We start from the raw sequence: 72089 nt of genomic DNA on the forward strand, positions 1-72089 counted from the left end.
AAAGAAAAGATATTAGAATCCCCTCTTAGTACTCCCAAAATAACTGGTGGCAAAACCAAAAAAATAACCAATGGATAAACCAACAAATAACCACTGGAAAAACCAACAAAAAAACCAATGGAAAAATAAAAAAAATCAATGGCAACTACCACAAGGAAATTGTTAGCCTAATCATCAATGGAGGGGTCATCCACAAAGGCCTAACCAAAATCCTAGTAACCCACAACTACCAACTCTAGTTCAAAAACCTCCAATAATTCTAATCCTAAGCCAACTCAATTGCCTGCTCAACCTTAGCCAAAAGCAAACAACAAGAAATAATAGTAGCAAATGTACACTACATATACTCAGTAGTGCCCCACATATTCATTAGAGATATCTAATATTCATTTAAGATTAGGTACAACTTTTCCTACACCAAAATATCCTTTCATCAAGAAAGTTGCAAACACTCCTATAACACCCCTTTAAGAAGTTATACTACCAGATATCAACCTGCCAAATGATGTATCCATTAGGACTACTGCCCATACCATCATGAATCCTCCCTTTCCACATAGGCTAAATAAAGAGAAATATATACCTCAAAAGGAAGAGACATTCGACATTGTTGAGTAGCTAAAAAACATGCACATCCAAATTCCTCTATTTCAAGATATCGGGTATATCCTCTTTATGGAAAGGCTATTAAGGAAGTATGTGTTAAGAACCTAGGATGGAAGAAGAAAGATCCTCAAACAATCCACGTTGTTAGGAAATTAGTAGATATCATGTTAGGGAAGGTAGTGATACCAAAGTATTCATATCTTGGTAGTCTAGTAGTTAACCTGATCATAAATAGACAAGCTATGAAAAATGTTTTAGTTGATCTAGGAGCAACAATAAATGTGATAGTAAAGATACAATGCATAAGTTACATATGGAAGGCTTAAGTACAACTCCTATGGTGTTACAACTTGCAAACAATTCAACTTCCACTCTAGATGGTCTCATAGAAGATGTGATAGTGACTTTAGATTCATGGGAATACCCTGCTGATTTTCTTATCTTATCACCCAATGTCAAACTTGTTGGCGATCTCTATCATATTAGGGAGACCCTAGTTAGCCACCACTAATGCTAAAATATTTGTAGATTAGGCAGTATGAAAATTTAAAATGGTCAAACCATAAGGAAGCTAGAGCTATATCCACATAGCCAACCCCAACTAAACTTGGGAGAAGCTATTTGACTAGATTTAAGAGATGAAGAGGAAGAATTGAATCCTATAGCTTAGCTCATGATGTTCCATAGGTAATATTTTCTTAAAATGTAGGAAGATGATGATGTAATAGAGAACATTCTTAGCAATGAATGTATAGTGGCCAAAGACATTGCTGAAAGTTCTATCTTACAACTATGTACCTATGAAGGCTGTGTCTACCCAAAAAGATCTAAAATAATTGACTAATTATTGCCAAGTGAAGTAGCTACAAGTATAATACCAAAAGTGTCAATGGTAGAATCAATAACTATTGTGGAACTTTCTCCTAGTCATAATATCCATGTAAATAATAAGTTGTCCATATCACAATTGGAATTGTTAACCAAGCTCCTCAATCAGCATGAAAAATCTTTTGCTTAGGATTATAATGATATGGTAGGATTAAGCCCTAAACTCTGCACCCATAGGATATACATCAATGATGAAATCTTGCCACTCTAATAGCCTTATAGGAGAATAAATCCAACATTGTGTCAAATAGTTAAGATAGAGTTATAGATGTTGTTGGATGTTGGATTCATCTATCCAATCTTTGATAGAAAATGGGTATCACCATTAGTTATTATACCTAAGAAAGGAGGGAAGTGGAAAATATGTGTGGACTATAGGGAATTAAATAATTCCACAAAGAAGGATCACTTTCCTTTACATTTTATTGATCAGGTTTTGGATACTTTGGCTAGAAAGAAATACTTCTCATTTCTAGATGGATACAATAGATACAATTAGATGAGTATTGCTCTAGAAGATCAAGAGAAGACCACATTTATATGTCCTTGGGATACCTATGCCTATTCTATACTACCACTTGGCTTGTGCAATGCACTTGCTACTTTCCAAAGAGTTGTAATCAACATCTTTCCTGACATATCACACAAGTGCATGGAAATATACATGGATGACTTCACTACATTTGGTGTCACATTTGGGGAAGCTTTGAAAAACTTTGAGAAAGTACTCATCTGATGTGAAGAGAACAATCTATCTCTCAACAATTGGAAATGCTTTTTGATGATGCAGGAAGGAGTGGTATTGGGACATTTTATCTCTAAAGCTAGAATCCAAGTAGACCTTGCAAAAGTAAAGGTAATTATCTTACTCCTTACTACCACAAAGAAAAAAGAAGTTAGATCATTCCTCTTTATACCTTGCTCACCAAAGAGGCTAAATTTACCTGGACAAAGGAATGTGATAACTCCTTCCAGGAGCTCAAATCATTGTTGATAACTACACCAATACTTAGGGGTTTGGATTGAAATTTTCCTTTTCAAATGTATATGGATGCTTCTAACTATGCCATACGTGTAGTCCTAGGACAAAAATCTCAAAATTCTGAAAATGCAATCTAATATATATCGACAAGAGTTAAACTTTATAGTGACTTAAAAAGAACTATTAGTAGTAGTATATGCTTTGAACAAATTTTTGAATTACATAATTGGTTATCCCATATTTTTTCATACTGGCCATGTAGAAATTAAGTGTCTCATAAATAAACCTGCTATCATAGGTAGGTTACCAAGATGACTACTTCTTTTGCAGGAATTTGATATCACCATCATTGATAAATCTGGGAAAGCAAATGTGGTAGTTGATTATCGATCAAGAATCCACCATGATGAAGATGATACTACTTTGATAGATGATACATTTGTAGATGAGAATTTGTTTCATATTGTCCATGGTATGTAGATATTGCTAATTATATTGTAGCTAATAAAATGCCAACACATTTCTCTTACAAGGAAAAGAAGTTTCTTGTAGAGAAAAGTTTCCATTTCTCTTGGATTTATAACATACTATTTTATACTAGACCTAATAAAGTTATGAGGAGATTTGTAAGAGAAGATGAGACATATGACATTCTACATGCATGTCATAATGAACCAGGTGGATGGCACTTTGCAATAAAAGGAACAACAATGAAGATTTTAACAACATGTTACTATTGGCCTACACTTCATAAAGATGTAGCCAACTATACATGAAACTATGATAAATGTTAGAGGATGGGCTGACCAACAAGAATAGATGAAATGCCCCTCAATCCACAACTGGAGTTAACACCATTTGACAAATGGAGCATGGACTTCATTGGTCCAATAGATCCTCCATCCAATTGGAAATCATATATCCTTGTGTGCACTGACTACCTAAAAAAATGGGTTAAATTCAAAGACATGAATCATGCCCATGATCATAAAGTTGCCAAATTTTTGTATGAAGAAATCTTTACTCAATATGGTGTACCTAGAGAATTTGTCACCGATCAGGGTTCTCAATTCACTTCCAATTTGTCATAGAACTCCTGATGGAATATAATATCAGACACTAGAAATCAAGCCCCTATCACCCTCAAACTAATGGACAAGAAAAAGTTACAAATTAGGAGATAGAGGCCATCTTAAAAAAGACAATTCATTTGCATCGCGGTGATTAGAGCAACAGAATACCAGAAGCTATTTGGGCATTACCAAACAACATGGAACACTACCAAAGGTTTTACACCATTTGAGCTATTGTATGGAAAATTAGCAATGCCACCCATTGAGTTTGAACACAAAAATTTAAGAATAAAACTTGAATTGAACATTGAACGTCCTGTAGCATATAGAGCATCTATTGCATCTTAATTCTTTGGATGAAATACACAAGTTTACCCTAGAATGCACATAAATCATACAAAAGCAAAGGAAACAATGACATGACTCCCACATTAAGAGTAAACAATTTCAAATTGGTGACTGAGCATTGCTTTATAATTCTAGATTTAAAAGTATGTCAGGCAAGTTGCAAACACAATGGTTGGGTCCCTATGAAATAAGTCATGTTTTACAAATGGATCCATCCACTTAACCACCATTGATCTAGTGCATTTTAAGTTATTAGTCAATTGACCTAAACAAAAGAAGACTTCCTATAGTAATTTTAATAGCCAATTTCAAATACACAACAAGTAACACTTCTTGCACCAAAAGGTGCCGACATCAGGCCTGCAACTCTTCAATAACAACTCCTTCCAGCATGGTCATAATAAACACTTTATGTCCACATAAAGTTCAAATTCTACATTCAGTTTCTAATTTCTTCTTTTTCAACCCATCTCATTTCTTTCTTTATCGCCCGCCCATCTTCCACCTCAACATTTTACAATGCTTTCAATAATGTGGTGAGCTTGTTGATGTATGTTGTCACTATTGACCTTCAACTCTTACTATATTTTGGCATGTGCAATGATCAATTATAAGGTACAAGCTTTTCAAAAATTTATTCATTTTTAGTACATAGATTTCCTTGGTTATATCTATTACTGCATTAAATATATTATTGTGAAATTAGGACAATTCCCTACCTCGTGCCAAGTATGACAAGTGAGGACACTTGTCCATGTTTCATAGTGGGCAAGGAAGGTTACTAATTCCCAATGAAATTTCTATTTATTCATTAAATATCCTCAAATCTGTACACTCTCTTTGATTGATTAAAACCTAGATGTCATAGTGCACAAGTGTCAAGTGTCGTACTCTTATTCTTGAATAATTCCTCACTATTAGGCTATGATGTGACCCAAATTCAATTTTGGGGTGATTCTTGTAGACCTATGATTTATTTTCATTAAAACCACATTATTATTGCTCATGACATATTTTTCATGATGGAAATTAGCAGAAAAGAATGTAAAATGTAAAAAGGTCTGTGATTTTCAAAAACAAAAGAAAGCCTAAATTCATAGAAGGGAAGAAGGTAATAGTGCAACCAAAGAAGAGATTGAATTTGGGAAGCACAAATGGAAGGACAATTGTAGCGATGAGAATTGGTGGAGCATAGTGTTTTACTTTCAGATGTAGAGATAGTGAGAATATTTAATGCATGTGGCTAGTTAGGATATTTCTTAAAACTAATAGAGTTTGATGATAAAGCCACTACTAAATTTATACATACATTTGAGGAAGGTGAAGCAACAGTATGTGGATTGACAATTTTTTCTAGAGAAGAGTGGCTAGTAGAAGTAACTAGGTTGCCAAGAGTGAGAGAACACTACCCTAATGCACATGATGCAAGATTAGCTAGGGTCCAATTTTTCATACCAACTATCCCTTCATTGGATATAACCAAGAAGGGTTGTAAAATAACATCTCTTTTGCTATCGTACAATGACTTGGCCACAAATATTGTCATGTATTTTACCCGTGATGGAAGATTTTTATATTTGCATGCACATCATTTTAAGTTGCTCAGTTATGTAAGGCATAATCCTCCAATGAATATTCCCAATTTCTTGTAACAATATGTTATACATTATTATTGAGGAAACCTAAAAAGGGAAGCACAACTCTGTTACTCACCATGCCCTAATCAAATGTCTCATAGAGAGATCTCCTAGGGATGCCTCTCGCATGTCATGGGAAGAATTTGTCCAATGTAAAATCCTGCAAGCTTAGGCTATCCCTAAAGAATAGCCCAGTGAAGAAAATGTAGTACCCATTGACACAACTATTGAACAAAGCACCCAAGGTGCTAAAATTGGAAATGTGCAAGAAAATGTACCCTTACCTGCTCAAAAGAGAAATGTACCTACCTCTGCCCGAGAAAAGAGGAAACAAAAATTACAAGAAGAAACCTCAGCTCTAGTAGCAAAAAAACAAAATCCTACGGTCTCAAAGAAAAAGAAAACAAAGTTAGGCCCTGCAGTAGTCACTCTTGTAGTAGAGACACCAAAAAGAGGTAGGAGGAAGAAGGCCATGGTGCTTGAGGAGACCCCTATGCAAAGAAGCCCTAAAATGAAAGGATAAACTTCTAAAGTATCAGTAGAAACTCAGTCTACTTCACCCAAACTATCTAATGAAGAATCCCCAGTACAAGTTTTCCCAAATGATTCCCCCAATCAACCTAAAATTCCAAAAATTCCTCAAAACCCTAATGAGGAATGTAGGGTTGAGGTGAATGAAAGCAAAAATAATTCCCTAGTAGGCCAACAAGATAATCCAAGTTGTAAAGATGAAAAATCCCCAATAATGCATTAGTTAACTTGTTCAAAAACAAGCCTAGTTCCCTACAAGAAGACATGGTTTACAAATTTCTTAGAACAACCATGGAGGGGATAGAGGAATAAAAATAACTATGAGGAAGAAAGTTGCCCAATTACCCTGCAAATGCTTCTTTTCTAGTTGCATAATAAACATGTGTCGACAAAAGCCCTATGGGAAGAGGAGAAAAAGGAAATGAACAAGGTCATAGCATATCAAGATGAAAAAAATGTTGAATTGAGAAAGAAATTGGCAAAATAGAAATGAAAGATGGATCCTGCCCTCAAATTGGTTGATCAAATAATTACTTGCAGACAACCACCTACGATCTACACTATTTTTTTAAAAGAACAATTCCTTTTATTCTATCTTATGATGAACCTCAAAGACATAAATGTAGAATTCAAGTCAGCTCAAGAATTCTATGGTTTATACCAAACTCTTCCATCCTGGCAACAAAATTTACTCTATGAATTGTATTTCCACAATCTCATTATCCTTGCAAAAACTCAATGGAATCCTTTACCTTATATAGAGGATGTACACTTGAGTTCCCTAATGTCCTAGATTCCCAATGAAGCTAATTATGATAAACAATTGAAAAATTACAGAGATGAGAAAAGAATAGAACCCATATCATTAAGAACCAAGAGCGATAAACTAGAAAAAGTCCTCAAGGATTGGTTTAAAATGACCTATGGGGATAAGCACAAGGAGATAAGAAAACAAATCTTTGAGGCCAGAAAAAAGGTAATGTAGAATATGATAACCTTCCTTACTCTACCTTTTAGAGAGCCATGGTTGGTGTTAAAAGAAAATGGGGAAGACTACTTAAGGGACTCAAAAGATCAGAGCCACACAGTCCTATCAACTTAGAGGCAACCCTTTATCGAGCTTAGAAATATAGATAGTTGGGAAGGTAGCTTGGACCAGAACTATGGTGCCCACTAACAATGTAGCCACCAATGCTCATGTGGCCCCTGTATGATATCAATTTTGAATGACTTGATAGATTTTAGGAGGACCATAGAAGGGAAGTCTAGGAGACAACATGAGGATTCTACTACACCTTCAAAAGTAGCAAGAGAGGGAAGACTGAAGTTGGAAATTTCAAATTAATGACTAGAAGATGTAATGCTTGAGGACAAGCATCCAAATTACTAGGGGGAGATAATGAGGCTAATTATTGCCTGCATTTTATGATAATTTTAAATACTCTATTTAAATACTACCAAGACATTTGTGAACTTTTATTTAGTTGAACTTGTGATTAAGTCCAAACAGAACCATTAACCTATGGATAGATAGTATGTCATATTTTTCCAATATTATACATATAATGTAGTATTTCACATAACCATCAGAATGTGTGTTCTAATATTTGGATTTAATTTGATTATGCTTATTTACAAATATTTCTACGTCATAACTAACTTGATAGGGAAGAAACTGGAGGATGGTCGACATCATTCAAAGAGGAACATTAAAGTCGAGTCACCGTGGAAGAACCACAATGCTACTAGGAGACATGACTACTACAAAGGAGGAGCTATTGTTCCAGGAATATAGGTATGAAGAGTTGCTATATTTCCTCTACATTTACTATTGTGATGAATTGGTTATCCAAACTTTATTATTTGTATGATGAACTATTATATTTCCTTCTTTTTCTTTGTTGTACTTGTAATTAGTTTGTTTTCTTTCTTTTTTTAGAATAAGTGCCAATCCTCTATTTATATTGATTGGATTGATAGTTTTAGAAGGTTGGAAGAAAGTTTATGAAAAGAAACTGTTGACTCTCATAGTGAATTGTTTTACAATTTTATGTGTTGTTCATATGTAAAAAATTTTGGAATATAATAAAATAGTTCTTGGTTTACATTCTATGTTAGTAGATTAGTAGAAGCCGACCAAGGAGTCCCACTTGGGAGGTGGATTAGACTAGATTAATGTAGATTTACTTCCAACATTTCTAGTATTTCAAGTAGAAGTTGTAAGTTTCTTCCTATAGCATCATACTTTCTGAGTGTTCCTGTAGCATTTGCAAGAATAGTTATGGTGGATGGTTTGAGTTGGAATATAAGTTAGCATTTAATTGTATTTCCAACATCCATTTTAGTGAAGAGTTAAGTGTGTTAATTTCCTACAGCACTAGTGTAGGTTCTTTCTTTGCATTTTACTTTACTGTAGCATAAGCATAATGACAGCTTAAGAAACCTAGTGCACATACCATGCCAACCATTTCAAGCATATATCCCTAGGTTGAAAAATTAGATGCACCTCATTATGGGGAAAATAATCCTTAGATTGATTATACTATACCCAAGTAAGGCCTTGGGCATGATTATCACACACCTATTGTGAGGTGGACCGCATGTCATATAGCTTAGTAAATTAGGAGAAGAAATTTTGTACATACTCTATCTCAACATTACCTAGAAACCTTAACCAAAAAATAATAATTTACCCAACATGTCCATGCATTGCATTGGTGCTTCCCTACTTTTTAAATAACTTTATCATCTCCATAAAGCAGGGAAGTGTCAACCATTGTTCTCAAGATGATCAATGGTTGCAAAAGATACATATTATTCTTTATCTAATCACCAACTATATCCAATGAGGCAATATTATCTGGCCAACTTACTCTAACAACATTCCAACTATTCTCCCATGATTCCCTTCTGTGGCACATAAAAGAGATGACCTTATTAATTCCATGTGGCATCACTGCACATCCTCACTTTATTTAAAGTCCTTACATTTCTAGAATACAGGGAAGTCCATAGTGTTGATCTTTTCAAGATTTGATAGATATAAAGCTGCTCAATCTTATAGTGTTTCAAAAGGATGCAAGGGGTCTGCAAGGATAGGTGTCATGATCTCACTTCCCCTCTTTCCTTAAAGGTCCATTAGTTTCAAAAATTAGGGAAGCACCCATATTTGATCTCAAGATGATCAACGGTTGGGACTGAAACCACACAAAGGTTTAAATGTTTCCAAAATAGTATTGTGCTAATTGACTCAAGATAAAACTATGGTTAGAGGAAAAATGGCTGAGGTAAAAAAATTGATGATAAAAGACATAAAAGATTTTCATGAAAAAATATGAAACAAAGGTTTTTCAAAGGCATTTTAGGGCTCACAAAATATATCCCACGTATTTTTTTTAAAGTATAAAATGTAAACCTAGTTTAGGGTAATTAGGGAAATAATAATACTAGAACAATGATTGAAAATTATGGATTTTCTAGGGCTAGCACTAATTCAATAGCACATAACCCTAATTCTATAGGGGAAACTAGGTTTTCCACTACACATTTGTAGAAATTTTAAAATCTGAAAAAACCAAGCCAACAAATCTAACATCACACAACTTATTTATGGATTTGATCCTCATGTTCAAATCTTCTTCTACGACTCCTCTATCTATTAATGAGCCTATTGTATAGGTCTTCATGAATTTTATTTTGAATGCTATCAAATCTCTTATTCCTCAAAATCATGTTTCTTATTATGGCATTCTCTTATTGCCTCCTATTCATACTTCTATACATGCTATAAAATTTATTTTACTAAACAAAATTGTCATCATTTATAATCTACATGTTTAGATTCTCTACCTTTGGTTTCCATGTCTTTTTTATTGTAGTTGTCTTGGCTTCTTGCACATCTTTCTCAATAGGTTTATCTTCATCATCATTGTCTAAGATTTTAAAACTACTCATTTGCATGGTTTTTCTCCTTTTACCAGGCCCACTGATGGTCTTCTTTACTCTTTTCTTAGCTTGAGGTGTAGGTTCTGTTTTGACCTTCACCACTATCCCTAATTTCCTCTACATAGTAGGTGCTTCCACCTCTAGCTACCTCCTTGCTTGCTCATAGCTCACTCTTATAGGTTGCACTTGTGAAACTACTATATACAATGCAATAGGAGCTTGTGTACATGGTTGTGCCATTACTACTCCTTCTAACCTGGGTTCTCCCACTAAAATAGGTGTTCTTGTCAACACTTTTGTCTACCCACTAGCCTTCATCTCTAGTGCAATACCCTTTAGCTTAAATTAAATTCTTGTTTGGTCATACCAAATTCCTTGAGGATGGAATCTATCTCCTTTTCTACTTTCTTCTTTCTCTCTTTGCTATGGAGCTCAAATTCTACTATCTTGAGTCTTTCATCATATGTTCTGCATCTACAACATTTTGTGTCCTGCTTAGACTTGAGTATGATTTGTGCATACCCTTCTATCAATTCTATACTCATCTCATAGCCCATAGGCTCAATGAACTTCACTCTAGGTATCACTACTTCCATGCGGGTTTGTCAGTCTCCACCATGAAGCATAGATCATCCTTATATTTCTCTACTATAGAGGGAGATATTGTATACCTCAATTTTATATCAGACTAAAATTTCTTTATCATTCTATCAATATCAATGTCTTTGACATTCTTAGGTTTAGTTTAATAGCATTGAGTTACAAGCTTCATTGAGCACTCATTGCTATCCAAATTTATTACTCTAAGAAATTTCCTTGTAACATAGAAGAACAAATGAGTCAATTGGGACCCAAATCTAAATACTACAGTTTTTATTTTTTTTATCTTTGCAATATTATCCAATAGTTGCAATCTAACAATGTCATACAAATTTACTTTTCTCCTTTCAACAACTATCACATATGTTGCATCAAGGAATCCAATTGGTATAAGTTTACACTTCATTCATGGTTCAACTTGTACCCTAATATTTTAGCTAACAATTTGATGTTAGGATAAAACCACAGACATAAATAATAATTACATCATAATACAAACAATAACAAAAAATAATAGATCTCATAGAACTTAACATAAGACACGAAGGTTTAATGTGGTTCATTCAATCCTTGGCCACCAAACAAAAATTCCAATGTTATAACGATCTAGAGTGATTACAACTTGATTACAATTCATAATCCCTTACATCTCAATACCTCTGCAAGAAGAAATTTTTGCATCACACCTTATGAAAAGCCCATAACCCTGAGCCCTTTTATACAAGTATTTTTACCACTTTAGGGTTATAATTAATAATTACATGTCGGTCCAAAATCCCAATAAAATCTCTAATCCCCAAAGAATTATGATGTACAATACTTCCTAGATCCGTCACCACAAACTAACAATCTCCCACTTGGGGACTAATCAAACTCCACTCTAGAAAAAAATCTCCCACTTGGAGACTGATCCTATAGCAATATTGCTACCACATGGGGCTCCCACTATATCAAACCAACCTAGACTCTGTTGTTCTTTTATTCTTGTTCAGTCTAGAAGAATAACCAAAGCTAAAGAGGAATTCAACTTCTCCCTTGTCACTACCTTTGTAAACATATCCATTGGATTTTCATCTATATGTATCTTCTCTATCTTTAATTGTCCATCATCCAAAACTAACAAAATGAAATGTTATTGCAATTGTATGTGTTTTATCTTTCAATGTAGAGCTGAATTCTTTGCAAGATGAATGATGCTTTGACTATTTGTCAACAAATAATTATCCCTCTGAGGGTGTCCCAATTTTTTGAAGAAGAAATAAAGCCATATCATCTCCTTAATTTCCTCTCTAGTAGCAACATGCTCTCCCTCTGCAGTGGATAAATCATTAACCTTCTACAAATGAGAAACCCAACTCACTATTGGCCCACCAACAGTAAATATATAGTCTATAGTACTTCGCATGGTATCAATATCACCTACCAAATATGAGTCAACATATCCCTATAAATTAGTAGTAGAGTCCCCAAAGTGTAAAAAATTATTGGATGTTCCTCTCAAATATCTGAGAATCCATTTAACTACTAATGAAGGGGCATCCAAGGGTCAAGGCTATGACTCAGATGTGGGTTTTGGTTGAGATTTACTTCCAGGGGTCATAACTTTTGACTCAAATGTGGGTTTTGGCTGAAATTTTATAGGTAGTTGCACTTGAAAGAGTTATTTGGATTTCTGATGAGCTCAACTCAATAGGTGGCCATTTTGACATTTTTTCAAGAGCTTGAAAACTCATCTTGACCTCCAAAATTGGCTTTTAGTATTTTTCTAGTTTTTTTAGAATTTTGTTTTTGTAATAAATCCAAATTTGTATCTTTGATTTCATTGATTAGCTGTCAATTTGTCTTGTCAAGATTCATAGGATGAGTTTAAAAAATTACCAAAAATGGAAATTTCTATTTTTTGCAAAAATCTACCAAATATGGTAATTTTTGGATTTGTAATAAGTAGGTGTTTGTTTTCATTGCAGAACTAGAGTACAGTTGCAGAATTTTTTAATGAAGAGTTATGGCATTCTAAAACATTTGTTTTGTGTCAAATTCTAAATTATTCTTTAATGATATTGGGGTTACATCAACTACATTCCAATGTTCAATTCCTAGATGACTCATATACCTACTAACAACTCCCACTACATGTGCAATATCTGACCTTGTACATACCATAGCATACATCAAGCTTCCTACAATTGAAGCATAAGGTACCTTGGACATCTTGTCCTCCTCTTCTTGTGTCTTGGGACACATCTCCTTAGTCAAGTTCAAATGACTAGCTAAAGGTGTGTCAATAGCTTTAGCATTCTCCATAGAGAAATTTTGCAACACCCTCTCAATATAATCAGCCTAAGATAAAGTCAATTTTTTGTTCTTCCTATCTTTCTAAATATTCATACCAAGGATTTTTTTTTTTGCCCCCAAATTGTTCATAGCAAATGCATGTGCTAACTAGCATTTTAGCCCCTTGATGTGATCCATATTAGACCCAGCTACAAGAATATCATCAACATATAAACATAAAATAATATAGTTCTCATCATCCAACCTCTTAAAGTAAACATAATAATTTGAATGGCACCAACTATATCTATGTTCATGCATAAAAATATTAAATTTTAAATTTTAAATACCATTGCCGAGGTTCCTGCTTTAAGCCATATAAAATTTTCTTCAATATGCATGCTAAGTTCTCCTTACCTTTGACCTCAAATCCCTGTGGCTAAGCCATATATATTTCTTCATCCAAATCAACATGAAGCAATGTTTTTTTAACATTAAGCTTCTCCAAATATAAATCTCTAGTAGCCGCAATACTTAAATCAATGCGAATAGAAGTCATTTTAACAATAGGAGAGAATATCTCATCAAAATCAATGCCTTCTTTCTATGAAAATCCTTTTAAAACTAACTTGGCTTTAAATATTTTCTTAGCTCCATCCTCTTCTTTCAACCTATAAGTTTATTCTATAAAGCCCTTTTACCTATAGGCAACTTGCATAAATCCCATGTCTTATTTTTCAGCAAAGAGTCCATTTCATCTTTCATTGTAGACTCCCATTGAGTCTTAGTATCCACCTACACAACTTCATCATAACATTTAAGTTCACCAACATCAATTAGTAAAATAGAATACAAAGAGGGAGAAAATCTTTCTAGGGGTCTACTTAGCCTTGTTGAACATCTAATATTCATTGGTGTGTGTGATACTTATTGATTTGGTAGTTGCACATCTTGAGGAAGTGTTGAAACATCATCTTTTGGAGTATCATAAAGCACTACATAATCATCTTATTTCTTCTCATGTTGTTGCAATAGATCTTTGTGCAACACTTTCTCATTGAATATGACATCCTTGCTTCTTATAATTTTACAATTTTCAAAATCAAAAAATCCTATAACCAGATTTATTAATGCCATATCCAAAAAATACACATTTCTTTGACTTAGCTTCCATCTTGGTTCTATTTTTAGAATCTATATGAGAAAATAATTTGCAACAAAGCTTCTAACAAAAGAATAACTCCCTTTCTTACCGGTCCATGCTTCCTCTAGAATACCATTGTCCAAAGGAGTAAAGGGACCTCTATTATTCATATATAAAATAGTATTGAAAACCTCTGGCCACATGTTTAAGGGAAACCCAATATGCAACCTCATGCTCCTTGCATCTTTCATTATAGCCCTATTCATGCATTCAACCAATCCATTTTCTTGTGGAGTCTTTGGAACAATTTTCTATCTACAAATAACATTAGTGGAGCAATAATCTTCAAATTCATGATTGCAATACTCACCACCATTATCAAATCTGAGACAATTAAATTTCTTACTAGTCTCATTTTCAACCAAGCATTTCCATTTCTGAAAATTTTGAAATACATCATATTTCTATCTAAAGAAATAAACCCATACTTTTCTAGTTGCATCATCAATACATGTAACATAATAATGAGAGCCACCAAGGGAAGATATCTGAGCCAGTCCCTTGCCATTTGTATGCACAAGCTCTAATCTCTTACTTTTCTTTTCCTTTCCAGTCTTCACAAAACTCACTCTCTTTTGTTTTCCATACACACAGCTTTCGCAGAAAGCCATATTAGCACATTCCAAACCTAGGAAATCTTTTTTTTGAATGAAGTACTTTCATACCTTTCTCACTTATGTGCCTAAGTCTATTGTGTCATGCGGTGCTATATCACAATCTACAATAGCAATTTGTTCTCCCTGCTCAACTGTAGCAATTATTCCTAAACATTCATTTTTCTCTAAAACAATCAAAGTAGAGGGAACAATATGACTTGTACAAAGATATAAGGTGCCTATTTTCACACCTTTTTCTACTATAAGAGAACCTTTTTAAACCTTCCATTTTTTATCATTAAAAGTAATATATAGCCCTCATCATTGATTTGCCCTGCTAAAATTAAATTACTACTTAGCCTTGGAACATGTCTTACCTCATGTAGTAGCCAATGATTCCCATTCTGCAACTTAATCTTAACTTTTCCCCTTCGAACAATCTGAAAAGGTTTATCATTCTCCAAATAGACAAGCCCAAAATCCCCTTGGACATAATCAGTGAAATAACCTCTATGAGGTGTACCATGAAAAGAAGCACCAAAATCTAAAACCCATGAATCATCAAGACTTTCTAAAGATAGAAGCAAAGCATCCTCTTCGGATTTGTTACTTATCACATTTGCCTCCTTCTTCCCTTCTAATTTATCTTCTTCATTGTTCTTCTAAGTCCAAAAGTATTTCTTCTTATGTCCTAGTTTCCCATAGTACTAGCAATCTCTTGGTCCTTTGGATTGAGACCTCTTTCCCTTTGACTTTCCTCTTGTTTTTCCACAATTTCAAAAATTACTTCCTCTTTTGATCACTCTACCTCGGCTTTGTGTGTTCAAAGAACTTCATGGTGTAGATCCGCCTAAGGTTTTCCTATGAGTTTCCTCACTCAAACTAACACACATTATGTCATTATATTTTAGTGTAATAGATCTTGAAACAAAATTACTCACAACCATTACCAAGCCATTCTAGCTTTCAAGCAAAGAACACAAAATCAAGAGAGCCCTAATTTCTTCATCAAAATTAATACTCACAAAAGATAAATGACTATTAATAGTATTAAACTCATTTAAATGATCTACAATAGATCCACCTTATACCATCTTAATATTAAATAAATTCTTCATGAGAAATACCTCGTTTGAAGTGGAGGGCTTTTCATACAATTTCACTAGGGTTTCCATCAACTCTTCTATTGTCTTTTCTTTTGTAATATTAAATGCCATCGATGGTGCTAGGCATAATCAAATTCTTCCAAGTGCCTTTTTGTCTAAAACATCACAGTCATCATTTGTCATAGATCCGTGATTCTTGATTTTTCCTTGCAACTACTTCCATAAATTCTTTTGATAAAGATAGTCTTCCATTTGCATCTTCCATAACTGAAAGTTCTACCCATTAAACTTTTCAACCCTCAACTTAACCTCGTTTGCCATCACTCCCACTCAACCATGAGACTCCAACTCAACCGTGAGACTTTCCTATAGAGGATAACTGAAAAAGAACAACCTCACTCTAATACCATTTGTTAGGATAAAACCACATATAGAAATAACAATTACATGAAAATATAAATAATAACAAATAATTAGATCACATAGAAGAGAACACAAGATGCCAAGATTTAACATGGTTCACCCAATCCCTGGGCTACATCCACTTAATAGCAAGTCCAATATTATTATGATTTGATGATTACAACCTGATTAGAATCTATAATCCCTTACAACTCAATACTACTTCAAGAAGCAATTTTCACATTACACCTTACGAAAAACCCTAACCCTAAGCCCTTTTATACAAGTATTTTTATGACTTTAGGATTATAAATGATAATTACGTGTTAGCCCATAATTCTGATAAAATAGGGTCCAAAATTATGAAGTATGTACAGTGCTTCCTGGATCAGTCACCCCAAACTTACATTTAACTCCTTTGTCGTAGATAGGATCAACTTTCATATTCCTTTTGTCAAACTTGGTTTTTATATTTGTCTCTACCATTTTCTTGATGCTTCTCTCATTAATAGGATTGCAACCTTCATTACTTAATCCTCTAACCTTGTGGATTAGGTCATTATCAATCACAATCTATGCATTACCTAACCAGAACATATCATCATGTATTCTACTCAATATAATTTGGTTCCCCTCATGATTTTCAAATTATATGTAGAACATATTCTTCACTATATTCAAATCTTCAAGGTGCACATACTTAGACTTTAGGGATAAGTCATTATTACACATGACTCCTATATCCTTGTGAATCTTCTCATCACCTATGCTCTCAATTTTTCAATGTATATAACTCCTTATATCTTCTACGTGAAACACATTTTCTAGAGCTTAAGAAAAATGTGCCAATAGGATCATCTAATAAAGAAACAAATGGGTGTTATTTGAACTCATACCTTGGTTTGTCACTAGCATCATACACTCTTTTACTAGCTATTTCTCTAAAACTATAAATACTTCAATAAACTAGATTCAATACATTGTAAAATACCTCATATTTTTTATTTTAGAACTTATTCATCTTTTGGCTTCTCAAAATTACTTCCACTTCAATTGCTAACAAATTACTCTTCAATTCACTCAAGACTCTTCACGTGAACAAATGGTACATCAATATTGCTTGTGATCCTTAAATCATTTCAAAACGAACTACGTATTAAATGTATATCTACCACAGAGTCATAATATTGCCCCTATTTACTAGTGACCTTGTTCTTAAAATTCTCATTTACTACAATCACATCAAGACTTGTGCACTAAACCATAGCTTCCTATCTATGTCCTCTACCCTCTATTCACTATGCAATTTCTAACTCACTTTCTAACATCAGTTCTGACCAACAGATGTTTTGCTACTTTCTGTAATAGCTTAATTTAAATAGGTTGAGCCACAAAAATTCTATGACTTCAACTCTCCATAATGTGCATCAAAGAATTGCTCTTCCATTACTATATGTGAACTCTCTAGATTATAAGCCTTCACAAATTCTTCTTTGAATTCATCAACATGTTCATTAACTGCCTCTTTCTAACAATTACCACTTCTATTCTCATTTCTTCTATTATCTCCATTGTTGTTCATTCTTTGATTAGGATTCCTATTAATGTTCCTTCTATCCGTTCTACAGAATCTTGTTGTGTCCCTAAAGTTATTACATAACTGACATATAGGTGCATTCCTTCTCTAATTTTCTCCATTCTGACTTTAAGGTGCTTTGCAATTCCTTGCAATATGTCAAGGATTGTTACATTTGTAACAAATAAACTTATGTTTCTCTCCATCATTACATCTACTAAGTTCTATGTCTTCCATTACCTGAAGGGTTAGTATTACTAAACATTCTACTATTCCCATTATTGCTATCAAACTTAGGTTTCTTACAATCTATTGCTTTATGTTCATAACAATATAAATTTGTAATAGGTTTAAAGACTTATAAAAATCTCTCTTCATATGTCCACTTCATTGCATATGAAACATCTACCTCTGAATTCATGTCCTACTTTTTTTTGATGTATCATCTTTCTTAGGTTCTTCAACTTTCTCTATTTTTCTAGGTTAATCAAATTTCTTTGTCAATTCAATTTTCTAAAATTCATCAAACCACTTGAATTTTTCTTTAGGGATTTCTTCTATATTATCTAGTTTTATCCTAATCTCATCTTTCTTTGATGACTTCTCTCTAAGAAGATATCTAATGCCTATCTTGTCATAAGAAGGTATTTGATGAAATATTTGTTCATTAATTTATCAAAACTTGTATAAAGTTTCTCTAACTGTTATTTTTCTTGTATCAACTCTCCTTTCACAATAATGTTGTATTTTTCTAGCTATACATGCTTCATTTTAATAGAATCTAATTCAAATGTCACTTCACTCAACTAGTGTCTAAGGTCTAAATTCTCATATTTTAGATCAAGTTCAATCTTATTGCCACTGGTCTTAAGACTCAACTTTAGTTCAACAATTTTTAACTCATGTTTCAAGATTTCACTCTATTTGTTAAATTTTTTTATATCATCATTATCACTAGTCTATGAAAATAATTCTTTTCCATATTTAACCTCATCAATTTCATCTTTCAATTTTCCAATGTAAACTTTTTCATCTTTATATCCATCCTTCAAGTTATCTCTCTCTTGAGTAAGCAAATCAATATATTCAAGACCTTCTTCAAGATTCTTCTTCAATTTTTCCATATTCATTGGGATCTTACTTAAGTTGTCAAATCTCTTCAAAGTAACTAGGATCTGATACCAATTATTAAAAATAGATAATACTAAGAGGGTGAGGGGCATGAATTAGTATTCCACAAACTTTTGCATATAACTGAATATTGTTAATTACTTTGTAACTTGGATATGAATGTAAACCAAAAATTTTGAACAGTAAATATAACCATGCACATAGAGAACACATAACACCATTATTTTTTTACTAGGGAAACCATGGCCAAGGGAAAACCCCAATGGGGATGATACCCACAATATGATTCACTAAACAAAAGGATCTTGTTAATGATATTGACCCTATCAGGAGTCTATGAAATACATATAGTGTCTCGACTTCTTATTAGAGGACTAGGCCTTGTTAAAAGCCTCAACCCTATCAGGAGTTGCCAAAACACTGTTAGGAGTAGGTAGAACAATTACAATGTCTACAAGAAGAGGCTTCACAAGATAGGTATAAATACAATGTTAGGAATTCCTTCACAAGATAAGTATACATACAATAATTTGTTTTCTTCTATAACTTGCACTTGCTCTAATCTTACATCAGATTTCACACCACAGAAGGCTAGTAGATAGTTCTCACAATAGTTCACATGTCACATCTAATTGCGCAAATTCCACTATATATGTTAATCACTTACATTATCTGCACAACATAAGATCTTTACTTATATCTTGCACATTCATTAATTGTTACTTAGTCAGCTTCCATATCTTCACACACTTGACATAATATAAAATAACTTTTGGAATACTATCTAAATAGTCATATCAACATAACTTAGTAATTATTTTGTAACCAAAATAATTCTAAAGTCTTACATCTCTATTTATTGCTATGCTATGTTTTACACTTTTAAATACCTACACAACTAATCTTACTATAACTTGCATCGTACTAATCATACAAACACATGCACTGGTACATGTCATCATGATGGTGTCAAAAATCTTCCCTCAACTGTGCATAAGATAACTCTCTACACATGGCCTATACTCTTAAGATCTATTCTCTATACTACTATAAACTGTCTAATACATAAACAATTTTCAGCCTCTAACTGCATAAATGAAATGCTAAGTATATGCTTTCATAAATGACAACCATCAAGACATCTAATTGGCCATATTTCCAACAATTCCTTCTATTTTTTTCATTGGTTAGTCTTCCTTTTCTAGAGATTGATGTCTTTTGAAAAAACAAACAATTAGCTCCTTAACTATTTCTACAATCCAAAAATATTGTGTAAAAGATAGCTAAAATAATTTACATAAGTGTTTTTTCCATTACCAACACATATGCCAAAATTGGTTTACGCATCAATTGAATTTCCTAACGATTAGTCATAACTAAAATTCATGTTGTTCCTTGGGCTCTATGGACTCATCATATACTAACTCACTTGACATAAATTAACTTTACATCACTTGGTCTCTATATCTTTCAATCACCATTTATTGTGACTCAATCTGTAGTGTCTGCTCTTGTTTACATTTTTCTAGATACATTGTTGCTATTATGGTCAAACTCTGTTACACCAGTTTTATGTTGATGGTTAGTAGCATTGTTTTGAGACTATCAGATATTGTGTTACAGATTCAATTGATATATGATGTGATTATTTAGACTTTACATTTCATGTATGCATGATGATTATTATATTATTTTTGGTTATTTATGATGATTAGTTAGATGGTTTATTATCACATGTGTTTTCTTATGGATACTTACCCCATACTTGCATGTGTATGGTGTGTGTGTTTGTTCTCTTTATGTATGGCATTTCTGATGTGGTTAAGGAAGGGATTCGTAGTCACTTGCTAGTCGAGATCTACACGATGCACCACTTCCTACCATTGCCTGTTTAGCTTAGCATATATGTATTTATATATTTATATATATATATATATATATATATATATATATATATATATATATATATATATATATATATATAGTATGTACATGCATGGTTTTTATACAGGTTGCATGTACTGAGTATCAACTTCCCTGAATTGCCAAGATGAGCGTACCCTATCGCACTATCTCAATGGTAAGAGAGGGGAGATAAGTTCTCAAGTCCAAATCTTAAACCCTTAAACCATTTGTCCTAGAAAGGTAGGACAAGTATCCGAGATATTTTACCTTTCGAATGTGTCAGATGACAAAATTCATGATTTTAACCCCTTAGACTAATTTTGTATGGATTGTTCTATGATGGGTTTTGATATTTTATCTTGGAGGTCTATGGTGAATTTTCTATTAATTAAGTCTAAAATTAAAATATTTAATTAATAATTTAATTATTTTGGGGAAAATTAATATAATATCATGGTCTTTAGATATTTTGATTAAAATTAATTAAATGGGAATTAATGGAGAAAAAGAATTAAATAAAAGAAATTAAAATTAATAATAATAAAAAATAATAATAAAATAAATAATAATAATAATGATAAAATAATTAAAATAAAAGTTATAAGTCTACCTAGGAGTAAGCGCACCTCATGATTGTACATATGTCTACAACACAAGAATTAGTGCACAAATTAAGCACATGGTATCTACAACCTTGTGACTCATCTAGAAGGTTGGAAAAAGCTTGTGCTTAGTTGTCAACGCTTATCTTATCTTCTGGTTGTTTCTAGAGACATTCTAGGTGCTTCCTAAGAGTTCTTTATATTTAGGCACTCCTAGAAGCTCAGAGAGCATGTTTGGAGGACCTGGGAATGTTGGAGGAGGAAGGAGCTTGCTTTGCAGTTTCTGAGGAGAAGTGATTTAGCATCAGTGTCCCGGTAGACACTCATGATTTTTGCATATGTCATTTTCACTTCTTGCACTTCCTGCCTTCTTCGTGTCTTCTGAATGCTTTCTAAGGATTTTCATATGTTGAATGTCTTGGTTGTATGCATTTTGTCATGGGTAGTTAAATTCTATATGAGAAAATTCCACATGCGTAGATCTGAAGAATTTAGTGGACTAGGGTTTCAAATTCTTATGGACAAACTTATTAGAAGAATTAATAGGTAAATTTAGAGAACGAACATTAAAGAGAATTCCTAACTCATAGAATTGGAAAGCCCTTCTTGTTTAAAAATTATGTATATGTTTTCTTTAAAAACAAAAAATACACATATGTTACAAATCTGCACACACACACACACACACACACACACACACACACACACACACACACACACACACACACACACACACACACACACACACACACACACACACACACACACACACACACACACACATATATAAACGCTGCTTATTAAATCGCAGTGGGAAAAAATATATATAATATGAATCGCATATGGTAAAAGTGTTTTTTTTAAACATTATAAAAAAAATTTGCAAATTTAAAAGGGTGGGGAGGGATGAACCCGTACCCCCACCCCCCTTTAATATTGGCAACACCGGTGGGTCGCAGTGCTTGCGGCAGCAAGCAACCATGGCTCTGTCATAATTAACAATGCAACAGTAGTCACAGGGAGGTATGAGCACATTTGAATAACAATAGTGACATTAATGATAGCCGGAGAGAATGGTACCACATACTGCAGGTGGGGTACATATTTACTATTTTATATATTATATATTAATAATGTATAATAATTATTATTATATATTATTATATAACATGTTGATGAAATTTTTATTTAGTTATTAAATTTGTAGAAATCAATTATTGATGTAGTATGTATTTAAAAAGATTAAAATAAATTAGAATTAATATGGGGATGTTTCATAAATTATTGAGATTATAAATCTAGGTATTTGAAAGTGATAAACGATTTAAATAGATAATTCTTCCTAGAATAATTTAAAGGAAATTGATCTTTTAAAAGGAGGAATCATTTATCAATATAGTGATTAAGTAAAATATTCTTAAAACATTTTAGATAATTGTTTTAAAAGAGCTATGGAATTTTTTTTTTAATTCTATCAAAACAATACATGAGTTAGGAAAAAAGTACAAAATGTTCCTTCACTTGATTTTTTTAAAATCCGAAATGAAAACTAGGACCCCACACCTAATTCAACTATGTAATTTTAACAAACCAAAACATGTGCTTGCATTATGTGCTATCTGTTTTGGGTTGACTAGTTTGTTGACCAGTTATAGGACGTCTACCAGAAGCTCTGGGGTTATGATTGTGATGTCATGATGATGTCTTTTAATTTCAATCTTTATAAACCCAACCATGGTTATGTGATGGCATGCTGATTGATATGGTTTTCAGTCTTCTTGTGTAAGTTGTGATTTATGTAATCATTTATGAGTATTGATCAGTTGTATTTGGATTACTTTCCAATCACCTTGATGGAATTGAATTGTTTATCTAATCTTGATGGTGTCATGTTGTGACATGTTTTGACTTGACCATTTTGGAGTCTTCGATCAATATTATTTGCTGGATATGCCTTTTTGGTTGCTTGTTGAGAACCCATGGATATTGTGATTATCATTGATGTCTTCAATTGCCAATAGAGAACTGTTGTGGTTATGATTATCAATGGATGCTTTTTAGTTGCTCATGGAGATTTGATACTCTTATTGTGGATTATCTTTTGGTATTTTTCTAGTCGCTTGTATAGGACTATGGTGATTTTTTGATTTATGATTCCATGAACTTAGGGTAGGTTATCTACTTGTAGTGTTGGGAAGTGGCTTGCAATGGAGGCTAGGGCCCTAAGTGGCTGCCAGGGTAACTCATTGTAAGTTGTTTTAATAAGTGAAAAAATTACACATAATACTGACTTAAATGAACCTAATAAGATAATTGCTTATTCTCCCCCATGCCTCAAGTGCTAGTATAGACTAGGATGCGAGTAGAGAGAATGCCTTGTTGTGACCTTACATTCTGTAGTATGCCTCATCAGTATGAGAGGATACTAGTGGCCGCATAGGGATCACTAAGGGGTTGGGGTCTATTGAGAGACTACCAAGGTAACTCTAGCATGATCCGTACGATGACACTTTCCCACTTACATAGTAGGTTTCCTACATGTCTTTGTGTGCCTCTAGGATTAGATGTCGGTTTGTGTTGGAACCTTTGAGTTAGTATACTTTTAGGATTTCCTAGACTTAGAGAGTATTTGTGCTATGTGATTGATAGCCTTTTTGGGACTTGAGATTATCTCCTTAGTGTGGTGGGAGTGGACCATTTCGGTTCCATGCAGGCAGGTGGTAGTGCTTTTTCACTTTTATCATTTGAGATAGGTCTAAGACACCATGGCTGATGCATTCTTTGTTGCCGCCTATCTTCATTCTGTTCTTAGATTATGATGATGGACATGTATCCTTATATTGATGGTTAACACATGATAGATGCTGTTGTTTACTTATATTATGCTTTATTTTGTATGATTAGATTTCTTATGCATATATTGTAGTATGTTAGATTTCTTTCTGCATATGATATAGTATGTTTTAGGAGTGACATTCCTACTATGATAATACCAATGATCTCTTTGGTGATTTGGGAATGTTACGCATGGAGGGATGGATAGGGCCCACGATGGTCTAATGATGCTATTTACGGTTGGGAGGAATCATGCACTTAGTTAGTTTTGTTTGTGATATATGGATATCTTTTATGATGGATGTTTATATCTTCTATGATGATGTATCATGTATGACATGTGGTTTTATTTACTTACTGCACTTGCATCATGGATTGAAATAGGATTATGAACTTTATTTCACACATGTATATTCTTTTATGTCTTTCATACCATGTGACATGTACAATGGATGATTGAGCATTCTGAAATGTAAATGTACTAAGGGACATTTGGAATCAAAGTATATTGTTTAAAGAACGTTGGACTTATCATTATTATTTCATGAGGATGTGATGTTAGATGGAATCATTAATAGTTAATTTAGATGTGATTCAACGTTAAGGGATCCTTGAAGAATGTAACCTATTATGTATGTTTACTTTCAGTTGAATGATGTTATTGCTATTTGCTACTATGTTATGAATGGTTTTACTTTCATGTTTCAAAAAAAAAATGCTACCAAACTTAGCGAAATTTTAGGTTAATTCTTTGGATCCCTTGGTGTGGCGTTACACAATCTATACTAGGGTGTTCAACAACCTTTGACTTGTTCGGCATGTAGTGAAATATAAACAAGTCCATGGATCTTAGCTTTCTTAGGATTTCTCGTTCATAGTGATGACTGATCAATGCTACTTAGAAAATGACTAAGTGTTTGACACTAATAGGGAACGAGGCTTAGAGATGAAAATGATTGTGTTTTTGATTTAGTGATGTAATGAAAGTGGGTGGTGCACTTACTAAATTAAATTTCTTAGTTTTTAATTGAAGTGGTGAACCACCTGTAACAACATTTATAGTAGATTTTTGGAGCTCATGAAAAAATACTTATTGAATTGTAATTCAATTTTCATTTAACATTCTTTGAGATAGTTGATCTATTGAAGAGGTCTTTGATTCTTTTACCAATATATGTAACCACTCTGTAAATTCCTTTAGGGAGTAGTGTTCTTCCATAGAGAGCCATTAAAACTTAGGAAGCTTTCTCTTATTCGTGATGCTAAATGTTGATTATAGATTAAAGTATCTTGCATCACTATGGGTTTTACCTTGTTGGAATTTCCACATTAATTTGGGGTTATCATGTGTATTGGTGTCCATTTCTCTACCTGTCTTAATTGTAGACCTATCTAACAATTTTAAAATTAACTTTTATTAAGAAGATTGTGATCTAAAGGGAAGAGCCTACAACACAATGGTAAATTGTGAGCTTCTTTTGTGGGGAGGTCTTTGGTTAGAGTCTACACAAGATTAACAAGTCATAATAATTAATCACAATAAATAATAATAATGAATTTTGGCTTTGACATATTACCCATAAAAAACTATTATGATATAAGATGAATTGTGTTCAATAGATTAGATTAAAATCACTTTTTGTTACAAGATGGTTATATTAAAACTATTTTTTCATTGTTGAAAATTTATAGATAGTAATGATTTTTTAGAAAATACTGTAATTTAAACATATAAACTATTACGGGAAAACTAAGGGCTAAATTTCACTACTACATAACTTATAATATTATTTTCATAATAGTCTCAAAATAATTCAATTTTGTAATCAATTAAAAAATTCAATCATCATTATGATTCTCATTTACAATTACAACTAATCAATGTGCAAAATAAATCAACTAACAATTCAATTTATAATTAATAACTATCTACAATTTCTTACTATACAACTTCAAAAGAGAATGCATATTATATTGATAACAAATTCTATACTTACAATATTTCAAAGACAACATTTCTATATAAACTATAGGAATCATCATTACATAATAGAAAAAAATAGGGAATCAATTACAATTTCATGAAATATAGGTACAACTACTACATCACACTAAAAAGATATAGAAGTACATAATATTGCTTTAATAGTATAGCTATAACTAATACATAATAGATATAGACAAATCTTAACAATGACATGAACTAGAAGTTGTGTAATAGATAGAGCCATAACTATGACACAACATTATGATTACGTAGGTAAAGCCACAACTACGTGACACTGGAGGTAAAAGAGCATTCACCTTACACTTTGCAATAGGTAGACCCACAACTAGAATATGTTACTATAGTTTCATTTTGAAGAAGTATCAAGACATATAAAACCACTCCATTACACTACACAAGTAGGCAATAAACATGAGCTAGAGATTGTCCAATAAGTCGAACCACAGCAACGAACAACGAAGTGATGGTACAATTATAACAACGTTTCACTCTAAAGATAGAGACATATATGACCATTACATGACACTACAACGTTGGAGAAGACATGGACTAGAAGTTGTGCACTTGGTAGAATTACAATGACAAGTATCAGTGGAAGGACCACAAGTACATGAATTACGACACCTACCACAATTAGGGCACTGCTCTACATGCACACAGACGTTGTACTCTGGATTAATGACATCGAGGCGCTTAGAGATCTTGTCAATGCTTGTAGAGACTTTACCGATGCTCGTATTAATGTTGCCGATCCCGGATGTAATGCTACCGAGGCTCTTAGGAATGGCCTCGAGCATTCCGATGAGGAGCTTGAAGGTCGATGAAATGATCTTTAATTTCCTCTCGATTAGGGCAAGAAAGGCGAGCAGAACAATAGCTATGGACGCCACTACAACAATCTGCACAATACTGACTCCACTCTTAGAGTGGGTGCCATCATCAATGTAGTATTTGTATGGATCAGAACCATCCGGAAAAGGAGGTGGGGGTCGTGCTACTTCAAAAATAGGGGGCTGTGGAGTTTGGCCATCACAACAGTTAATAGTAATGGGTGGAGGCGGTGCAAGATATTGAAGAAGAGGAAGAGGAAGAGAAAGAGGACTAATAGGATTGCTTAGTTGTCCATTACAACCATGGTAGCCTACAACACTGAAAATAGTTAATATCACTAACAACACAATGCCATGTTTCATCCTCGCTACTTAGACAGAGGATGATTTTAAATTCTTGTGGTTTCTCACATAGTGGGTGATGCAAAACTTATAGACAATCTCATCTACTACTGCAAGGTCGAGGGGTCGTTGGGTTGGTAGGCTGTTGGTCTTTGATGAGCTCACGGCCTGTTTTTGTAATGATTAAATTGTGATGCCCCATTCATATTAAATAATTTAGAATCAATCAACTTGAGTCTTGGAGAATTCAGAAAGACTAAACCTTACATTTAAATCAAATTATTTAAATAAACAAAAGACTAAATCTAACATTTAAATCAAATCATTTAAATAAAGAAGTGTTGTTTTCAAAGTAAATGAATAATATTCTTAGGTTTGATATTTATTACAAATATAAAAATAAGGACTATAATAAATATTTCTTATTTTATTTAAGATGTAAAGAATCATTAAAAAGTTGTAATCATATTTTTTGTGAATTGTAATCTTAGTCTATTATTTATTAATAGAAAAGGACTATTCATCAAAAAAAAAAAAAAAAATTGTGGTGTTTAAATTTTCTCATTTGTGTTAGATATAAAAGTTAGTCTTAGAGAATCAAGAAAGCCTAAACCTAACACAAGAAAATTCAAAAGCATTTAAACAAGTTTTGAATTCAAAGTGAAAGAATAATATTCTTATGTTTGATATCTTATTACAAATAAATAAGATGAGGACTATATTAAATACTTCATATTTTTAAAGATGTCGAGAATTATTAAAAAGTTGTACTATTTAAATTTTTTCATTTGTGTTAGATATAAAAGTTAGAGTCTCAGAAAATCTGAAAGACTAAACCTAACATTTGAAAAGCCAAATCATTACAAGATGAGGACTATATTTTTTAAGATGTAGATAATTATTAAAAAGTTTTAGTGTTTAAATTTTCTCATTTGTGTTGGATATAAAAGTTAGAGATAAGAATGATCTACAAAAATCAATAGAAATTTAGTAGATAATATTTTTTTGGGGTCAGATTCTAAAAGTTCTTTATATTAGGTTTTGGTTGGGTTTTTAAGATGTCACTTTAGGAATGCTACTTTGATGATTTTTCTTTTAAGTCTACGTCTTCAAAACTTTCTGCTTGATAATTATATTTTTATTTTACATTTCTTATACCATGTGATTCTTACATATTCACCAAGTTAGCCTACTTGATTACTTATTCATCTCACCCAATCTAAAAATCTTATATATATATATATATATATATATATATCAATTTTACATTGCAAGAAATATCAACTTCAAAAAAATGGAATCAATTTCAATTTTTTAAATTTAGTTGTTTCATTGCTCTAGTGAAACCATCTAAATTATTGATTTTTGTAATTAGCTTTTTAGATTTTGAGTATTGTGTTTCTTCTCAAAATTTTCACTTAGTTTGGGGTCCAATGAAAGGGGGGGCCTTGCTAAAAAATGGAGCTAGAATTGGATGCTACCTTTTAGGAATATTTCATAGGTATTGTTCCCATGAATTTTGTAAGGTAGCTCAATGTTAAATTTTGAACAACTATATTTAAATAAATATACCATTTTTCTCAACAGATAGTGCATAAATAAATATATTGATTCTATTTTTACTAATAAATATTAAATCTAATGTAAGTAGCATAAAAATTTTCTTGGTGTGTCAATTTATAGCCCCATATTTTTTTCACCCACTTGCTAAAAAGTAAAAGATTGGTTGTTGACCAAGAAGATTCTAAATAATCTCATATCAATATAAAATTTTGTTCATGGGACTACCATCTTCTATAAAAATTAATCTTAAGCCCTTCTAATGGAACCCATACCTCAGTATTTACTCCACTATCGATGATAATCTGAGGATAATTTATTTGCAAAATATAAAATATTAGATTTTTTTTTGATGAATAGTCCCTTCCTTATATTAAAAAAAATACGATAAAGTTACATATTCACAAAAAAAAGGCCTAGGGGAAATAGGATCACCTCACGAGTTCATATGGCCATAGGCTAGAAATCAAGTATTCATTAAATTTTTTTAGAAAATATCATAAAACAAAGAAATCCTCATGTCACTAGCATAGCTCTAGCTGAGGGAGGAAGATCCTTATCATCAGAGCTCCACCCGAGGGTGGAGTGAGTAGATGGCATATGGGGAGCCCATCTATCATTAGCAGTAGTAGCATTACCTTCATCTTTCTCTCCCTCAGGCTTGGGAGGAGAAATGGCTAAGTCTAGTTTTGGAAACACCCACTTGGGGTTTGAGTGAGTAGAGGGCCAACCAGTAGCAAGAGCAATAGTAGGAGCCATTGGGGACCACCCTGAACCAGACCTCTAGGGAGGCAAGGTAGAGTGATGTCGATCACTAGAGCCATGAGAAGAGTGGTACCAATCAAAATCACCATCATTGGGAGAGCAGTGTGACTAAGAGTGAGGTGTGTGTGAGCAACGAGCAAAACTGCTACGACTTCGACAGTGACCATGAGGAGAAGTATGATCACTGGAGGCCAAATTTGGTGGAACACAAGCTATCATACAAGGGCCATTTCCCCAATGAGCCAAAAGCTCATGTAAGTGAGCCACCTCCAGAGCCACATTATCTATTTGTACTTGAATCTGCAACATGACATTGTTATAAATGCATGCTTTAACATACATAGCCACATTAATGTCAAGTGTGTTGTTAGCATAAATGATTGCATTGCAATCTTTCCAAATGGTAAATAAGATCTCCAATTTGAAAGCATGCCATATCTAGGTGTATTTGAAGGGTATTTGAGTATTATCACCTAGAATAACCATATGCCAAGAAAAAGTTTCTAGGCAGAAGGGGTGAAAGACATCATGGAACGATCGCTAATAACACTAAGCCTATCTACAAAACCAAAAAATGTGCAAAAAAGACTCTAGTTGACCACAAAAAGGGCAACAGGGTCAGGAACTCCTAGGTGCCACAGCTGAGGGCCTAAAGGAAAGCCCTGGCAAAGAATACACCAAAAAAAATGCACAATTTTGGGTTCAATAATGGCATGCCACACAGTGGAGAACCTATGACTCCAAGTGCAGTACGAAGATTGAAAATGCCATCATTGGTTGAGAAAATCAACCATGGGCAAGTGAGGAACTAGTTATCAGTAGCCCAACCTAGGCTTATAGCTGGTTATTAGGATGTCTGGATACCACTTCTAGTCTTTCCACCAAGGGCAAGAGGACTGAATACCCACTTTATGTAACAAATGTGGAGGCACCACAGAAAATAGAAGATCAAAAGTCTACCGATCTAGATGAGTGAGTTGGAATTGAACTTTCACGTCCTCCCATGACCATAGGCTCATAGTAACTCTGGAAAAAAGATCTTTAGGGATCCTTATGCCACAATTTATAAAATACAGAGCACTAGCCCTATGCACCTTAGCTAGGGGAACATCTTCAAGGATGGTAAATAATGGAGACCACTAGAGATTATGTTGGTTCATGGAGAGCCCATCTCTGAACCCATTGCCAACCCAACAAAGCTAGGGCTTAACTACTTCCCAGGCTTTCCAAATACTCTTGGAAACAAAAGTACCCTAAATCTAGATAGGTTTAGTGGTAACAAGAAGGATCTAAAACCCAATCCCCTTCTAGGTTGGCCAATGAATTGGAAAGCCTAAAGAAATACAATGTCTTAACAAAATCTTCTAGGCTTCATTTCATGAAAGAGCTTGAATCACCCATTTGGAAAATAAAGCAGTACCTCACTTTTGGGTGGACAACAAGCCTAGGCCACTAGACTCTTTGGGAAGACAATAGAAATGCCAGGCAATTCTAAGAAAGACCTAGTGAGAAGTGTCTGATGCCTAGAGGAAGTCACATAATAGGCAATCGAGTTTGAGGTACGAGGCCTTTGAAGGAGCCCAATAGGAAGAATAATAAACATGGGTGGTAGCCAACACTTTGGAGAAAATTTGGAATTTTTCCACAAGGGAGAGAGGTTTGGTGATCCAATACTCCAGCTTCTTCTCTATTCTAGCAAGAACCGCATTCCAAAGCTCATCAACTAAGGATTGGAAGGAAAAAGGGATACCTAGAAAATGAAAGACTTCCCCATGTTGAACCCATTTCCATTGATATTGCTCAAGCCAAGCAAGACAGGGAAGGGAAGACTACTTGTAGCAAAGGGTTTTGTGCCACTGAATCACAGACCTTAAAGCAAGACAAAATATGTCAAGACATTGCAAAGTGGAGGCAATATTATCTTCATCCTCTATGAGAGTGAGGAAGGAGTCATCTATGAAATGACCATTCAAAAGATGATAAGGGAAATCTAGGAGGGAAATACCTATAAGTATATTATTAAGAAATAGCTATAAGTAATCCAATTTGATTATTTATGCAATACAATATTGGCATGAGCACTGAGGGTTATAAAAAAATTCTTTCATCACCCATTTAAAAAAAAAATAGATGATTTTGTTAAGTAATTCCATTTCTAATAAGGGCCCAACCTAGACTATTAAGCATGCCAAAGTGTACCATGATTCATTTTGCATAGCCTATAAAAATTTTGCTATGTATTTTATGTCACCAAACACATGTAAATAAAAAAATATAGGAATTTTTCATCTTGGCTTCTACTTTGAGAAGTGGAAGAGACTTATTTAGACATCAATACAAGTTACAAAGCATGACTTAAGGGGACATGCTAATATCTAGACAAAATGCACTAGGGACAAAACAAAGTCAAACATTTTTTTCCATATTCCTGAAAACATGGTGATTTTTGGCCCTTTTTTTTTTGTTTTTAACTACAGAATACACAAATCATGAAGATTAGATGCTAAAATTTTTAGAAAGATTCATGATGTTTTCAATTTTTTGAAAATTCATCAATTGTAAAATTTTTAGGGAGGATAGTCACATCCTAACTTAAGACACACACTATTAATTATTCACCTTGGGAAAGGTGGAGAGTTATTTATTTACAACAAAGTACAAGTGAAGAATCACTTCCTTGGGTTCACTATAAATGGAAATTGGTCAGAGTGATTAATTGACCTTCTTCAAACTTTAAATGTACCATGCCTTTCATCCTCTACAAGAGACCCAAAATTTTGAAGAGGAACTACAATTCTAAAAAACAGTGTGGTATATTTTTTAGTATTAGAATGCATTAATTGGATCATTCAAAGTCAAATAATTTAGATTAAGCTAATATTGAAATTTCAAATGTTCTTGTTCATGAGAAATTTGAAAAAGTAAATCTTGTAGCTCAAGTTTATATAGACTTGTTTAATTAGGTAACTCAAGTAATATTATTTATAGCTATTTCTTAATACTATAATCCAATTTATTAAATTAGTAGATTTCAATTATTTATTTTATGCAATTTTATGTTGTCTAGTATAGAGGGATTTCTCTATTATATTTGAAATTATGCACTCAAGGACCATTGGAGGTGTTAGAAAGTAAAGTCCACCAAGATAACTAAGAGGAGGGGGATAGGGTTAATCAGTTACCAGATCAATACAATTTTTATTTGCCTCATTGAATCTTAAACATGTGATCAATATCAATAGTGACCATAGGAAGATACACATACACAATAAGACAAGATATGTTAACTAGGGAAATGTTAAGATTAAACAAGGATAGAAATAAAAATTACATTAAAATATAAACAATATGAGAAAATAATAAATTGCACAGAAGAGAACACAAGAAACCAAGATTTAACATGGTTCACCCAACCCTTGGGCTATGACCACCAAACAGTGAGGCCAATATTCTTACAATCCATTGATTACAACCTGATTCTAATCAGTAATCCCTTACAGCTCAATACCACCACAAGAAGCAATTTTTTGCATTACACCTTATGAAAATCCCTAACCCTAAGATCTTTTATACAAATATTTTAGTTGATTCAGAGTTAAATTTTGTTACAACATGTCAACCCAAAAATATCAATAAAATAGGTTGCAAAAAAAAATCTCGAGGCCCTCAAACCCTTGATGGCCATGGCCTATAGGCCCAACATTTTTGGTAGTTGTTGCCCCTGAACCCTAGCTCGGGGCCTGACCCAACCTTGAACCCCACCAAAGAATTATGGAGTATATATAGTACTTCCTTGATCAACCACTAAAAACTAAGAATCTCCCACTTGCTAACTGATCAGGCTCCACACTAGAAAATAATCTCTCACTTGCAGACTGGTCCTGTAGCTATGTCACTACTCAATGAGGCTCATTTTGGATCAAACCATGCTTGACTCAATTGTTCTTTTATTTTGTTCAGTCTAGAAGACCAACTAAAGCTAAAGAGGAATTTAACTTCTATCTTGTCACTACCTTTGTAAACATATCCACTAGATTTTCATCTATATGTATCTTCTCTAGCTTTAACTATTCATCATCCAAAAATGACCAAATGACATAGTAACACAACTATATGTATTTTTTCTTTGAATGTAGAGTAGAGTTCTTCACAAGAAGAATGGCCCATTGACTATCTGTAAAAAAATTATTATCCTTTTGTCTATGTCATAATTCTTTCAAGAAGAACTGAAGCCATATCATTTGCTTGGCTACCTCTTTAGAAACAACATACTCTTGCTTTGCAGTGGATAAAGCATTGACCAACTATAACCAAGAAACCCAATAAATACATAACATGTAGTACTCCACCTTGTAGCAATATAACTTGCCAAATCTGAGTCAACATAGCCCTTTGAGTCAGTAGTAGAGCCCCCAAATTATAAACACTTACTGGATGTCCCTCTCAAATATTTGAGAATCTAATTGATTGCATTCCAATGCTCACTTCTTGGATGACTCATATATTTTTTAATGACTCCCACTACATGTGCAATATTTGGCCTTGTACATACCATAGCATACATCAAGGTTCCTACAGTTGCATCATAAGGTACCTTAGACATGTTATCCTCCCTTGCCTCCATCTTTGGACACATCTCCTTAGTCAACTTCAAATAACCAAGTAAAGGTGTTCTAGAAACTTTAGCATTCTCCATAGAGAAACATTACAACACCTTCGTAATATAATCAACCTGAGATAAAGTCAATTTTATGTTCTTCCTATCTCTGTAAATTTTCACACCAAGGATTTACTTTGTTGTCCCCATATCCTTTGTAGAAAATGAGTGTGCTAACTACCATTTCAACCCCTTAATGTTATCCATTTTAGACCCAACTACAATCATATCATCAACATATAAACATAAAATAATGTAGTTTTCATCATCTAACCTCTTAAAATAAACACATTGATTTGAATGACACCTATTGTATCCATGCTCATGCATAAAACTATAAAAATTCAAATACCATTTCTGAGGTGCTTCCTTCAAGTCATATAGACATTTTTTCAATTTGCACACTAAGTTATCCTTACCTTGACCTCAAATCCCTATTGCTATGCAATATATATCTCTTCATCCAAATCATTATGAAGAAAGGTTGTTATAGCATCAGGCTTCTCCAAATGCAAATCTTCAGTAGCCACAATAATTAAAATAGTATGGAGAAAGGTCATTTTAACAATAGGATAAAATATCTCATCAAAATCAATTCCCTCTTTCTATGAAAATCCTTTTCAACTAACCTAACTTTAGATCTTTTCTTACCCCCATCCTCTTCTTTAAACCTGCGAACCCATTTATTCTATAAAATCCTGTTACCATAGGCAACTTGCATAAATCTCATGTCTTTTTTTTCAGCAAAGAGTCAATTTCTACTTTCATTGTAGATTCCCACTTAATTTTATTATCCACCTATAGAAATTCATCATAACATCTAGGTTTACCAACACTTGTTAGCAAAATAGAGTACAAGGAGGGATAAAATCATTCTAGAGGTCCACTTTGCCTTTTTGCTGTCTAACATTTACCTGGGTGTGTTTTTTGTTCATGTTGTTGGACATAATGAGAAGTTTCTGGAACATAATATTTTGGAGTATCATGTAGCACAACATAATCATCTTCTATCTTCTCATTTTCTCTAACAGATATTTGTACAACACTTTCTCATTAAATATGGAATCCCTATGATGTGAGAACCAATGTTGCTTCTTCCCCAAGCTCTCTCAAGGTCTCCTTAGGTCATACACTTGACCAAGTATGGCTTATACTTATCCTATGCTCCTTAGGACTCTATTCAATAGATCATAAACCAATAAATTGGTGTACATCAACTCAATAGAAAAAACTTGCTTGCTAACTCACCATCAACACAAGTAACTCCAAAATATGCATGAAACTCCCAAATCGAATGACTAATCCTCTAGGAAGGTATTCAAACTTCCTTCAATGTCATTGATCACAATTAGGCTTGATACCCTAATTTAGTTCCACTAATCAAGCAAAAATGCTACCAAATTCTTGTAATAGGGCTATAAGCAATTAGCCCTCCAACTGGCGTAAATTCCAAATATCTTGCAAGAATAATAACAAGAGGTAAAAAAACTACCATTCCATACACCCTTTTTAGAGACCTTGAAGATTTTGGGGTTCTAAGGTCTTCAATCTGTGCATACAGTACGAGCACAAAAATAGCCATAAAACAAGGGTTATAAGGGTTTTGAGAGAATGTGGTGTAGAGGGAGTTTTTCCCTCCTCAATACTTTTTGAAATTATTTCCATTGTTCTTTGAGTTACTTCTTAATACCTTCTAGTATATTGCAATCTCAGTTTGAAGTATCAGACATGTTCAACCATTCCAATTCCACTTGTTCTTTTCTCTAATCCCTAACCAAGTTACGAAGACTTTCCTAGGGCGTCACCTCAAATATTTATCCTCAGCATTCCAAGGCCCCATCTTCACTATAAAAAATTTATATGGATTCATGTTCCAAATCCCAAAAGGCCATACAAATTCTACAGTGGGAAGTGCCCCTATGACTCCATTTGTTCAAACAACCTGAGTCAGGGTAACGAACTAGTAGGAAACAAAATAATTTAAATAAGCACTCAAAAACTTAACAAATAAAAGAATAGGGATGTATAGAATCTTAAATAAAAATATTCTAACAATTCTAATCCAATAATGTCCAAATCTAATCCAGACACTCACCAAAAGAACTCAAATCACAAAATTGTTACTCAGAACTGGTTGCACAGTCTATACAATCCAAAAACTAACTTCTCCAACACCTTGAATGGGTTGAGAGTGGCCTCATATAGGCTTACCATGAGCACTCCTAACTATTTTAGATAGTGATCTACCCCTCTTAATAAAGTTACAGAAAATGCAAGAAAAGTTGCCAATGATGTCATTGACAACATTGACAACAATTGAGCAACTTTTGCATCTTGTTGAGTTAGACCCTCAAAATTGCTCCAAAGGATATGAATCTTTTCATAATGTCCAAATGGGACTCAAAACACCTAAATATTATCTCAAAAACTCTATTTTACCATTATACCCTTTTACACTTGAAAACACCTAGTTTTTCCCAATGAGCAACTAGAAGCAACTTTGACCTAGTTTTGATTGTCAAACCTAACACCTTACCTTCTTAGGACTGCATGAGTCCCTTTATTGATCGAGTGGTGTGGCTAGAACCACAAAAAGAAAAAAATACCAAAGGGATCCCTAGGTCTTCCTTGGCTCACCTAGATACCCCTTCATCATACTACCCCACAAAGAAAAACCTATGTCACTTCTGCGGACAAGAGGTTTGTGCTAATGCCTATCTTTTTGAAGTCTTCTATAGAAATCATTGTGGCTTCTAATTCTAGTTTTTTTCTCTACATGATAAGGTGCTCCATGTACACCTTGTTCTTACTAACTTTCTTGACTCTTGAGTCTAAGAACTTTTCAGCTTCCAACTTGTTGGTGGAAGGGACTATTGCAGGTTCCAAGTCATCCTGAAGTCCTTGACTAATATGATCATTAGTAGGCATTTTGCTTTAAACTAAACCAAGTCTTTCTCATAAAAAAATGGAGATATGCCCAAACCTGATGGTAAATCAATCTTATATGCATTTTCCCCATATTTTTCTATGATCTTGCAAGGTCCTACTCTTTTCATCTGCAACTGTCTATAATCTTTCCTTGTTTAAGTGCACCATGACATAATTTCCAATGGAGAATTGAATGTCCTGTATCCTTTCACCTACTTTGGCTTTAATCTTTTATGTAATAGCTTGGATGGTTTTCCTCATGTGCTCTTGTATTTCCTTCATTGTGTGGGAAAAATCATCAACATACCCTCTCCTATATTCCATGCCTCCAAGATCCCTCAACTCACACACACCTCTAGGATGCATTCCATATACAATTTCACATGGACTTCTTCCTATGGTCCTACTTCTTCTATCATTATATGCATACTCTAATTAAGAGATAACCATATCCCATGTTTGCACATACTCCTTAGTTAGGAACCTTAAGAGGTTACCCAACACCCTACTAACTACTTCAGTCTGACCAAGTGTTTGGGGATGGTAGGCTGATCTAGATGACAAGTTTGTGCCAAGTCTATTCCATCAAGTCTTCCAAAAGTGACTCCTAAATTTTAAATCTCTATCTAAAACTATGTTCAATGGTAGGTCATGAATACTCACAGCTTCTTGTAAGAAAAAATGTGTAATGTTGCTTGCATCATTGGTAGTTTTGCATGGGATGAAGTGCCCCATCTTGCTAGACCTGTCAACAACTACATAGATACTTTAATAACCTTGTTTTGTCTTGGGCAGTCCTACTATGAAGACCATGCTCACATAGTCCTATGGCCTATTTGTAATTGGGATGGGCTAATAAAGACTTACATTACTCATCTCTCCTTTAGCTTTCGTACACACCATGCATTTTCCCTCATACTTAGTCACATCTCTACCTAGTTTAGGCCAATGATGGAATCTTTGGACCAATTCTAAGGTTTTTCTCACACCAAAGTGTCCACTTAGACTCCCATTGTGTTTCTCTCATATTAGGTTATCTCTTATTGATCCCATTGGCACACACAGCTAATTACACTTAAAGAGAAACCCATTTTTCAAGGTAAATTTACAATACTTGCTATGAAAGTGGTTCCCAAAATCAAAACATAATTTGTATGCCTCTACAAAGTCTTCATCATCCTTGTAGAGACTCCTAAATCTTACTATCCCAATGCTATGCATCTTTATCTCTTCAATTATCGACATCCTCCTTTCTAATGCATCTGCCACTTTGTTCATTTGTACTTTCTTGTGCTTGACTATAAAGGTGAATGTCTGCAAGTACTCCATCCAATTCAAGTGCCTATTTCTCAACTTTTCTTGAGTTTTGATGTAGCTCAAATTCTAATTATCAGTAAATATAAAAAATTCCTTGCGCAATATATAATGCCTCCATTCCCTTAGGGAATGAAGTAAGGCATAGAGTTTAAGGAAATAGGAAGAATATTTCTTTTTGGCTTCACTAAGCCTTTCACTAAAGAAGGCTACTAGCTGTATATGAGAAAATGTTAGTATGCTAATAGAAACCAAATTTAAATAAAGCTTCTACAAACTAAACAAAATTCATAAACTTCAAGATAGACTAAGATGAGCTCTTAATTGAGAATATGAGCCATTAATGGGCTCTCTCAATAAGAAGCTCTCTTGTTGAGTAGCTTTGTCTAAATAGATAGGATGTATGCTCAAGCTTTATGCTTCAAAAAGGGCTTCAATGGATGATTGTGGATTTTTGGTGTGGATAGATGGCTTTAGTATGGATTTGGCTCTCAAAATAGCATTATAACTTTACTTCATGGATTGTGTTATTTTGCAAAGGGGAAGGATCCAATTTATAGGCAAGAGGCTTGAGGGTTTGAGGGCTAAGATGCAAGGATGGGAAAAAGCTTATGGAGGGCTCAGATTGCATGAGAGGAGAGCACATGGATTGTGCTTCCTTATAGCCAATCAAGGAGTGACACATGTCACATGGTGAGAGGATGGAGGAAAGGGGAAGGATGAGTCAACAAAGGAGGCTCAAGGGATAAAATCTTCATAAAGACCCTCATAATGACTTGTATGAGCAATAAAAGGGCTTGTAAGAGTCATTTATGACCTAGTGGACTTCATAAAGTTTTATGGTTGAGATATTTTGAGGGTGATGAGAGCAATTTCGACTTGGACTTGATTAGGAAGGTTTTAAGCTTGTTTAGGCTTGTGCAAATGATTAGAGGATGGATTAGGATGGTTTAGGATTAGCTTAGGGATAGGCAAGTGGATGGCATTTAATGAGGGTGGGTGAAGGAGGAGATATTTGTTAACTTTGGGTTGGGTTAGTAATTCTTAACCCATGTTTAGGGAATGTGACAAGGTTAGGAGGGGATTAGGATTAGGTTTAAAGACATCTTCTAGAAGAGTCTAGACTTTGGATGAGGATAAAGACTTTCTAGAATAGTCTAGAATTTCCTAGGATGAGGATGAAGACTTTCTAGAAGAGTCTAGAACTTCTTAGGATGAGGATAAATTAGATTTTTAGGAAATAAATAAAGTTTTATTTATTTCAAGGGTTTGGGTTGAGGAGATATTTATTAAAACTTTTTTTAATAAACATGAGGATTAATATTTAATCTTAATTAAATATTTTGAGTTGGGATTAGGGGTAGGAAATGATGGGATTAGCCTTTAATCGAAATTAAAGAAGGATTAGAAGATTTTGGAAGAGGTTATTGGTCATAAGGAAATTGGCCAAGTTTTGGGCAAAAAATAAATTTTTTTATTTATTTTAGGATTTTTGGTCAATTTATTAATTAAATAATTAATAAATAAGGAAATAATGTTTAAATAAGATTTAAACATTTTTGGGAGGGATTTCTTAATTAAATATTTTTAATTAAGATAAAGGGATTTAATGGCATAAAAATTAATTAATTAATTAATAAATGATGATGTCATCAGGACTTTTTCAGAAAATAAAAATACTTTATTTTCTAAAGGTTTTTAGGTGTCTACATTTTGCCCCTCTTTGATGTGATGCCGCAAGTGGCATGGCATCAAAGATAAGAAAATAAGATGCCCAAGGCTAGAGCAGAAGAGGAGAGAATGGACTATGAGATGCCCCCTCAAGAAGGTAGCGAGGAGAGAAAGCGAGGCTCGATGGCTTCTTGAAAAGTACAAGAATCCGAGATGAGCAAGGAGACTTAGATTGGCAAAGAGAAGGGGCTGAATTAGCTCAAACTCTTACTATGGGAGAATGATAAAGGAGAATCAGATGCACAAGAGGAAGTAAGCTTAAGACCTTAGGGAAGGTGGAGGATGAAGGAGCAGAGCGCTATAAAAAGGAATCCAGGATAGGGAGATGGATGAGGGGATTATAAAGCTGATGCAACAGGATTTCAAAGAGTCAAATTAGTGGAAGATGGGTTTCGGAGATCCCTAGGACTAGGATTGTGGATCTCAAAAGATGAGGCTTGGTGGATTGATTTGGATTGGTGGATCCCTAAGACTAGGATTGTGGATCCCTAAAGCTAAGAGTGATGAGTGATTCAAAGAGATACTGATGCATCAGCTAGGGTAGGAGAGACAAATGCTGGATATGGATGGGGGATAATGGAGATGAAGGAAAACCATTGAAGCTTTTTGAGCAGGGGGATACTTCAAAGAGAAGTACCACCATGTAGTTGAGCACTAGATTTGCTATAGGACTGTTGGTTAATTGCCAAGGTTACCAAGAACATCAAGGCCTTTTCACCAACCATCCAGAGGATTGACAAACTAACTCAAAACAAACACGCAAGGATTGCCCCAACATCACACATGAATCCTAGAGGAAGCAGCGTGGAAATGACATTGGAGAACCCACAAGCATAAAAGAAAAACAAACAAAAGACCTGATCAAGACTTTACGCTCTAATTTCCCCATTTGCAGCATACCATGATATGGAAGATCATGGCAACCTTGAGGAGGGAACAAGGAGATTTCTTGGAAAAGATACTTCAAGACCCAAAAGGGAAGATCCCATCAAAAGAAAGTGAAAATCCAAAAGAGAATCGTTTGCCAACAAGATGGGTAGGACGAGGTACTAACGGACCAAGATCAGACATGAGGAAAGCTATATCCTGCAAGGACCTATCGGAGAGCACCTAAGCTAGTGGATTTGGATGAGTGATGCGTCTGGCAAGCTGAACTAAGAAAGATAACACTTTGGTGATAGGAAATCTAGCTAAAGGATGCATTGGAATATCTAACCAAAGTGTGCGATGTGTGCAAGATGTTGACCAAGGACGAACTGACACGAACGCTGGATAGATACAATGGTACTAAGCTAAAGAGGATGTACAAGCTGATGGACCAAGATATGTTACAAATGTACAAGTTTTTTTCATGTTTTGGTTTTTGTGAGATGGAAATGTTTGTGAAGGATGGGATGTCTATAATAGGTGATAGGTGGATAGGTAGATGGTTTGCGAAAAGATTAAGTGAAAATGGGGTTTTGTGTGTGCACGTGATAGTATACAAGCTAGGATACAAGATTATTTATAGGCTGGAATATGGTACAAACCTTGGACAAGATTCGGATAGACAAGGTATGGTACAAGATTTACAAGGTATAATACAAGCTTTGGTACAAGATTTACAAGCTGTACAGGAGGTATTTACAAGCTTCATCAGATTTTGGATATTTGGTTGGAACACCAAGGGAACAAGCAAGTGTGTCTTATGGGATGGTGGGTAAATGGATGAGGGATAGGATAGTGATAGATAATGGATTAGTCTTTAGTACACAAGGCGCCTGAATTACCAAGTTTTCACCAAGGTACCTATCCAAGGTGCTTGAATTGCCAAGTTTTCACCATTGGACGCTTATTTCTCTTTACTATTTTTTTCTTTTGTATTTTTCAAAAGCCTAGTATACCAAGGATCTTCAAGCATAGAACTTCTTGAGATGAATGATGTTAGTAGGATCATTCAAGAGTTCTCCTTCTGGTGTAGATAGCTGATAAGCTCTAGAGCCAAAGGAAGCAGTGACAACATAAGGACCAAGCCATGTAGGTTCAAACTTGCCTTTCTTTTCTCGATCTACTTGGACTTTCATGTTTTCTTTGAGGACCATGTCACCTGGCTGAAAGTGTCGTGGAAGCACCTTCTTGTTGAAATTTCTTTTGAGATGAGTTTGATAGACTGTGAGATGATCATAGGCTTGTTGCCACTTCTCGTCTAAGAGATCTAGCTGGGTGAGTCGAGCTACTCTATATTCTTCATCTGATATTTGCTCTTGCAAAGATATGTGCAAGGAGGGAAGTTCAACCTCTATAGGTAGTACCACTTCGGCACCATAGACTAGGGAGTATGGAGTTGTGCCTGTGGATGTATAGAAGGAAGTTCGATAGGCCCATAGGGCTGGATTTATTTGTAGGTGCCAATCATGGCCGGAATCATTGACAACTTTCTTTAGAATTTTGAGGAGGGTTTTGTTAGTTGCCTCTGCCTGGCCGTTACCTTGTGGGAAATATGGGCTAGAAAAACGGTGATGGATGTGGAGGGAAGTGCATAATTCTTCCATGTTGAGATTTTCAAAGTTACCTCCGTGGTCGGTGAAGATGGTGGATGGGATGTCGAAGCGGCAAACAATGTGGTACAAGATGAACTTGGAGACCTGAGCTCCTGTAGCTGAGACTAGGGGGACTGCTTCCACCCATTTAGTGAAATAGTCTGTAGCTATTATTATCCATTTATGTCCATAAGATGAGAGGGGTGTGATAGTTCCAACTAGATCAAGGCCCCAACAAGCGAAAGGCCAAGGTGGTGCAATAGGCTGTAGATCCTGTGCCGGAGCGTGCACAAGATTTGCATGCTGCTGACATGGGAGACACTTTCTGAAAAAGTCACAGGAGTCTTCTTCAATGGTAGGCCAATAGTAGCCTGCTCTAAGGATTTGTTGCGCTAGGACAATACCACTCGTGTGGGCACCGCAAAGTCCAGAGTGTACTTCCTTTAACACCATCGCGGCCTCATTTTGGTCTAAACATCAAGAGAGAGTATCATGATAACCCCGACGATATAGGGTATTGGCTATGATAACATAGCGGGATGATTTTTGGATGAGGTTCTGGCATTGGGTACGTGTGAGGTGAGGGGATATGATACCATCGTTAAGGTAAGCGTGAATCTCATGGTACCAAGGGGATTGGGGACCAACCAAGATATAAACACGGTTTGAATCCTCATTCGCATAGGCGGGTGTGAGGAGCTGCTCCATTAAAAACTCATACTGTGTAGCTGCTTGGCGAATTTCCAAGAGCAAGCCTATAGTAGCCATAGCATCTGCTGCTTTGTTCTGTATTTGAGGCACTTGTGTAAACTGAAGCTTTGTAAAATGTTGGGTTAGCTGATCAACCAGCTCTTTGTAGGGTAATAGCTTTTCATCTTTGGTTTGATATTCATTTAGGGCTTGCTTGATGATGAGCTGAGAATCGCCAAAGATTTGTAGCTCAACAATGTTCCATTCTGCAGCTATCTTTAATCCTGCTATGAGGGCCTCATATTCAGCTATATTGTTGGTGCTAGGGAATTGTAGAATGAAGGCTTTTGGAATGTAATCTCCTTGAGGTGTGACCAATAATATTCCTGCCCCTGATCCATGAGATGTGTATGAGCCATCAAAATAAAGTTTCCATGGGGGTTGTTCTTCAATTAGACAGATATGCTCATCTGGAAATTCTGTGATCAATGGATAAGCATCTATTAGAGGTGCATCAGCTAGGTGATTTGCTATAGCTTGCCCTTTGATTGCCTTTCTATCCACATACTGGATGTCAAATTCACTAAGGAGCATAACCCATTTGGCCAAACGGCCTATAAGTGCTGTTCTAGAGAGCATATACTTGAGAGGGTCAGTCTTGGAGACTAGTCGGATGGTATGACTTAGCATGTAATGGCGAAGCTTTTGAGTTGAGAAAACAACTGCCAAACAAGCTTTTTCCATAGGAGTGTAATTGAGGTCATAACCAACTAGGGTTCTACTGATGTAGTAGATGGCTCTTTCTCTGTTGTAGTCATCAAGCTGTGCTAGAAGTGCCCCTAGAGCAGTAGGTGTTGCTGATATGTACAAAATTAGGGGATGACCAGGAACTGGTGGAACCAAGATAGGGGGATTGATGAGATACTGCTTGAGATGGTCGAAGCTGCGCTGACATAAAGGATCCCACTTGAAGTTCTCATCCTTCTTCAGTAAATGTGAAAATGGTGTACACTTATCTGCAAGCTGGGAGATGAAGCGCCAAACAGATTGGAGCTTTCCCTGAAGAGAGCGAAGCTGTCACAGTGTCTGGGGAGGAGACATGTCTAAGATAGCCTTGACCTTCTTGGGGTCGATCTCTATACCTCGTTTAGAAACTATGAAACCTAGAAGCTTGCCAGATGTGACCCCAAAGACACATTTCTTGGGATTCAGCACGAGATGATATTTGGCTAACCTATCAAAGACTTTCTCCAGGTTAGCAAGATGATCCATGAAGGTATGAGACTTGACCAAGATATCATCCATATTATCCTCCAAAATGCTATGGATGAGATCATGAAAAATGGCTGTCATAACTCTTTGATAGGTAGCCCCAGCATTCTTTAGGCCAAAAGGCATCATGTTGTAGCAAAAGGTTCCCCAAGGGGTAGTGAATGCTGTCTTATGCTGATCCTCTTCTGCAATCTTGATTTGATTATACCCAGAAAATCCATCCATGAGGGACAAAATTTCATGTCCAGCTGTAAGATCTACAATCATATCTATGTTGGGCAAGGGAAAATCATCTTTTGGACAAGCTTTGTTAAGATCTCTAAAATCAGTGCAGATTCTGATGTCACCGGAAGGTTTAGTGACAGGGACCATGTTGGAGATCCACTCTGAGTAGTCGATAGGTTAGATAACCTTAGCAGCTAACATTCTTTCTAATTCAGCTTTGACCAATAATGCCACCTTGGGGTGCATTTTTCTAAGCTTTTGTCTAACGGGCTTGATCTTTGGATCAACTGGAAGATGATGAACTACAAGCTTTGGATCAAGTCCTGGCATGTCCTGATATGACCATGCAAATCGGCCTATGTTCTCTCTTAAGACCTCAAAGAGGAGGTCAGCTTAGTCTTGTGATAGGGATCCAGCAATGTGAACAAGTCTGGGGATCTCTGATGAACCAATGTTGACTTCTCGAGTATCCTCAATTAGAATAGAAGACACCTCTGGTCGATTATCTTGAGGAGGCAATGCTAAATCCTCATGTTCTTCTGGATTTTCTTGCTGAGGGGTTCTCTTCGTTGCCTTAGCTAGTCTTAGATTCACCTTAGTTCCAGTTTTGGGTGTATTGGAACTAGGTTAGGGATTTTCTCCAAAATACCCCTTGGGATCTAGCTTGTAGATATAGGCAGAATCTGGCTTTGTTTTCTTGTGAGGAGTTTCAGCTCCCATGAATCTTAGAAGTGCCTCCTCTGATGTGAACTCATCGATGTGTATGACACTTGGTTGGTCCCAATCTATGAGTTGTGGATGGACGAGTGGTAGGTCAATGAGGTGGATGGATAGTTCTTGGAGAACAGAGTCTCCGAGGGAGATTTGGTCTAGGATATCGTCGTAGGCTCTCTTTTCAACTTCCTCAGGAATGTCTTCGATTTCGACAAGGTTGCGGTGAATGTTTAAAAAAGCGTGACCGTTCTCATTGGTGCCCCCAATTGTGGATATGCCAAAGCCAAGACCTGACTTCGATTCCCACTTGTGTGCGTCGATGGGGCACTGCATGCCTCTTTCTTTTGGTCCTAGACCACCACCTTGATAGTTCCATTTTTCAGTGATGAGCTTATGTTCTTGGGGATACTTTTGGCTGAAGTGATCAAGGCGTGCTTGATTTCTTTGAGGTGCATCCTTATGTAACCATTTGTTGATATCTGGAGTGAGCTCCTCATGAAGAGGGATTTTTGAGGATACAAAGGTTGCTGGGCCAAACTGTTTGTATCGAGGAGGTGGAACCTCCTTAGCTTTGTGATATGTCGGTCGTCCATGGGCATGTGGATCAAGTGGGAGTGCCCCGACAACAAATGCATCTGACAGACTATACTCTCCACAACCTTTGTTATTGATCTTCACGGTAGACAGGGTAGAGGCGAGGATGGTTTCTGGGTCATTATAAGTGTGGGATGAGCTGGCGATGGATGTGCCGATATATATTCCAGGGCAATGGTTCGTATATGAAGCTTCAACCGCATTGCAGTAAGCAAAGGGTTCTGGATCGGCATGGATGGTTACCTCAGTGCCTTGATGCAGAAATTTGATGCACTGATGGTAAGTGGATGGAACGGCTTTCATGGCATGAATCCATGGGCGACCGAGGAGGATGTTAAATGGTAGGTTTAGATCAATAACATGGCAGAGTGTCTCTTGGATGACTGGCCCAACCTTGATTGGGAGCAAAATAGTTCCTTCTGTGGTTCTTTCCAAGTTGTCATAAGCTTTGATGGTGATAACCTCACGGATGATATCTGCCTCAGTATACCCAGCTTGTTTTATGAATTTTAGGGTGCAAATATTCAAGGCTGATCCATTATCTATCATTACTCTTTTTACAGCAAAGTTGGATACCATGATGGCTATGCAAAGCAAAAGGGTGTGATCTGGCTCGACCACGGGTATGTCGGTGGGTTTGAACGATAGGGCACATGAGGATGAGAGGTGTCCAACAAGATTACAAAAATCAGTAGCATTGATATCAGAAGGGACATGAGATTCTATGAGAGCACTGTCAAGGATGTTCTTGTACATAGGACTAGTGCGAAGAAGGTCTAAAATGGAGATTTGGGCTAGCATGTTCCCAAGGTGTTCCAAGATATTGTACTGGCTTTTTGATGGAGCTGATGGTGTTGGTGTAACAGGTGGGCCTGCGATGTTAAATCACGCTCTTTGAGTGGTGATTGCACACTCATTGTTTGGTCTTGGATATTGATAACATTGACGGAAGGCTCTTTCTCAGATATACAACCTATAAGGCTACCATAGTCTATATAGGATGAAGTGTGGTCATTGTTCTTCCCATGCTATTGGTTTGGCTGATGGTTGTTGGTGTTGTTGTTGTTGGTTTGGATAGGTGCTTTTCCAGGATTTTGGTTGTGGTGTGGAGGAAAAGCATTTTGATAGATTTGTAAGCCTGCATTGGGAGAGGTTTGGGCACCAACAGTGATTTCCTTCTGATCAATGAGGTCCTGCACATAGTCTTTTAGTTTCATGCATCTGAGGGTAGTGTGACCCTTTACCCTATAAAATTTGCAGTACTCATTATCTTTGTACCATGCAGCTTTGGATTGGCTTGGGTCAATTTGCTGGGTAGGAGAAAATTTGATGAGGTTTTCCTTGACTAATTTCTCAAAAATGACATCCAATGGCTCACCAAGGGGTGTATAGTTTCTAGGTGTAGGTTGGAATCTAGGCTTTTGTCCTGCAGCTACATTGATGGTATTAGCTTGATTGCTAGACCCTTGGAAGTTGGGTCTTGGATTATGGTTTTGATAGCTTTGGTTATTCTGTTGTTGGTAGTTGATAGCTTGTTGATTGTTTGGTTGATATGGTGGGTTGGAATGGTTGTGAGAAGGACCAACAATATTCACATGTCTGGTGTCAGTGACGCCATCTGTTGCAACGTGCTTGTTTTTGTTCCAATACCTAGACTTGTCATTGGAATGTGATTGATTTTGGTTGGCTTCCTTGTAAAGCTTGACCACACCATCTTTAATGAGTCCTTGCTCAAGGATCATTCCTTTCGCTTTGATATCTTTGTAGGTTTGCAAACAGTGTATGGTCATGTGGTGAGCCAAGCTAGGATGGGCATTATCAATAAACATTTTCACCACATGGCGTTCTGGCAAGGTGTAGGATATGCGGGTGGTAAGGGTTTGCCATCTTTGCAGGTATTCGGCAAGGCTTTCTCCACCTTTTTGCTTGGTGTGGACAAGATCAACTATTGATAGCTCTGTTTCAACAAGATGGGCATATTGGGCTACAAATGCCTCAGATAATTCAACAAAGTTTTTAATTGTGCCATAGGGGATTCTATAAAACCATTCAAGAGCTGGTCCAGCTAAGCTTTTGGGAAAAAGGCGCAAGAGGAAGACATCATTGTATGCTACGTCCTCGCAGTGCATGTAAAATTCTTTGATATGTGTGACAGGGTCTCCTTTTCCTCTGAATTTGTCAAATTTGGGTACCTCAAAGTGTTTGGGAAATGGTGTCATGGTAATGGCTCTGTCAAATGGGTAAGGACACACATTCTCAAACTTGAATGTCTTCGAATCATTCCCTTCTTGGATGGCTTTCAGAGCTATCTTCATTTGCTCCCATTCTGAATTGATAGGTGATGGCTGGGGTGCCCCCAATGTAGGAGTGCCTTGAGGTAGGTATGTGCTGGATGGGGCCACTGAATATGGATGGCTATGAGGGATTTGCTGATAGGGATTGTACATTGTTTGGGCAGCTGCATGGTGGATGACAAGTTGCTGAGGGGGAGGTGGCGCATATTGCTGCATGTGCTGCGAGGCTTGCTATTGATATGGGATTTGAGGTTGGGATTGATGAACATAAGCTGGCTGTGGGATAAATGGATTGCTTTGTGGAGGTAAGGTATAAGATGGTTGAGAGGCTTGGGGAAAGGATCGGGGGGCTTGTGGGGTTTGACCAATATATGTGGGTTGTGCCCCCATTTGGGATGGTATCTGCAAATAATTGGTGGTTGGCTGGGGTGGTGGATTGCCTCCTAGAAGTGGCATTGAAAAGTAGTTGGTAATTGGAGGTAATGGATTAGTTGGTGGTGGAGGTGGTGGGAATTGAAAGCTTGGGAATGGAACTGATGGGGTTTGATAGCTTTGTGGTTGGATTTGGAAGCTTGGTAGAGTGGTGGCAGGGGCTGGGGTCACTTGGGAGTTTGGTAGAAAATTAGTAGTAGCTTGTGGGATTTGATAGCTTTGTGGAGTGAGGGTAGTAGCTTGTAGATTTGTGGCTAATGGTATTGAGCTCCCAAGACCTAATGGAAATGATGGGATTGTGCTTTGGGCTGCAGTGAACAAGCTGGGGGTGATGAAAGGTTGATTACTTGGCCCCATGGGTGGCATCCCTGTTGTGTATTGCTGAGGTTGGCCAAAGATGCTAGCACTGATTTGGGAGATGGGTGGATTTGGAAGGCTGGGTTGGGGAGCAGCAGCAGCAATAGTGAAGGGGGTGAACGGTGAGCTGTTTTGGGTAAAGGGGGTTTGGAGCGGAGAGGTATGAATGAAGGATGGAGTGGTGGTGGATGGGTTGGCTTGCGGCATAGAGATTTCAACTTGGGTGGATGATGGTATGTTTGGGTCTGTTGGATCATATGGATTGGCTGGAGGCTCTTCTTTTGGCATATATTGAGGATAATTTGGATCATAAGAGCCTATGGGTGGTGGTAGCTGCCCAAACAATCGGTGAGATGGATCTGATAATGGAGGGGGTCTTCCAAAGTCAAAGGTTCCTACATTTTCCCTTCAAAAATTAGCCATGATTGTCTCTTTGTTCTTGTCTATAATGGCATTTACCAATACTGCATTTCCTGGTTGGTTCATGAAAGCTTCAATGTCAGTACATGATGGCATAGCTTTCTCTGGGCTGAAGGATGGCTGAGTGCTCAAGGGGGGTGAGGTTGTTCGATCCAAATGATAGGGCTCCATTGTTTCTTTCTTCTTGGCTAAGCGAGTGACGGGTGGCATGAAAAATGCTCCTAGGGATGAGATGCAATAATGTTGATGGATGCAAAAGGGGGAAGGCTTCTCTATGCAAATGATTTCCTAGGTTAAGGCAAAGCTATATGAAAAAACCTAAGGAGGATTGGGTTGGAGATTCTAACTTCAAAGATATCTTGCCAAAGCATGAAAGGTCTGCTTTCCTATGTGCAAGCTTGGTGGTGATTGTGTCAACTTAAGGATAGACTGATGATCCTTTAGGAAGAACACGAGATTGACCACTTGTGGATCCCAACCTTTAGCTCAAGGTGATGAGGGATAACAAGTGACAAAGTTGGATTACCCTAGACAAAGCTCTGTCAAAGGGATAACCTTGGTGAGATTGATGGATTTGGAAGATTTTAGGAGTGGCAAACTTTTGGCAAAAGTGACAACAATTTTGAAGGCTTGGATGTGAGGTTTTGATTGCTGGCTAGATGGTTTGATTCTAAATGAGATGGATGAGCTAATAATGCTTAAGGGGATAACCTAAGATGGCTGGCTTTTCTACAAAGATGACTCTAAAGTGAAGCTAATCCAAGAAGATGTGGAGAAACAAGGGTGTCTAATCATAGAAATCATGCCTAGTTGGTAAGGCATAAGCAGGATTAACTCCTGGATGTTGGCTAAATTTGATGGTGCGCTCTAACCAGGCCTCCTGAAGTGCTTCGTCGATAGCTTTGTCCTCTGCTTTGTGGAGTTTGGCAATTCGTGGGCTTGGTGTTATTTCTTTTCTCTTGGCTTAAAGTTCTTGGTATGCTAGAGATGGTTTGAGTTTAACTTTGTGGAACTTCTGTTTGGATTTGGGTTGCTCTGACATCAATTTCTGAATTTGCTTGGCTTTGAGAGATCTTGGTTGTTTTGCTTCAACTTGTTCAAATTCTGGAATAGGCAGTGACTACGCTAAGTATGCCCTAAGCTAGGATTGACCAAGTTTGGCAAACATTCATTCAACAAATAAAAGATCAAGCAATAGATAGAAACAACCAGATAGAAGTTTTTGATTCTCAGAAAGTGATACTTGCGCCAAGGAGTGTGTATGTTCTACAAATGTTTTGATTAGTCACCTCAAACACATTAACATCCTAGATGGTTGTCTACAAGGTTGACAGTTGGTTTAGCTAAGGAGTCCTCGATATACCCAAGGTACGTGAGGCCCAAATCCGTAGATGAGACCAAAAAGATGTCACACAGCCGAGAGGAGCGGTAACCCACTTCTCCTCTTTCACTTCTCAAGGGTATAAAGTTCCTTGAGGCTTAGCCCAAGTGACAAAATCTTGATCCCAAGAGAGGTGTCTTTCGATTCACCTCCCAATTCTTATACTCCGCCAGAACGCTGGAGTTGAGGTCGTCCAAGGGGTGATGAAATCCCCAAGCAGGCCTCCTAAAAAGAAACAAGGTTTTGGATCCTAATCTAATGCACCCAATATGGCCTCGAAAGACGACAAGGGGAGAGAAGACTTGGATGACCTTGGGCTAAAAAACATGCTTGTTCTTTTACCAACTGACTCTTATGTGTGCTAATCTAGACTTTGCAAGCACTCATGTTTAAGAGACACTGTTCAATTCCAACTTGAAGCGCCAACAAAAGTAAATCGATCGAAGAATGCAAACAATAAGAAGAGTTAGGGTCAACAAAAGCAAACTCGCGCGCCCAGAGACCCTCCACGTCAAGTATCGATTAATTTTCTTTAAGGCATTCAAGATTGAGTGTGAGTTTGTTTTAAGCCCAAAACAAAAGTGTGTGAGATTCGATTTCAAGCGCGTGCCCGGAGGCTCTCCACGTCAGTTGTTGTTCAATTTTAGTGCCCAAACTTGAAGTGTGATCGATTTAATCTAGAGTTTTGATCATTTAAGAATTTTGATAAAGTTAAAGCAAACATTCAAAGACCAAGTGAGTGAGTTAGATTGTGGAACATTTAACACCTTTTTCAAGTAGACCCATCCCCATAAATGGCGCTGAGATTGCAACCAATGGTTAATATTTGATGGGTGATTAGAAAAGAGGTGAGTCCAAGGAACTACTCAAATTGATTTTTGCAAATTTGTATTTTAACTTAACAAGGTTTCTTAAATGTCCAAAAATCAAACTTTACCTAGATTGCATGTGGAAAAGAGATTTGTTTTGTTCAATTTTTAGAAGCTCCAAATGAAGTGTTTGATATTGCAATGGTTAATTGATCTTTAGAATTCAAGATTGGATTTTTTGTTTTAATCATGCATTCAAGGAAAATTTGATTTTAATCCATGGCATTCAAGAGTGATTTTAGCAACATGCATTCAAAGAAAAGTGGTTAAACATTCAAGTGTTTTCTTTTGAGCATTCAAGATTGAGATTTTGTGTGTTGTTTTAAGAACTTTGAAGTGCTTTGTTTTAACCTTAGATCATTCAAGATTGTTTTGGACTCAAAAGTGAAAATGACTCTTTGGACTTTGGTTTTCATTCAAGATTTTGTGTTCTAGTTTGCATATTTTAAGCCCAAAAATGATATTCCTAGATTGTTTTGATGCATGAAAATCCTAAGAAACATTCAAGATTTTGCAATAAGACATTTGTTTGGAACAAATAACAAAGCTTTTAGGACAATTTTTTGGCAACCATTTAGGACTCTTAGTTTTCATGAGATTTTTTAAAAGAACTTTAGTGTGCACTTAGTGTTGATTTTGAACCTTTTGAAATGGAAACTTGAAGTTCTTTTTAAATTCCCAAAAATGAAGTGTTCCTAATTTTTCATGAATGCATCTAAAACCTTGATGTTGCAAGGATGCAAATGATTAGATTGGTTTAGTTTCACTTGTTAAAAGATTTTTTCTTTCTTGCAAATTTTTAATTTTTCAATGGATTTAATTATGATTTGGGGGTTCATTTTAAGCACTAAAAAGAAGTGTGTATGATTTTGCTTCCTTAAAAAAAAAGGCCAAGATCTCCCACAAGAAGAAGAAGAAGAAGTAGATGGAATAAGAAGAATATAGACAAGAAGAGGAAGAAGAATTTCAAGTTCTTTGTCCACCTATAAGCTTGAAAAATCTGCAAACACTATGAGATAGATTATGAGTTCTTTTGTCTTCTTCATGCTCATGTGGACCTACAAAACCAATTTATACAATCCTACCAAACACAAAAACAAGAAAAATTAGCCAAAATCAGCAAATAACATACAAAACTTGACTAAAAAAGCTAATGAAGATGACCCATGCGGGGTCCCACCAGGCGTGCCAAAATGTATATGAGAAAATGTTAGTATGCTAATAGAAACCAAATTTAAATAAAGCTTCTACAAACTAAACAAAATTCATGAACCTCAAGATAGACTAAGATGAGCTCTTAATTGAGAATATGAGCCATTAATGGGCTCTCTCAATAAGAAGCTCTCTTGTTGAGTAGCTTTGTCTAAATAGATAGGATGTATGCTCAAGCTTTATGCTTCAAAAAGGGCTTCAATGGATGATTGTGGATTTTTGGTGTGGATAGATGGCTTTAGTATGGATTTGGCTCTTAAAATAGCATTATAACTTTACTTCATGGATTGTGTTATTTTGCAAAGGAGAAGGATCCAATTTATAGGCAAGAGGCTTGAGGGTTTGAGGGCTAAGATGCAAGGATGGGAAAAAGCTTATGGAGGGCTCAGATTGCACGAGAGGAGAGCACATGGATTGTGCTTCTTTATAGCCAATCAAGGAGTGACACATGTCACATGGTGAGAGGATGGAGGAAAGGGAAAGGATGAGTCAACAAAGGAGGCTCAAGGGATAAAATCTTCATAAAGACCCTCATAATGACTTGTAAGAGCAATAAAAGGGCTTGTAAGAGTCATTTATGACCTAGTGGACTTCATAAAGTTTTATGGTTGAGATATTTTGAGGGTGATGAGAGCAATTTCGACTTGGACTTGATTAGGAAGGTTTTAAGCTTGTTTAGGCTTGTGCAAATGATTAGAGGATGGATTAGGATGGTTTAGGATTAGCTTAGAGATAGGCAAGTGGATGGCATTTAATGAGGGTGGGTGAAGGAGGAGATATTTGTTAACTTTGGCTTGGGTTAGTAATTCTTAACCCATGTTTAGGGAATGTGACAAGGTTAGGAGGGGGATTAGGATTAGGTTTAAAGACATCTTCTAGAAGAGTCTAGACTTTGGATGAAGATAAAGACTTTCTAGAATAGTCTAGAATTTCCTAGGATGAGGATGAAGACTTTCTAGAAGAGTCTAGAACTTCTTAGGATGAGGATAAATTAGATTTTTAGGAAATAAATAAAGTTTTATTTATTTCAAGGGTTTGGGTTGAGGAGATATTTATTAAAACTTTTTTTAATAAACATGAGGATTAATATTTAATCTTAATTAAATATTTTGAGTTGGGATTAGGGGTAGGAAATGATGGGATTAGCCTTTAATCAAAATTAAAGAAGGATTAGAAGATTTTGGAAGAGGTTATTGGTCATAAGGAAATTGGCCAAGTTTTGGGCAAAAAATAATTTTTTTATTTATTTTAGGATTTTTGGTCAATTTATTAATTAAATAATTAATAAATAAGGAAATAATGTTTAAATAAGATTTAAACATTTTTGGGAGGGATTTCTTAATTAAATATTTTTAATTAAGATAAAGGGATTTAATGGCATAAAAATTAATTAATTAATTAATTAATAAATGATGATGTCATCAGGACTTTTTTAGAAAATAAAAATACTTTATTTTCTAAAGGTTTTTAGGTGTCTACACTAGCATACTTTCTTTACTCGACATTCCCCCTACTACTAGGCCACTTGCATCAAACTGTAGGGTGAAGAGTTTTTCAAAATTGGGTAGTTACAAAATAGGTTGGGTAGCTACTTGATTCTTGAGCACTTTTTAGCTTCTAAGGTCCATCTAAACTTGGAATTGACCCCACTCTTTATGGTATCTAGCAAAGGTGCACATATGCCACTAAATTTTCTAACGAAAATCCTACAGAACTGTTGTAGACCATGATAATTCATTACCTCAATTGATGTGGTAGGTGGTGGCAATTTGAGGATAGTAGCAATCTTATCTTGATCCATCTTCAAGGATCCTTCAAACACCACAAAGCCTAGATACAATAGTTTTTTCTTGAAGAACTCACACTTCTCAAGATTGATGGAAAGCTTCTCTTCATGAAACCTCTACATTATTGCTTCCACATGCTTAATGTTCTCCTTATTAGTCTTGATGAAGATTAGTATATGATCTAGATACACCACCACAAATATGCTCGTGAAGTCTTTAAGAACTTCATTCACGAGCCTCATGAATGTGCTAGGAGAATTTGAGAGACCAAATGGCATCACTAACCATTCATATAGCCAATCCATGGTTTTTAATGTTATTTTCCACTCATCTCTCTCCTTAATCCTAATTTGGTGATACCCACCACTCAAATCCAATTTGGTGAAGTACATAGCTCCTCCAAGACAATACATGAGATCCTCAATCCTAGGTATGGGAAACCTATACATGATGGTGATCCTATTTATGGCCCTTGAGTCTGTAGAGAATCTCCATTTCCCTCCTTTCTTGGATGCTAATACCCCAAGGACTACACATGGGCTTATGCTATTTTTAATTAGACCTTGGTCTATTAATACATTCACCTAGCTTGTCAATTCCAAATTGTGGTCCAGAGTGAGCTTATACGTTGCCTTGTTAGGTAGGGATGCACCAGGAACAAAGTCTAATTGATGGCTTATAACTTTTCTAGGAGGTAGGGTAGTAGTAGTTCCATCACTTACTATGTCCTTGTATTTATCAAGCAATGCTTGTACCTCTTTTGGTAATGGATCTATGATTGTATTCTCCTCTCCTTTGGGCTTCAATATTACTACATAACCCTAGACCTCCTCATCCTTGGAGTCCTTGAAAAATTCCTTTCCACTACACAACAAGACACTTGGCACTTTGGACTATGATGCATCATCTTCCAAAAGGAACTAAATCCTAAAGGTTTTGCCACCCTTCTTAAATGAGATGGAATTTGCCTTTCCATCATATACTACTTCTCTATAAAACTACCAAGTTCTACTTAGTAGAAGACAAGAAGCATCCATGGGTAGGATGTCACACAAAAATCTATCCTTATACCCTGCTATAGAAAAATCTGCCCATGTATGTTCATTTACCAATACACTTTGACCCTTATTGAGCCAAGTCACTTTATTGGGATTCACATGAGGTATCTTCATCAACTTGAGCATATTGACTGCCTCCTCTAACATTATATTATTAGTAGGTCCAGAGGCTACTACTACTTTACATACCTTCCCTAGGATCATATATCTGATCCTAAATAGAGCTATCCTATGCTTAGGCTCATCAGAAGAAGGTTTTTTAATCAACACCCTTTTAAACATAAGATTCACTCCCTTTTCTAATTCTGTAAGGTCCACTTCAAAATGCTTGCTATATTTTTTCTCTTGAAAATATGATATCCTCTTGATAGTGGTAGGTGTAAACAAAATACGCTCCTCTTGAATATTCCACATCAAACCTCCTAATTATATAGATACCTATATTTGCTCATCTTCTTTCTTTTTAGATCTAAGACATAATCTCTGAAACTCCTCTTTATAAAAGGTCACATTTAAATATTTTTGTTTTAGTTCTTTTCTTCTTTTGTGGAGCTGGATTTCAAAGTCTTCTCACAGGAAGTTCTCCTTTAACTTGGTAACCATGGCATTCTAGCTAGCTATAGACTTCTTTGCCATGTTTAACCTCTCATCTTGGACATATTTCTGCCAAGTTAAGGTTGAAAAATTCAGTCTTGACTTGGCCACCTTGGTCTTCTATGCCTCTGACACCCCTTCACACTCAAAATGGTTATCCATGCCATCCAACCAATCCATCACTACATCTATATCCATCTTTCCACTAAATAGTGGCATACCTTCCAAAGCTTTCCCTCCTAGGGCTTTTATGGCTTTCAAGAAGAGCTCCTTATTCAAGATAAGGTCAAGTTCAGGTATAACATCTTCTTCTTCTACCTTCTTACCCTTCTCATTTTCCTTTCTTCCTTTCTCTTGCTTGCATCAGCAATTGCATCCAACTTATTTTTCACCTCTTCAAATGTTTCTTCAAGGACTCTATTCTTAAATCCCTTTTCTCATTAACTTCCTTTGCTAACTCTACATTAGTGACCATACAAGACTCACCTTACACTCCTTAAGAAAGTATTCAATATATCCTAAACTAATCAATTGGTGTACATCAACTACGTAGAAGTAACCTTTTTGCTAACTCACCATCAACACAAGTAACCCCAAATATGCATGATATTCCCAAATGGAATTATTGATCCTCTAGGAATAAATTTGGAATTCCTTCAATGTCTGTGATAACAATTAGGCTTGAAACCCTAATCAAGTTCCAATAACAAAGAAAAAATGTTACCAAATGCTTATAACAAGGTTACAAACAATTAGCCCTCCAACTGTGGCAAAATCCAAATACCTTGCAAAAATGCTTAACAAGAGGTATAAAAGACCACCATTCTAGACACCCTTTTTAGAGAATTTAAATATTTTGGGGGTCTAAGGTCTTCAATCTGTCCGTATAGTAGGGGCATAGCCTTAAAACAAGGGTTATAAGGGTTTTGGGAGCAATCTAATGTAGAGGCAGTTTTTCCCTCCTCGATACTTTTTCTAATGCTTCCCACTAGGCTTTTAGTTACTTCTTAGCACTTTCTATCATATTCTAATCTTAGGTTGAAGTATCAAACATGTTCAACCTTTCCAATTCCACTTGTTCTGCTATGTGATCCCTAACCAAGTTACCAAGACTTGCAGGAAACAAAATAATATAACTAAGAACTCAAGACCTTAAGAAATGAAGGACTAATCCTATATAGAATATGAAATAAAGCTAATCTAACACTTCCAATCCAAAAATATCCAATTGTAATTGACACACTTTCCAAAAGAACTCTAAAGCACAAAATTGTTACTCAAAACTTGATGCATAGTTCGTACAATAAAAAAAATAACTTCTCCAACCCCTTGAATAAGTTGAGAATGGACTCATATAGGCTTACAATGAGTACTCCTAACTATTTCAGATAGTTATCTCCTCCTCTTGAAAAAGTTGCACAAAATGCAAGAAACGTTGTCAATGTTGTCATTGAAAACATTCACAACAATTGAGTAAATTTTGGATCCTTTTGAGTTAGACCCTCAAACTTGCTCCAAAGGCCATAAAAATTTCCATAATTTCCAAATAGAATTAAAAATACATAAATATGGCCTCAATAATGATCTATTTGACCATTCTACCATTCTAGGCCCCAAAATACCTTGTTTTGTATAGTTAGCAACTAGAAACAACTTTGACCTATTTGGGATTGTTAAAATTTACACCTTATCTTCTTAGGACTACATGATTCCCTTTATTCAAAAAGTGGTGTGGCTATGACCAATACAAGCCTAAATTCCAAAGGGAGCCCAAGGTTTTCCTTAGCCCACATATGTGCCCTTGCACCACCCTGCTTCTTACAATTTTATGATTTCCAAAATCCCAAATCGTATAAATAAATTCATTAATTCTATTTCCAAAATCTATATATTTCTTTGACCTAGCTTCTAGCTTGGTGCTATTTTCAAAATCTATATGTGTAAATTTTTACAAGCTAAAGGTTTTGACAAAAGAATAACTCACCTTCTTACATGTTCATGCTTCCTCTAGAATACCACAACCCAAAGGAGTAGAGGGACCTCTATTAATAAAATATATAGTAGTATTGACAGCATCTACTCACATATTTAAGTGCAACCCAACATGTAATGTCATACTCCCTGCACACTCCATTATTGTCTTGTTCATGCACTTAACCACTCCATTTTTATGTAGAGTCCTTGGAATATTTTTCTATCTACAAACATCATTAGTGGAGCAATAATATTTAGATTCATGATTGCATTAATGACCACCATTATTAAATTTGAGACATTTTATCATTTTACCAATCTCATTCTCAACCAAGCATTTCCATTTCTTAAAGTAAAAGGAATAATATGACCTCTACAAAGATATAAGGTGCCTACTTTCACACCTCTTGCTACTACAAGGGAACCTTTTGAAACCTTCCATTTTTATCATTAAAAGTAACTATACAACCCTCATCACTAAGTTGCTTAGCTGAGATTAAATTCCTACTTAGCTTTAGAATATGTCTTACCTCATGTAGTAGCCAATGATTCCCATTCTGAAACTTAATCTTAATTTTTCCATTTCCAACAATCTAATAGGAATAATTATCCCCCAAATAAACAAGCCCAAAATCTCCTTGGACATAATTAATAAAATAACCTCTATGGGGTGTAGCATGAATCGAAGCTCCAAAATCTAAGACCCAAGAATTATCAACGCTTTCTAAACAAAGAAGAAATGCATCTTCTTCAGATTTATTACTTACCACATTTGCCACCTTGTTCCCTTCGATTTTATTTCCTTCACTATTCTTTTGAGTGCAACAATCTTTTTTCTTATGCCTTGGTTTCCAACAGTACTAGAAATATCTTGGTCTACTATACTAAGACCTCTTCCCCTTCGAGTTTCCTTTTGATTTCCCACAATTTCTAGAATTACTTCCTCTCTAAGTCATTTTGTCTCTTCTTTGTGATTAAAAATACTTCCTAATGAAGATCCACTTGAGGTTTTCCTATAAGTTTCATCACTTACAATAACATCAATCACATCATCATATTTTATGGTATTAGATCCAAAAACATAATTACTCACAACCATTACCAAGCCATTCCATCTTTTAGGCAAAGAACACAAAATAAAGAGAGACCTAAATTCTTCATTAAAATTGAAATTCATAGAAGATAAATGACTAGTAATAGTATTAAACTCATTTAAATTATCTGTGACAGATCCACCTTCTTTCATCTTCATATTAAATAAATGCTTCAATTGAAATATCTTATTTGAAGCTGAGGGCTTTTCATACAATCTCTCTAGGGTTTCCATCAAGTCTTCTACCATCTTCTCTTTTGTAATATTAAATTTCACCAATGGTGCCAAGCATAATCAAATGCTTCCAAGTTCCCTTTTCTCTAAAATCTCCCAGTACTCATTTGTCATAGTTCCCTGTTTCTTGGCTTTTCCTTCCAATGGCTTGCATAAATCCTTCTAATAGAGATAATCTTGATTTTTTATTTTCTATAACTAAAAATTTCGACCATTATACTTGTCAACATTCATCTTACCCTCATCTTTTTCTGATCCCACTCAACTTTGAGACTTTCCTCTAGAGGATATGCGAAAAAATAACCTAGCTCTAATACCACTTTTTAGGATTAAACACAAACAAAAGTAACAATTATATGCAAATATAACCAATATCATAAATTAAAAATTTTCATTGAAGAGAACACAAGACACCAAGATTTAATGTGGTTCACCCAAGCCTTGGGCTATGCCAACCAAACAATGAGTCCAATATTATTACGATTCATGGAGTCTTAGCATTTGATAAAATAGTCATTTATCATTTCTTTTAGAGTCCTAGAATTAGAAGAAATAGGGGTAAAATCATCTTCTATAATGGAATTCTAATTAATATTTTGAGTTTTAAAGAGTTAAAGAATAAATTCCCAGTTATACCTGCCTGAATTCTACAAAGCTCAAAGTGGAGAAGAAATCACAGAGTCTTGTCACCTCATCCTTTCAATTTGGATTTCAAAGTACCCATTCTCATTTCTAGAAAACTCCTAGGTGTTATGATCTATTAAGATGTTAAAATTCTGGCAAATCACAAGCCCACACCTCAATTAAAGGAATTTAACTTATAATGAGGTAAGTATTCAATTAGGAGGTTTAGTTAGGTCTATTAAAACCACTCTATTGAGATATTTTCCCTGATACACGGGTAATAATGTCTTAGTACTTGATCCTTCAATTTTTCCTCATGAAGTTGGTTATGGATTTTCTCTCTACAATGTCTAAATCTCATCTCCTTATTTTATTTTTTGTATTCTTCTCTTCACTGCTAGCTTTCTTTGTCTAATCTCTCTATCAAACTTAGCCTTTTCATTCATTCAATATCTTCCTATGGATGAATAATAATTTTGAGTTTTATCCCTTCTGAAATAGACATTCATGGAAGGTTATATGTGATGTCCCCGTTCTGACATGTAATATAAATAATAAATAAACCATTATATATAAAGTGTTATTAATAAAAATATTAAAGTAATAATATTTTATGTGTAAAATTATATATAATATTATCCCATTATAATAGCAATGTGGAATTATGAAATTAATAAAATGATAATCTAATATAATTATAAATAAATAATAATATGATTAAGATATGATACTATTAATATTATAATATAGTAATATAATTTATAGTTGATATTTTATTAGAATAATATATATTATAATACAATTATTATTAATATAATATATCAAGCTTATTAATATAAGTATATAATTAATATAAGTATATTATTATTACTAATATAATTAATGAAAAGATGTGACTCCTAGGAATGAAAAGCTATATACATAGAGAAATTTTAACATTGAGGGATATATCAGAAGTAAGGAAAAATATAAAGAGAAAAAAAGAGGAATGATCGGCAATCGGAGAGCAAAAAGGAGAAAATATATTTACAGTAAGGATATAAACCCTAATGTCCCAAAAAGGGACATTACAAATGGTATCAAAGCAGAGATCTTGCCATCCTGCAAAATAAAGATAGAAAGAATAAATAAAACATCCTCTTTAATAATCACAATTTCAATTTCATCTAGCTCTACATTTCACATTGAAAGAAGTTCATTGAATCAACCTTGTTCAGCCAATCGACGAAATGTACTGCAACAAATGCTTGATCATTGATAGCTCATTGACTTGTCTTCTTGATCATACCTCATCCGACTTGTAGTAAATTGATGACATTGGAGACCACAGTTAAAGGAATCTCATGGGCTAAGTTTCTAATCACATGATGGAGGACTCCATGCAAATCTTAATATACCTTCACAAATTTTTCTATCTAAAACTTATTACTTTTTGTGCTTCTGATTATGTAGCCTGACTTGAATCTCATTTTCACTACCCAACCACGAGTTATGGATGTTTGTGAATAATAAGCTATGGAGTTTTTGCCAATAAGAAAAGGTAGTGATTTGACTCATTACACATATACATATCATTAATGGAGGATTAAGGATAAGAAACAAATAATAGAAGATATAATATTCAAGAATGACTACAAGGATAAGCAAAGGAAGAAAGGATAGGAATTGGAATAGTCACATTGCACATGCATTGAATCACATAACCATAGGGAATAGGATAGTGTGGAGGAAAACAATTCACTACTATTAACAAGGCATCAGAGAATAGTGAAAGAAGCTACCATCGAGAAAAGAGGAAGTATCATCACAGAATGCCAAATCACCTCTAGAATGTCCACACCATGTTAGTCTACATTCGAAAGAAGAGGAAGCATCATCAAAGAATGCCACATCACCTCCAGACTGTCCACACCATGTGAGTCTGCATTCCATTCAGAGGTACCACGGGAGAAAATGGAAGAAGTAATAAGGCATTTTAACTCAATTCAAATATCCTTGCACATGTTCCAGAAAAGGAGATTACTATACAGATAAAGAACGTGGAAAAATATAGTCAACAGGTTTCCATTGGCACATCATCTTACATGGTATCTAAAGACATTGTAATTACTACTTGTAAAACTCAAAAACTAGGGCCGTTGAACTAGGTATGAGGGAGTCAACTGTGAAGGACCAGCCATGTCGAATAGTACATGGGTACAAAGCGGCATTTGGAAAGGACATGGAACACCATTTAAGGGATCATATCAAACATTACAAACATTTTGGAAGGCATCGAATATTCCAGCAACCATGGGATGTGTCCTACATACTTGAGGCCATAACATCGTGGTGGATAGACAAATATAGTGTTATATTGTCGGGTAACATTACCTCCTCAAAGGATGAGGAAGATCATCATAACCAATCATGCTCTTGGTCAAGAAATAGTGATAATAAATTTTTGTAAAGGGGTATTTTGGAAGAGCGAAAGAAATTTGGAATCACTTGAAAATTTTGAGATCATTGCCCTTATAAAGTCACGATCCTTCTTTAAGAGAAGCAAGTGCAAATGTGGCAAATATTCCCCTTAGCTAAAGAGAAAAATTTACAAAATGGTCGTTAGTTGAGAATAACCCTAAACCTAAATACATTTTGCTAAGTCAAGGAGACACGTAAAGATATCATTTGATGATGTGAAACATCGCCTCATTGATGAGAAAGCTATCAATGAACAAAAGCAAAAGCACAAAGAACATCAATAACATTCAGTCAATGAACAAAGAGGGAAGCCAATGGAGCTTCGAAGAAGTTCAACCATAGGTAAAATATGAAATTGTAAGTTTTCTTAATTAATGAAATCATAAAAGTGTAAAATTGATTATTTGAGAAATGATTTAGGGATTTCAAGTAGCTTTCCTATGGAGTCTACAATCAAGGAAGGTCTATAAGACACCTTATTGTAGTACTAGTTAAGGGAAAGACTATATAGAAACCCTACTATATATAACTTTCCTATGGAGTCTGCAATTAAGGGAGGTCTATTAAGACACCTTATTGTAGTACTAGTTAAGGGAAAGGCCATATTCAACTTTCCTATGGAGTCTACAATTAAGGGAGGTCTGTTAAGACACCTTATTGTAGTACTAGTTAAGGGAAAGGCCATATTTAACTTTCCTATGGAGTTTGCAATTAAGGGAGGTTTGTTAAGACACCTTATTGTAGTACTAGTTAAGGGAAAGACTATAAGGGCATCTATCCTTCCTATGGACTCTACAATCGAGAAAGAGTTGCTATGATACCCTATTGTAGTACTAGTTAAGGGGAAGATAGTAAGGGAACCCTACCACTTTCCTATGGAGTCTACAATCAAGGAGAACACCCCATTATAGTACTAGTTAAGGGGAAGATAGTAAGGGTACCCTACAAACTTTTATATGGAGTCTGCAATCAAGGGAGAGTGGTTAGGACACCCTATTGTACTGTTAGTTAAGGGAAAGATAGTAATGGCTCCTTTTCACAAGAACCTTCCTAGCCAAACAAGCAATCCACTAAGTAGACCACCTCGTGTGGATGCCTAACACTTGCCACCAGGGCCAAGGGGGCCAAAGATCCACTCTTGGGCTTAGTATGGAACTGGCTTGGATTAACTTATTATCATTTGAATTTCTTTGAAGTTTATATATATTTACATGCATGTACTGATGCTTATTTTGTGGTTGCAGGGTTCATAAGCCTAATGAAGAAGTATAGTCATTACACATTGTTAATTTTAGGATCTAATCAAGGTTATGTATGATGTGTCTTGATCATGTTTTCTTTGTGCCTTCATCTATCTACATTGTGTCTACTTCGTGTTTTCATGATCTATCTACATCATGTATGATTTGTGTTTTCATTCAATGTATATTTCATTAAAAAAAAATTGGTCTTTTGAATGCAAGTATGTTTTGTGTTTATGACAAAACTTGTGTATGAAAAATTTGCTTGAGGGCAACCAAATTCGAGAGGAGAGGGCTGTGATGTTTCATTTTGACATGTAATATAAATAATAAATAAACCATTATATATAAAGTGTTATTAATAAAAATATTAAAGTAATAATATTTTATGTGTAAAATTATATATAATATCCTCCCATTATAATAGCAATGTGTAATTATGAAATTAATTAAATGATAATCTAATATAATTATAAATAAATAATAATATGATTAAGATATGATAATATTAATATTATAATATAGTAATATAATTTATAGTTGATATTTTATTAGAATAATATATATTTTAATACAATTATTATTAATATAATATATCAAGCTTATTAATATAAGTATATAATTAATATAAATATATAATTAATATAAGTATATTATTATTACTAATATAATTAATGAAAAGATGTGACTCCTAGGAATGAAAAACTATATACATAGAGAAATTTTAACATTGAGGGATATATCAGAAGTAAGGAAAAATATAAAGAGAAAAAAAGAGGAATGATCGGCAATTGGAGAGCAAAAAGGAGAAAATATATTTATAGTAAGGATATAAACCCTAATGTCCCAAAAGGGGAGATTACATTATATATCAAAATCAATGATCCAAAATTTATTCTTCTTCCTCTTAGTGCTTCTATTTTTCAGATTGGTTAGTCTGCCTTTCTAGAATTTGATGTCCTTTGACAAAATACATAATTAGCTCCTTAACTATTTCTACAATCCAACAATATTGTGTAGAAGACAACTAAAATGATTTACATAAGTGCTTTTTCCATTACCAACACATATGCCAAAATTGGTTTACACGATAATTGAATTTCATGACGATCGGTCATAACTAACATTCATGTTGTCCCTCGGGTTCTATAGGCTCGACATAAATTAAGTTTAAATCACTAAGTTTCTATATGTTTCATTCACCATGTATTGTGACTCAATTTATATTGGGGTTCTCGACAACCTTTGACTTGTTTGTCATGTAGCGAAATATAAACAAGTACACAAAGCTCAGCCTTCTTAGGATGGCTAGTTCATAGTGATCACCGACCAATGCTACACTAGAAATGACTAAGTTTTGGAAACTACTAGGGAATAAGGCTTAGAGATGAACATGATTGTGTTTGTGCTTTAGTGATGTAATGAAAGTGGGTGGTGTAGTTTTTAAATTAAATTTATTAGTTTTTAATTGAAGTGGTGAACCACTTATAACAACATTCATAGTTATTTTTTGAAGCTTGTGAAAAAATGTTTATTGAATTTTAATTCAATATTTGTTTAACCTTCTTTGAGATAGTTGATTTGTTCAAGAGGTCTTTGATTTCTTTACCAATGTAGCTAACCACTCCATTAATTCCTTCAGGGAGTAATGTTCTTCCTTCCATAGAGAGCCATTAAAACTTAGGAATATTTCCCTTATTTGTGATGCTAAATGTTGATTATAGATTGAAGTATCTTGCATCACTATGGGTAAAGGCAAGAGCCTACAACACAATGGTAAACTATGAACCTCTTTTGTGGGAGGTCTTCACTTAGAGTCTACACAAGATTAAAAATTCATAACAATTAATCATAATAAATAATAATAATTAATTTTGGCTTTTACATATTACCTGTAGAAAAAATATTATGATCTATGACGAATTGTGTTTAATAGATTGGATTTATTTCAATTTTTGTTACAAGATGGTTAAATTTAAACTATTTTTCATCGTTGAAAATATATAGATAGTACTAATTTTTTAGAAAATACTATAATTTAAACATATAAAATATTATGGAAAAATTGAGGCCCAAATTTCATTGCTATATAACTTATAATATCATTTTCATAATAGTCTCAAAATAACTCAATTTTGTAATCAATTAAAAAAATCAATCATCATTATAATTCTCATTTACAATTATAGCTAATCAACTTGCAAATAAATCGACTAACAATTTAATTTATAATTTATAACTATCTACTATTTCTTAATATACAACTTCAAAAGATAGTACATATTATATTGATAACAAATTCTATACTTCAATATTTCAAAGAGAACTTCTCTATATAAACTATAAGAATCATCATTACATAAGAGAAAATAATATGGAATCACTTACAATTTCATGAAATATTGGTACAACTACTACATCACACTAAAAAGATATATAAGTACATAACATTTCTCTCTCTTTTTAAAGCAAAAGCATACTAGCCATTGAATATATTTTATAAATAATTCTGATTAAAATGCTCAATTGGGAAAGAACCAATAAGAAAACCCAGTGTTGTCACAATATATAAGAAATAGATAATATTGCACTCATAGTATAGCTATAACTACTACATAATAGATATAGACAAGTTTTAACAATGACATGCACTAGAACTTGTGTAATAGGTAGAGCCACAACTATGACACAACATTATGATTACATAAGTAAAGTGACAATTACAAGGTAAAAGAGCATTGGCCTTACACTTTGCAATAGGTAGACCCACAACTTCACTTTGAGGAAGTATCAAGACATATAGAACCTAAGAAACATGAGCTAGAGATTGTCCAATTAGTCGAACGTACACAACAACATGATGCTGCAATTATATGAACGTTTCACTCTAAAGATAGAGACATATATGACCACTTCATGACACTACAAAGTTGGAGAACACATGGACTAGAAGTTGTGCAATTGGTAGAACCACAACTAGAACATAACACTACAATTACACGCACGTTTCACTTTGAAGAAGCATCTGCAAGGGTGGCAATAACAACTTACTCCATGGAAGACATAGACAAGTACTAGCAATGACCACAAGTACATGAATTACGACACCTACCACAATTAGGGCAGTGCTCTACAGTCACACACACGTTGCACTCTGGATTCATGTCATCGAGGCGCTTAGAGATCTTGTCAATGCTTGTAGAGATTTTACCGACGCCCGTATTAATGTTACCGATGCCCGTATGAATGCTACCGAGGCTCTTAGGAATGCCCTCGAGTGTTTTGAAAAGGAGCTTGAAGGTCGATGAAATGATCTTTAATTTCCTCTCGATTAGGGCAAGAATTGCGAGCAGAACAATAGCTATGGACGCCACTACAACAATCTGCACAATACTGACTCCACTCTTAGAGTGGGCGCCATCATCAATATAGTATTTGTATGGATCAGAGCCATCCGGAAAAGGAGGTGGGTGTCCTCCTACTTCAAAAATCGGGGGCTCTGGAGTTTGGTCATCACAACAGTTAATAGTAATGGGTGGAGGCGGTGCAAGATATTGAGGATGAGGAAGAGGCGGAGAAAGAGGACTAATAGGATTGCTCAGTTGTCCATTACAACCATGATAGCCTACAACACTGAAAATAGTTAATACCACTAACAACACAATGCCGTGTTTCATCCTTGCTACTTAGACAGAGGATGTGTTTAAACTCTTCTGGTTTTCTCACATAGTGGGTGATGCAAAACTTATAGACAATCTCATGTACTGCTGCAAGGTCGAGGAGTCGTTGGGTTGGTAGGCTACGTCCTTGATGAGCTCACGAGTCACGGCCTGTTTTAGACATGATTAAATTGTGACGCCCCAATCATATTAAATAATTTAGAACCAATCAACTTGAGTCTTGGAGAATCCAGCAAGACCAAACCTCAAACAAAAAGAATCCAAAATGATTTGAACAAGTTTTCTTTTCAAAGTGGATCAATAATTTTCTTATGTTTGATATTAATAATTTCTTCTTATTATAAATATAAAAGATAAGGACTATAAATACGTTGTATTTTTGTAATATGTAGAGAATTATTAAAGAGTTGTAGTGTTTAAATTTTGTCAATTGTATGGATATAAAAGTTAGCGATAAGAATGATCTATAGAAGTCAATAAAAATTTAGTAGATAATATTTTTTTGGTTTAGATTCTAAGAGTTCTTTATATTAGGTTTTGCTTGGGTTTAAAATGTCACTTTTATGAAACTTTATTTTTTTGACGAGTCTACATCTTTAAACTTTTCTTCTTGTTAATTATATTTTTAGTTTACATTTCTTATAAATTGGTCTTATAATACACCACATACACGTTGACCAAGTTACTCTACTTAACTACTTATTTGTCTCACCCAATAATCGAATTTTATTCAAAAAAATATCAATCAATTTTACATTTCAAAAAATTGTTGAATTAAAAAAAAATGGAGTCAATTTCAATATGTGATATTTAGTCAAGAATATCTCATGAGTTTAGTAAAACCATCCAAATTGGCTTTTTTTTTAATATTGTGATTATTGTATTTATTCTCAAATTTATCACATAGTTTGGGGTCCCATGGAAGGGAGCCTTGCTAAAACACAAAGCTAGAGTTGGATGCTACATTTTAGGAATATTCCATCGGTATTGATTCCATGAATTTTGTAAGTTAATTTAATTTCAAAATTTGAACACTTATATTTAAGGAAACATGTCAATTTCCTCCATAGATAGTGCATAAATAAATATATTACTTTTATTTTTAACAAAAATTATTAAATAAACTGATTGACAAGTGGCATAAAAAAATTCCTTAGTTGATGTGGCAATTTATAGCCCCATCTCTTTTTCAGCCACTTGCTAAAAAGTAAAAGGTCATGTTTCGAACACAAAGTGTTTAATAATCTCATATCAATGTAAAAAAAAAATTATGGGACCATCCTCTTCCATAATAATATACTCAAGCCCCTCTCATGGGACCCATACCTCAATCTTTACTACATGATGCATAATAATCCCTAGGAAAAGCTATTTGCAAAATATTAAAAATTGTATTGGAGTATAAATGCAATAGCATCTTGGCATGAACATTCAACATTATAAAAAAATTCTAACATAGACTATTATGCATGCCTTAGTGTACCATGAAAATTTTTCTATATCAAATTTTCTATGTGTTTTATATTAGGAAACACATGTCAATGAAAATAAATAGAGGAATTTCCCATCTTGGCATCTACTTTGAGAAGTGGAAGATACTTATTTACACATCCATAAAAGTTACAAAGAATAACTTAAGAGCCACTATCTTGATTGTTCACCTTGGGGAAGATGAAGAGTTCTCTATTTACAACAAAGCATACATGAATAATCACTTCCTTAGGTTCTCTATAAATGCAAATTGGTGAGACTAATTTATTGGCATTCTTTGAACTTTCTATGTACATATCTTCAATCTTCTACAAGAGACATGAGATTTTGAAGAGGAACTACAATTCTTTAAAATAGTGTGGTATAGGTTTTACTATAAGAATGCATTAATTGGATCATTCAAATTCAAATAATTTAGATTAGGTTAATATTAAGATTTCAGATGTTCTCCTTCATGACAAATTTGAAAATAAAATCTTGTATCTCAAGTTTATATAGATTTGTTTGATGAGGGGGCTCAAGTAATATTGTTAATACCTCTTTCTTAATACTATACTCTATTTTATTAAATTAGTAGATTTAAATTATTTATTATACAATTTATGTTATCTCGTGTAGATGGATTTCTCTCTTATATTTGAAATTGAACATTTGAAAACCATTAGAGGTGTTTATAAGTAAAGTACATCAAGATGACTTAGAGGAGGAAGGGGGCAAGGTGTATCAGTTATCCAATCAATACAATTTTTATCAACCTTATTAAACTTTAAATATGAGATCATATCAACAATGGCCACAAGATCTACACATACACAATAACACCAAAAATGTTAACTAGGGAAACACATGATTAGAGGGGAAATGTTGATGGATATGGTTCCCACAAAATCATCTACTAATATATCAGATCCTTGTAAAAGGATGGACTCGATTAGAGCCAATGAAATATATTCAATACCTACCAGACCCTGTTAGGAGATTTTGAATCCCTATAAGGATATTTTGACCCTGTTAGGAGTTGTAAAACTAGATTAGGAGTTGTAGAAGGTATAAGGAACCACTATCCAAATTTCTTTAAGGGAAAGAGCACCGAACTCATTGTCCATTTCGCCTTTATATTATTCTTTTTAGAATAATAGAGCTACAAATGATCTCAACAACTCCACCTCTTGCTCTGTCCTCTTACTATACCACTACCATACAAAAATACTTCTTAGATCTTAGTACCAGATCTACAAACTTGCAACATAGTGATCCCTTTCATTGCTTAGTTGTATTTACCAATCTTCTTCACTTATCACATATACTTGCTCAAATCCATAGTTAACAACAATGAAAATAACTTTCCTTTATACAATGTCCTCAAAATAATTCATTGAGTCATCTTGAGGCTTTCCCTATAATAATTATAATAGGATCCAATTAAAGATAATGTGATAGATTACATATTTTAATAAATACAAAACATTGTGGGCTCATAGTCTTAAAAACTTCTCACACATGTGATCCCAAACTTTTTTCACTCATTGACATCATCATTAGACTATCTTATGTCTCTATCTAAGTTTTCACATAAAAATTCTATCCCTATTTTTAGACATAATCCAATTTCCAAAAAGAACTTATCAAGAACTATGTCTACAAAAATTCTTTCATAAATCACAAATAACTGCTACCAGTCTTTAACCTTCTACATGTGCACATGACCACTAAATCAGGATGTACTATAGAACATCTCCTCAATTGTGCTTGACTTCATCTTCAACACTTCATCTATACGACATCAATCTCTTTCAACTACTCTACCAATTTTCACACTATGTTGACATCAATGACGAACATAGTCGTGAATGCAACGTAGAGTCATGTTGTCAATCTCTAGCTCCAATACTCTACCAATGCTAGAATACTCCCCCAAAATGAATATCATTTTGTATTCATGCTAGTAATCTCCCACTTTTTTATTGATGGCAATATAGATGAAAAATATCTAAGTTGCAAGAATACATAATCCAACTTTGCTACCACTTTTGCTACTCTTATCTTTTCTAATCTTCTCCATCAATCAATTCTAAAACTCTTAGGAAAAAAACTTCATTATTGTTACTTCTCCCTCATTCAAATATCTCTCACTCCCTTATTGACATGAGTCTTTTCTTAATAACTCTCTCCCAATCTTATACAAGAGCATCCTAGGTTGCCTTGTAATCCTACCTATTCTTGTTCATTCTTCTAGTTCATTTCAAATGAAAGTTACTAAAAAATTTCAGATTCTATTGAGTGTCAGTTACTACTAAATGCTAGTTATTTTCGAGTTCCAGTTACTATTGAGTTCCAGTCATTATCAAGTTATCCATTGTTGGTCGAGTGTTTTCTCATCTACTGAGTGAACTGATCCTTAGTTCCTTCTTTGACCAAGTTCTTTTGTGATTGGTTCTTAGTTTGAGAAAGCTTATGTAATTAATTTAGATCATGAATTTTTTACAAGATAGAGCTAT

This window comes from Cupressus sempervirens, chromosome 3, assembly GCF_028749045.1.
Source record: "Cupressus sempervirens isolate cs-2001-9-10 chromosome 3, ASM2874904v1, whole genome shotgun sequence".
Lineage (NCBI taxonomy): Eukaryota > Viridiplantae > Streptophyta > Pinopsida > Cupressales > Cupressaceae > Cupressus > Cupressus sempervirens.